At 53.3% G+C, this 70239-nt stretch overlaps 1 protein-coding gene across 1 annotated transcript; it reads left to right on the top strand.

Moving 5' to 3' along the window:
- The first annotated feature begins 19783 nt into the window (after positions 1 to 19783).
- Positions 19784 to 49295, top strand: RUNX3 (RUNX family transcription factor 3). The gene is made up of 5 exons (XM_007178699.2): positions 19784 to 20074; positions 21959 to 22115; positions 29669 to 29773; positions 41268 to 41426; positions 46196 to 49295. The coding sequence occupies exons 1-5, from the start codon at positions 19784 to 19786 to the stop codon at positions 46738 to 46740; spliced, it is 1257 nt and encodes a 418-aa protein (XP_007178761.2). The 3' UTR covers positions 46741 to 49295.
- The last annotated feature ends 20944 nt before the right edge of the window (positions 49296 to 70239 follow it).

Raw genomic sequence — 70239 nt, 5'->3', positions numbered from 1 at the left:
GGGTGTGAGAATTAAGATGATTTATATTAAGAGGCTCTAGAGACACCTTCCTCCTCAAAGATGTGTGGTATTCAGCCTGGCTCTAAGATTTCAGGCTTCAACATTTTTTAGGTGTTTTTCTGTATTTGACCAAGTTTTTTCATTGTGCTCATTCTACTTGTATCACAGGGGCAGGGGTGTGTTATGTGAGACCCTCAATGAATGTTATTTATTAACAGTATTGTTTTAAACAGACAATAAAAAGGAGGCAAGTCAGAGTCAGCTCCCCTCAGGCCTTCACTGGGGTCCCAGCTCCTGGAGGCCCCGACAGCACCGGGGCCCTGGGCCCAGTGTGCCCCCCTCCCCCACGTAGGCCCCTCCCCCACAGATGCCCCATCCCACATGATCCCTTCCCCCACACGCAAACCTCCCCCACATATACCTCCTTGTCGCATGTGCCCCTCCCCCCGTACACCTGCCCTGCATACACCCCTCCCCCACGTGCATTCCACCTTCAGGTTAGACCAGCCCCAGCCATGGGGTTCTGGGTGAGACCTGTGGTTGTGGTAGGGCCTGTCACAAGCTGCCCCTGTTCAGCAACCAAAGTCTGGTCCCCCCAGGCCCGTGTGCCCACTGGCCCCCATGCTCCTCCCACCCCCACCACGTACGTGTGAACACACACACACAGGCAAACACACATCAGAGGCCGCACCCACTGTGATAGACACCCGACTTTTCAGGAACCCCTGTCTGTGGGGACCAGGGACACCTGGTGGTGTGGTCTGAGGGAGGCCGCAAGGGAAGCGGCTTTGCCCCTACCCAGGCTGGTCCCAGCTTCTCCGGCCAGGAATTTCCTCCTCTTCTTGGGGGGCCCCCAGACACCTGCCACTGGCCCCTGTCCACAGGGCTAATGCTTCTCGAGCCTCACGGGAAACCCAGGACTGATGGGACAGAGTGGAGGCCCCAGCTCAGAAGGAGGTTCTCCAGCTGGGAGATGCTTCAGAGATGCCCAGAGGGGGCTCATGATCTGACAAGTGGGAAAACTGAGGCCGAGACAGGAGGGTCTTGCCCTGGGTCACCCCAGGAGGGTGGAGGCAGAGGAGGTGGAAGGAAGCACACAGCAGAGGGGGCGGTGAGGAAGGCAGGCCTGGTCCAACCTCTCTGGGCTTCGGTTTGCCTGCCTATCACACGGGGACCACTTGGGGACCTTCCAGCTCCAACAGTCTGATCTGCTGGGAGCTCTGGAAGGCTCCAGGGAGCTCCAGGTGAAGTCCACTCAGCTCCCTGGCTGGTGGGGGAAAGAGGATGCAAATAGGAGGGGTCCCCAGGGACCTGGGTTAACCCCCTGAACTCATTTCTGGCCTCTTCTTCCTGTGGGGTTGGTTAAAAAATAGCCTCCCATCTGCCGGGGCTGGGGGGGCGTGGTGGGTAGGCTCCATCTGGGGCTGTCAGGTCTAGGACTGAGACTTGCCCGCTCCAGCCCCGCAAGAGCCAGGCTTGGCTGCCTCTGATGACGTGGCCCGTCTGACAAGAGCTCTCTCTTCCTTTGACTCAGCGGTGAGTATCACCACGGCTGTGCTCAGAGAAGCCGCATGCCCAGGAGGCTGTCATCTGAGTCCCTGCTCTCCCATTTTACAGATGGAGAGGGTGAGGGCACACACAGCATCAGGACAGCGGACAGAATCTGGCCCACCCAGCTTGCAGGCCAAAGCTCTCTCCTTACTTCCCAGTGATGCTGGGACTCTGCCCCATCAAGTAGCAGGCAGCAGGGGTAGGGGGGCTAGGTCTTTGCACCCCCAGATTACAAGGCTCACAGCTCTTCAGGGTAGAATCAGTGGTCTACACAGGTGCAGCCCCTGGAGGGCAGAAGAGTCAGCTTTACACTGAGTCGGGCCAACCTAGGGTGAATCCCAGATGCCCTGTTTCCCTGCTCTGTGAGCTCAGCCAAGCCACTTCGTTCTCAGACCCTCAGTGTTCTCATCTGTAAGATGGGAGGTAGTCATCCCTACTTCCAAGGGTGATTGTGGGGATGCACAGAGATGCACAGGGCCTGGTATGAGGTAAGTTCAGTCATTGAATTATTAACACACATGACGTCTATGCAGGCCTGAGGTCATGAGCACCCTCAGAGATGTCTGAGGCTGTTTCAGTTGGAACCGAGTGTCTGAGATGGAAATCATGAGCCTTAGACCATAATGCGGACAAATGGCTAAATGAATGGGTATCTTCAGCCTGGATGGAACCAGTGAGGCCTTGGATGTAGAGGGTGTTTTTCTTCCGAGGAGGTCAAATAACTCCCACAATTTCCTGCCAAGCCCAGAAAGCCAAGGCGAATGGTAGGAGCGGGACTGGGGAGCAGCAGGTAGGTGGTGTCGAGAGCCCAAGAGTGTCCACAGGGGGCTCCCCATCCTGGAACACGTCCCAGGGGAGGGACAAGGGACGAGGCTAAGACATCCACACTGGGGTGTTCTAGCAATGTCTTCATAACTGAGATGCAGAAACACCCCAAAGGGCTGACCACGACGGAATACCACGGTGGTCCAGCTGGAACTGGGGGGGGGTCTCTCCACACACTTACCCCCACCATGCCCAATCAGTGTAGTTTTGTCGCCTGCCGTCAGGGAGAGGATCAATATCAAGGGGAAATGCACACTGTATGTTGGTGAGTTTCAAAAGCAGATTCAAAACATGGACTACAGGTTCCCACTGTTAGAAAAGAAAAGAAGGAAAGACAGAGGGAGGGGGGAGGGAGAGAAGAAAAAAAATCTATACATATAGTAAGAATACCAGAAGGCTGAAAACCAAAATATTAACAATTGTTCTGGGTGGCAGGATATGGGTGGTTTTAATTTTCTTCTGCATAATTTTATTACTTTCCAATTTTTCTTTAATGAATGTGTATTATTCTTATTATCAGCAAAAAATGTGTTTTGTTTCAAGAGATGAGGGGGTAGGGATTAGAGATTGTTCTTCCCCTTTCTTAGACTCTAAAACTGAGGCCCAGAGTGGGAAAGATGTTCGTTCATTCCCTCGTTCATTCATTCACTGCTCATTCATTCATTCATTCATTGGTCCTTAAATGCTTCTGGAAAGCCCCTTAGAGCCATGCTCAGTTCTAAGTTCCTCGGCCAAAGAGCTGAAAATGACTCAGTTCTGTCCTCAGGGAGGTCACAGTCTGGGGGAGTAAAGGACAAAACAGCAAGTCCTTACAGTGCGTTCAGACAAGGGGCCAAGTCCTCCTGGGAGCATCAGAGACAGTCTCACAATGAAGGGGAATTAGGACATGGCTTTGGTGTACGAGCAGGAGTTCTGCAGTCAGAGAAAAGAGGGAAGCCACCCCTCACAGAGGCACCATGGTCTATTAGAGAGAAAGAATCCACTATGTGTAGGGAAGTGAATTAGGAGATAAAGCTAGAATGTTCTGTGAGCCAGAGTCTTCGAGGGCCCTGCACTGCCTGACTCTGCCACTCGATGGCTGTGTGACTGAGAAAGTTACTAAACCTCCTGGGCCTCAGTTTCCTCATCTATAAAGTGGGCTAATGACCCCATTGGGTTACTGCAAGAACTGAGTAAGTTAGTAATTGTAATGCACTCAGAACGGTACCTGGTATATAGGAAGGGCCATGAAACTGTTTGCTTTCATTATTTGCTGTTATTTATCCTGTAGGAATTCTGGAAGCCAAAAGGATTTTTAAGCTAGAATTTAATGTTCATTCATTCATTTATTTATTTCACTCATTCAACGGATATTTATTGAGATCCTAGTATGATCCCAAGCACATTTTTAGGCACTGGGAGTAGAGTTGCCAGACAAAATACAGGATACCCAAATTAGTTGAATTTCAGATAAACAATGAATGACTGCAATCGTTGGGACAACTTTACACTAAAACAGTATTTGTTGTTTATCTGAAATTCAGTTTAACTTGGTGTTCTGTATTTTTTTTTTAATATTTATTTATTTATTTATTTATGGCTGTGTTGGGTCTTCGTTTCTGTGCGAGGGCTTTCTCTAGTTGCGGCAAGCGGGGGCCACTCTTCATCGCGGTATGCGGGCCTCTCACTGTCGCGGCCTCTCTTGTTGCGGAGCACAGGCTCCAGACGCGCAGGCTCAGTAGTTGTGGCTCACGGGCTTAGTTGCTCCGCGGCATGTGGGATCTTCCCAGACCAGGGCTTGAACCCGTGTCCCCTGCACTGGCAGGCAGATTCTCAACCACTGCGCCACCAGGGAAGCCCCAGTGTTCTGTATTTTTATTTGCTAAATATGGCAACTCTAACTGGGACTGCGAAACCAAATGAAAAAAAAAAAAATACCCTGCCCTCCTGGAGTTGACATTCTGGTGCTGGGGGAGGGAAAAGACAATTCGTAAGTGAAAGTGTAATTTATCAGGCAATGATAACTGTGCTAAATAAGTATAAATCAGGGAAGAAGGATGTATTAGTTTCCTATTGCTGCTGTAACAAATCACCACAAATGCAGTAGCTTAAAGCCCATACATTTATTATCTTACAGATCTGGGGGCTCAGAAGGCCTACGTGAGTCTCGCTAAGAGCAAGGTGCTGGCAGGGCTGTGTTTCTTTCTAGAGGCTACTGGAGAATCCATTTCCTTGTCTTGTCTGGCTTCTAAAGGCCATCTGCTTTCCTTGGTTAGGGGCCCCTTCCTCTGTCTTCACAACCAGCAACATTGGGCCAAGTCCTTCTCATGCTGACATCTCTCTGGTTCCCCAATCAGTTTTCCATCTCACGTCTCCCTCTGACTGTCCTCTTCTGCCTCCCTCTTCCACTTGTAAGGACCCTTGTGATGTATTAGGCCCACCCAGGTAATCCAGAGTAATCTCCCCATCTCAAAGTCCTTAACCTTCATCATATCTGTAAAGTCCCTTTTGCCATGTGAGGTGACATATTCAGTTTCAGTGGTTGGGATGTGGGCATTTTTGGAGCCATTACTCTGCCTACTGCTGGGGCTCCAAGAGGGCCTCTCACTGGGGTGTCAGGGACCTGACTGAGGTGGGGAGTTGAGCCATGCAGACTGAATGTAAAGGCTTTCCAGGCAGAGGGAACAGCATGTGCAAAAGCACTGTGGTGGGAGTATAATTGTGTGTTTGAGGACCAGCGAGGAGGCCAGTGTGGCTGGAGTGGGATGAGGGAAGGGAAGAGTGGAAAGAGATGAGGACAGACAGATGGAAGAGTGGGGGGCAGTCGTGCAGAACCCCACAGGGCTGATTGGAAGGGGAGAATCAGTGATGCCCCTTCCCACTCCTGGCCCTCAACTGCCCTCAACCCCTGCCCCCAGTACCATCCTGTTCTGCTAAGCTGACACCCACTCACATCAAAGGCCAAACTCCGCTCAGAAGTATCGCAAGATGAGAAGGAAAAGGGATTCAAGGGAGTTGGACTCAAGGATCTTCAAGGTCTTCCCAATATCAACCAGCTGTGATTTCCACGCTCTAAGACCCTCTGATTCTAGGGATCTTATATTCTAGGACAAAAGCCTCATAACTGTGTGACCTTAGGTAGGTTACTTAACTCTGATGAGACTCAGTCTCCCCACCTGTAAGTGGGGGGATCATAGAACCCAGGATGCACGGAGTTAAACCGTATAAAGTGCTCAGCACTGTGCCTGGCACACAGTGAACACTCAATAAATGTGAGTTCCGATGACAAAGATTCCGCCATTCTCGCAGTGTCTCAGAGCCTGGAGCCCGTGACCCTGTCTCCGGGAGCCTGACATTGGCCGGCTGTGGGGTTCCAAGTCTCCGGAAGGCCCTTACACTGCCAGCGTGCCCCCGATGCCCTGGCCTTCCCCACGTGCTGGGTGGCATGCCTACCCCACAGCCACATGAAAGGCCATTCCCCCAGGGTGTTCCCACACCTGGGAAAACCGGCAGCCTGCCCGGTGCTGGCCCCGCCCGGTGGCTAGAACACCGGGCAAGATCAGTGAAGCCCGGCTGGGCTCCCAGGGCCGCCACCTTGTTCCAATCAGGGCCGGGCGCCCTCTGCTCTGGACCCCTGCACAGCCCCCAGCGCCGTCCCTTCCAGGCCCTGCCCAGAGGCCCACGTTTCTAGCCCCGTGACCCCTGAGGAGCGGTGCCCAGGGCCTGACTCCACTCTGGCTGCCGCCTGCCTGGGCTTGGAGGTTGAAGAACATGCTGGACAGCGGGGCCGGCCTGAGGAGCCCCAGGCCGGGTATGGGGCCTGGTGGGGTCCTGGCATTGGGGCACAAATGAATGCAGTACAAGCCCCTCTCATCTCCAGCCTCAGTTTCCTCAGCTCTAGGTCAGGCTACTTCAATTCGCCCCATCTGGTTCTCAGGGCTATTGTGGGAGAAGCAAAAAGGGAGAAAGGGGGAAACAAGTTTTAGAATCACGGACATGACCGGTGCAGAGGTGGGAGAAGGCAGGTGGGAGAAGCTGCTTCCTGCCGTGCTGTGGGCCCTCCCACCAGCTCCCCTCTCTCTTCCTCCACCTGAGTCTCCTCAACCTTCAGGTCTCGGCGCAGATGTCACCTCCTCCGAGAGACCTTCACTGACCCGCCTGTCTAAGGAATTAGTGACCACCCACGGTCTATCTTCGTGTTTATGTATTTGCCTCCTTGTTTATCTTGTGCCTTCCCTGTTGGAGTCAAAGCTATCGTGTCCATTGCTGTATCCTCAGCACCTAAAATAACCCCTGGCACATAGTAGGTGCTCAAAAAATGTTTGTTGACTGAATGAATCTAGCTAGAGCCTCCTCCTTCCTTCGCTTATTTCTCCTTTTCCTTTCCATCCCAGCTCTTCCCCCATCAAGTGCAGGGCTCCCCGAGGATAGGACTGGGAACATTTCCCCCTGCGCTCCTAGGATGGGACCAGGTCTCTGTGAGCTAAGGACTTTCAGAGCATCAAGCCCACCCCTGATTTGACTGAGGTTCAGAGATAGGGCAGTAAGAGGGTGCAGCCCCCACCCAGGGTCTGAGCACATTTTATGATCCCATTCCAGAAGTCACTCAGGGGCACCCAGAGATGCACAGGTGATGAACGTCACATTCTTGCCAGGGACAAACTCATGCCAACAGCAAATGACAAAGAGTGCCCGGTGTCTGAGCCTGTGGCCCACACACGCCAGGCAGGGATTTATGAGCTTGCTCTAGCCTCTGTTTGGCTCTACCCACATCCTCAGCACCTCCCCAAGGGCCACAGGCCTGCTAGGCAAAGAGGGAGGGACACAGCTCATTGCATAGGGCTGGTGTCACTCTGGGAGCAGATCTCCCTGCTGCATCCCCCAACCCCAGCCATCCATTCCTGCTGGCCTTTGGTTCCTGGGGATCATCTGTGGACCCCTGGCCACAGCTCTGTCTTGTGTCCATTGCGTCTGTGCTCCCCATGGGCCTGGCAGGGCAACACAGGCTGCCTAGGTTCAAAGCTCACCTCTGACATTCACCCGAGGTGTGAACCAGGGAGACTTATTAACCTTTCTGTGCCTCAGTTTTCCTAGTGCTATAATGGAAGTAATAATAAGGGTACTTAACACATAAGGCGGCTGTGAGGATAAATGAAATAATACATGTGAAGTGTGGATATCATTAGTTATTATATTGAAGGGCTTGGCCCCTGGGGTAAGGCTGCTGCATACAGCAGGGCACAATTTCAGCATCAACAGATCGTGATTCAAATCCCAGCTCTGCCCCTTCCTAGCCGGGTCCGGGAGACTTACTCAATGAACTTCAGTCCCTCGCCTGTAAAGCAGGCCCGATGACATGTACCTAGAAAGCTGTTGGCAAGATTTAAGGAGCTCAGTAGGGAGCATGCTCAGCAGGGGCTGGGTACCCCAAAATGCTCCACATGGGGGGGCTGCCATGATGAGCATGGCTTCAAGGCCACCAGATGATTCAGCTGAGTGAGCTGGGGGACAGGACAATCTGGTTGAAACAGTGATTTGGCCAAGAATAAACACTCTCCAACTTTGATGCACCATGGGCAGTTTTGCAACTCTATGCAAATTTCAGCATTTTTGTCAATCATTTTTTCAGAGGTTTCGGGGAGGGATGGCTTTTTCGGGGAGGGAGGGCTTTTTCACCTTTTGCTTTTCTCTTAAAATATTTTCTTGTAAAATATAGTAACAGGGAGTGTATATAAATATTGTTTAAATGATAATAATAAAACAGACATCCATAAACCCACCACCTAGCTTTTAAAAAACCCTACTAAGTGAGGTGGATGGACCTAGAGTCTGTCATACAGAGTGAAGTAAGTCAGATAGAGAAAAACAAAAATATCGTATGCTAACACATATATATGGAATCTAAAAAAAAATGGTTCTGATGAACCTAGGGGCAGGACAGGAATAAAGACACAGACGCAGAGAATGAACCTGAGGACACAGGGAGGGGGAAGGGTAAGCTGGGATGAAGTGAGAGGACAACATTGACATATGTACACTGCCAAATGTAAAACAGATAGCTAGTGGGAAGCAGCTGCATGGCACAGGGAGATCAGCTCGGTGCTTTGCGACCACCTAGAGGGGTGGGATAAGGAGGGTGGGAGGGAGACACAAGAGGGAGGGGATATGGGGATATATGTATGCATATGGCTGATTCGCTTTGTTGTACTGCAGAAACTAACACAACACTGTGAAGCAATTATACTCCAATAAAGATGTTAAAAAAAAAAACCCACTAAGTGGACCTTAGGGCTCCCACCAGTGTCCCCTTCCCAATCACATCCCTCCTTCTCCCTCTCCCTGCCATGGCGGGGCAGGGGAACCACTCTCCTGGTCTTTGTGTTAACCATCATCCTGCTTGTCTGTATGCTTTCTGCTTTCAGTGTCATTTTCTATTTATAAGAGCAGTCATTTTGGAATGAACTGAAAGGCAGCAATAAAAGATGTGAGCTATTGAACTACTAAAGTTTACTTGGAGGGAAGAGCATGGAAGGTGGTCAATTCTCCCCATCTTACAGATGAGGAGACTGAGGCTTGAGGAGGCCCAAGGTCACACACTAGCAGGTAAAGATGCCAGGGTGAGAACTCAGAGCTGGTAGACCCTGCATCACAGACTGTCAGGTCACAAATGGAACTTTGGTTTCACTCTATCATTTGTCCAATAAATGTTTACTACGAGCCAAACCTAGGCTAGACACTGGTACCTGGTCCAGCCTCCAGCCCCATCCAACATTTAAATTCCCTCTACAATATCCTGGCCGCAACTTGAATACCTCCCATGACGGGGAGCTCTCTACCTCTAGAGGAATGTCTCATTCTGTCTCTGCTTCTTTTCCTCATATGGAGCCCAACAGCCACTGGTCATAGTTCCATCCCCAGCATTCGCGTGGTCCCCTGCCACGCACGGGCTCTTCAGAGATCTGAAAGCAGAGCTCTCAGCCCCAGGCCTGCTCTTCCCCAGGACAAAGTTCCCAGTTGCTTTAACAGTTCATCAAATGACATGGCGTCAATACTCTTCCCCATGCTGAGGTCTCTGGGGGTGTCACCTAGGCCCTAAAAGAGGGGGCTCAGGGTGACTCGCCCTCCAGGGGTGGTCGGGCTGTGGCAGCTGCTGTTTCTGAGCTCCCATGTGAGCCAGAAGCCCCTTCACGACCCGCTTTGAGCAGCAGTAATTGCCCCGTTTTACAGGTGAGGTGGCTGAAGCTCAGGAAGGTGATGTGTCATGTCCAGGGCCTCTCAGCCTGAACCTGACCCCAGGGCTTTGGGGCCCCAGGCTCATGCTCTGCCCTCCAGCCCAGGGCTGCCTCAGGGACCCTCCCTGCAGCCCTCATATAACAGCCACCTTTTTCTGGACCAAGAGGGCAGGCTCCCCTCACCTCCGTGGAACATTTGGGAGGGAAGGAGGTTAACAGTCAGATACGGGGGAAGTGTCTGAAAGCCCCGGGCTCACAAACCACCTAGAGAGTCAATGCCCCTGAACTAAGAAGAAGCAGAAACTTCCACAGCCAGGGTTCAACTCCTCCCAGAGCTGAGCTAGAGAACAAATTCAAGCTCTGAGCCCTTACTCCACACCTGCCTCAAAGTTTGCATGTAGTTCTGTCCACAGGACGGTCTGTGTCTACATACACTTGACGTGTGCCTATGGAGGCCTATCTGCGTCTACACTAATGTGTCTGTGAGTGTTGACACAGACAGATGTGTCTCCTTGTGAGCGTCTTTGCACACACATACACTTAACTGTTTACATGTGTGGCTGTGACCTAGCAGTGTTGGCTTCCATGAGGACTTGTCCACATAGATGTGTGAGTGTGAGCTGCCAGTGAGTGTGTGTGAGCGTGCCCATGAGAAGAGGGGTGTGTGTGTGTGTGTGTGTGTGTGTGTGTGTGTGTGTGCGCGCGTGCACACACATACCCTGTGTGCCTTGGGTCCAGTAAGATCGTTCCTCTCCCGGCTTTCCAGCGCTCTATCCCTCACCTGCCCCTTGGGTCCTGGAGTTTGACCCTTCCTCCCCATTTTCTAGCCAAATTATAACACCTGGAATAGAGGTCTTTATTATGGAAACAATGACACAACCTAAATGTGAGTGGGAAAAAAAGGACATTACCATCACCAGGTACATTTTTTCCTAAAGAGGACCCTTAGCTGAGGCTTCCAGACCTGGGCACTTAAGGTGCCTGACAGGCCATGGTGGCCTGTGGAGCTGGGGAAGGAGGACAAGACCAGAGTTGGTCCCTCCACAGGTTTGCACAGAGAAAAGCTAGGTTATCAGGCAGGAGCCTCAGAGGTGGGTCCAGCTGCCAGTGAGCATCCTGTGTGACCTTGAGCAAGTCTATGACCTTGCCTGGGCCTCAGTTTCCCCAGTCATAGATTAACATGGAATTCTAGAACACTGAAGATGGACAGTCCTCCTGGGGATCAAGTGTGGGCTAATACACTTCTCTTCCTGATGGGGTGTCTGAGGCCCAGAGAGGGAAGGGGCTTGCCTGAGGTTACCCAGCAAGGAATAAGGGGACGGCTCCCCTGGGGCCAGCAGCCAGGTCATAAGTCATGACCACCTTTAGGCTCCATTCAACCCCAACTTTCTATGATTCATAGAGGATTGGAAGCCCTTGGAGTTTATCAAGGTATAAGGCACAACTGCTTCCCCAACCAATGAGGGTAGCAGAGGAAAACTGGAGCATGAAACAGTGGAGGAAGTCACAAAGAAGGACTTCTAGATGTTTAGGACAGAGAGCTGGGGAGGGGGGCCAGGACTCCCACTACATCCAAGGCCAGACTCAAGGCAATGACCCACACAGAAGAGCTAATAAATTTACAAGTGCAACAAACAACTATAAAACTGGGGCACCCCTCCCCCTCAGCCCTAGGGGTCCGGGCCCAGGTCCACTGTTGTCCAGTCCAGGACCAAGGGACCCATTCCCCACTGACTGGGTATGACCATGAGTACCTTCACTTGTCAGGCCTCAATTATCCCTTCTGTTATTTGGGAATAAAAAAGCCTGACCGTGTACCTCACCATCCCCACTGGGCATGGTGAACATGAAAGACTGCAGAATGGGGAGTGGTTCAGACACTTGCTTTGGAGTCAGAGGGACCTGAGTCCAAATCTAGGCTTCCTTGCCACATGGAAACCTCTTTGAGCCTCAGTTTCCACATCTGCCCAATTCACGAGGTTGTTTTAAAGTTCACCTCAGACAATATAGGTGCTCAAAAAACACTCTCCCCAGGCCTGAGCACATGGAAGGGGCCAGGAGACATGAGGCAATGGGCTGATGGGGTGACCTGTGGACAGGACCAGTCATATCATTTGAGGGGCCTAGTGTAAAATGAAATTGCAGGCCTCTTGTTCAAAAAGTATTAATGTCAAGGCAGTGACGGCAGAGCATGAATCCAAGTGCAAGGCCCTTTTGTGGGACTGCATGGGTCATGGGCCCAGGAAGCTGGCCCTGCCTGTGGGACATCTGGGGCGGCTCAAACTCAGTTCAGGTTGAGGGGCTGAGGCCCTGCCACTGTGGCTTCTACCACCGCGCGGAGGGCTACTCCTCTCCCCGGGGTTGCAGCTGGGATCACGACCGCTGGGCCCTGCCACTCTCGGTGGCCATCGGAGGCCACATAAAAGACCAACTGTTCTCCATCTCATTCTGCCCCGTTTTTATCTCATGCCATGCATACAGCACATAGTTGATTTCTTTCCGCAAAGGGCTGCGCTTTTTTTCTTTTCCAAGGGCGATGCTTGAAAGCCATGTGGCTTTTATTGCTGGCAGGAATGTCTGAGGCGTTCCTCTACCACCACATGAAATGGAGCCGTAATCTTCATCTGCGTAAGGCCAAAGCCCCCAGTCTCCTCAGAGCCATCGGCCTCTGAGATTAATTAAGGCTTCACAAGGACTGATAGTCATTAGGACCTTTTTGGGGCGATGGAAAATCCCTAATGGGACTGGCTGGGCCCGGGAGGCCCTGGGTGGGCAGGCATGGGGGGAGGTGGCGTGGAGAGAAAGGCACCCTGGGGCACAGTCAGTGGGAGGCGGTGAGAGGGGGTTCCAGACTCTGCCCCTGGCCAAAGCTGCGACCTTGAGTCGCAGCTTCCCCTCCCTAGGCCTTGGTTCCACCATCTGATAAATAGGAGATCTGGCTATGATACCTCAGAGCCCTGTGGAGTCTGACATTATAAAATTCTGAATCCTGCCCACAATTCTCATGCCAGGATTCTAATTCTATTCCATGACTGTAACTTCAAGCAACTGATTCTGGTCCATGAGAACAAGAGAGTGGTGGTCAGGAACATGGGCTCTGGGGCCACGCTGCCTGGTAGGAATCCTAGCTCCACAGTTTCCCAGCTGTGTGTCCTCGGGCAAATTACTTAACCTCTCTGTCTTCGGTTTTCTCACCTGTAAAATGGGGGTGATAACTGTACCTCCCCCATAAAAGTATTGTGAGGCTAGATGAACTTTAACTGTTGTCAGTAATGATTAATAAAGCTCAGCATTCTAACCCTGTTCCAATCCTATTGGAAAAATTGGTTTTGGGACTACCAATTTCTTGGACTCCTATTCTTGCTACCTGATTAAGGTTTGGAGGCATTTTGAACCTGAAAGCCCTCCTGTCTTTCCTCTACTATAGGGGATGCAAGAGGCAACAGCCACTCAGAAGAGCCCTTTCCTTAACTGCCAGAGCGGAAGCTCCATGCTGGGCCTGGGGAAAGGCCACGCCCTTCCCTGAAGCCCTCTTGGGCTCCAAGATACCCAGGCCCCTCTCACCATTCTCCTGCTCTTCCCTGCCCCCCAACAGAAGAGTCCTCTGATTTGATGGCTCTGCCAGCAAGGAGCTTGGCACCCACCCAGTGCTGTGGATGGAGGCACTGTGACCAGCCAGCAGAGCAGAGACAGAGCCCTGCTCTGTGTCAAGGAGTCATGTTAAAAGAAGGGCCCTCGAGGGACTTCCCTGGTGGTCCAGTGGTTAGGACTCAGCTGTGGCCCCAGGTTCAATCCCTGGTGGGGGAACTACGATCCTGCAAAAAAAAAGAAGAGCCCTCGAGACTTTCTTGTTTGAACCTCTCAGGTTCTGAGGCCCAAAGGGAAGAAGCTCTTTACTCTCTGAGTCTCAATTTTCCCACCTGTAAAGTGGAGAAAACAAAATCTCTACCCTGCGGAAGCCTCATAAGGGTTAGTGATAATTGGGGTAGCACTCCCAGCACACAGCAGGAGTCCAATCAGTTAGGGCAATTGTTAGTCATAGACCACAGCGCTCTGCCAGAATTATTTCCGTTTTATAGAGGACCAAAGTGAGGAACAGGGAGGGTGGTAGGAAGACCAGACCCAGTGGCGGGAGCCAAAGCCAGAATCCACTTCCCTGGCTACTGATGGGGCCACCTCCTCTCCCCTGGCCAGGCTTGTGCTGAGACCACCCCTCTGCCCTCCGTCCTCCCTCTCGCATTCCCAAAGCTGGGCACCCTCTCCCAGGGGAGCTACAGCAGGGTGGGAGTGGGAGTGGGGGGCTCCGCGGCTGCAGGGGCAAGAGGGAGCCGGCACCGCCTGAGACTCCAACCCGGGGTCACAGTGAAAATCATCTGGGGTACTGCGGGGAGCCGGCCCAAAGCCCAGAAGGCTGGTGAAAGTGAGGCCTGCAGGGAGACGGGGCACTTCCCCTGGAGCGATGGGCCGCACCTGGCCGGGAGGGGGTGCTGGAGGGACGCCCTGCAGCCCTGGCTCGGGGCTCCGTCTGCGGGCTCCAGCAGGGTGGGTGGAAGTCAGGCCGCCCGGCTGTGGTGCTGCCCCCTGGCCTTGCAGGAGCTCCGTCCAAGTCTCCCTTCTTCCCTGGTGACTCAGGTCAAGTCCCTCCCCATTCTGGACCTCAGTGTTCCTATCTGTAAACTGGGGACTACAGCTGAGTCAGCCTCCTCACAGGAGAGTTGGTTCCGAGGTGAAAAGAGAGCAGGCTGTGGGAGCGGACAAGCCCTGCACCCGCTTCCGGGACTCTGAAGGGTCTGCTGATTTCCAAGTCCACTGTTGTTTAACAAATTTTATTGCCTCTAGCTCCCCTACCATCATCACAGCTAACGGTACTGAGCTCTTTCAATATCTGTACACTGGGCTCTTCCCATTTCTTCATTTAACCACTGGTGGGGGGAGGGGGAAGGAACGTATATAACCGTTTGAGGTGCCTCCTCCCTGAATTTTGAGTCAGATTGAGCTTTTAATCTGGCTCTTGTCCTCCTTAGCCCGGAAAACCTTGAGCAATGTTTCTTTTCATTTAAATGGGCGTAACACCTACCTCGTACACATGAGGATTGAAAGACGCACTTAATGCCCAAACACAGAGCCTGGACCCGATAACACCTCAGCCAACATGGCTGTTACTGCTCTTCCTACTTTATTGTCCAGGGGACCAAGGCTCAGAGAGGTGCAGACCCTGGGCAAAAGTTACAGCCAGTTAACCGCAGAGACTGTAGCTGTGTCCTACTCACCATGCCCTCTCCAGCTCCCTCTCCCTCCCCTCAGAGTCTGGCCCTTTCCAAAAGAGAAAAAAAAAAAAAACCTCTGCAATTTGAGAAGCCACTTGTCCTCCTCCTCCAGCCCCGTCAGCAGGAGCCTTCCTGAGAGGCTGCCCAGGAGGGACGCCTCAGAGATGGATTCTCTGGGGTGAAAGCTCCCAACTCTGAAGGCAGCAACCCCTCAACCATATTACTGTTTTTCATGACCTTTTCTCACTAATTCTATATGTATATTTTAATATGATATATAGGTAGCATATATAATAAAACTTACCTATGTATAAATATATATCTGAAATATATATATATATAAATATATATATAAAAATATATATATAAATATATATATATATATATATCTGAAATATATATCTGAAATAAGGATACAGACAAGTCCTAGTTTAATTAGCAGCATTCTCTTTCTTTTTCTTTCACATGGAACAATTGATGGTATTTTTGATACGGTGAAACACAATGCCCCTCCCCTCCAGATTGTGAAATGCAGCAATTAGAATGACCTCCATTCACAGAAGAGGAAACTGAGGCTCAGTGAGGGACAGGAATGTTCCACCTTGGGTTCCAGGGCACTAGGAAAGAAACAGGTTTCACCATGGGTCTCTCTGGAGCGGGTGTGGAGGCCGGACTGGGAGAAACCATTAGCTTCTGGATGACTGTCCTCTGTCCATTCACTGGACTAGGGCTCCCATGAGACTCAGGATAAAGGGAACAGCCGCCTCCTGGGGAGGGCGTGGGGGCTGACAGTGCTGGCTGAGGCCAGTTTCTACTTGGGAAAGTGTCTGTGGGGAGGTAGGGGGTGAGGCGAGTGGGTTTCCAGAGTGAGGGTCTGAGAGCCCAGGGGAAGGTGAGTCCTCAAGACTCAGGCACCGGCAGCCCTATGATGGTTGCTGGAAAACCCTCCTGCAAGCTGTCTCTGCCTGGACATTCCTTAGCTCCCCCAGGCCGCCCCCAGGAGAACCAAGGGGGCCAGGATTGCCAAGGACTAGGTTCCGAGTCTGGGGAAGCTTTGAATTTGGGAACTGGGTATTTCACAAATGGGAAATGTGAGGCCCAGAGAGGGGAAGGGACTTGCCAAAGGTCCCGGACAAGGGGTGATCAGGACTTATTTTTTTTTTTTTAGTATAAACAACAGTGCCAGCTTGAATGGATGGAGCACCACCTATGTGCCAGGACTGTGCTAAGCACTTTACACACAATTCTATGAGGAGGCCAGTGTTATTACCCCCACTTTACAGACGAAACAGATGAGGCTCAGAGAGGTTTTAAGCAGTTTTCCCTCGATCACGGTAGGTGGTGGAAGAACTCAGGCAGTGGAACCGCAGACCAAAGATCCTTCCACAGCCAACGGGCCTCTTCGAAGGTTTTCCAGAGCATAAACGTCCACTATCTGGCACAGCTGGGGGGTCCTCACCCCTCCCCAAGCACTGGGACTCCCTAGGAATCAGACCTGCCCTCAGAAGCACTCTCTCTGGTGGGAGGGGAGACACGTGCAGGCACCTCACTACCGGGAGTGCACTAGGCGCGCACTCCTAGACATTCTCCTGCAGCAGGAGGAGGGTGCCCGACACAGGGTCATTCTGACTCCATGGATCCCCTTCCAGGGGTGGAGGACACTGGCGGGAGGAGTGGCTCCCAGAACCCAGACTCTGCAGGCTCCAGGTTGTGTCCCTGTTTACCCAGCTCTGGGCCAAGGTAGGTCCAGACCTCCTGGCTTCCTCCCCCTGCTGCGGACAACTTGGCATTCCCTTAGGTGGGCTGTTTGTCCATCGGTCCCAGAGAAGAAGGAGAGGAGATGACGGTCCACATAAGATGGGGAAGGGAGAGGGTAACTGGGTGTCCCAGCTTGGGGACTGGGAGCTTTCCAACTGTAACTGTCCTTTGAAAAACGGGGAGAGAGGGGGTGGGAAGAGAAGGAGAGAGAGAGGTGTGACTCTAGGTCCGTCAGTCTGGGGTGGGGACAAAGTAGGTTTGCCTCAGGTTGAAATTGGGAAAGAGCTGGTCTATTCCTCTGTGAGTGCTCCTCAACCCCGGTGCCCCGGAACAGGACAGGAAAGTACTGTGCATTTCTGCCAGAGGGAACGTTCTGCAGCGGGTCGGAGGGCGCAGGAGCCCTCCGGTGTCCGAGATGCGAAGGCAGAGAGCGTCCTTGTCCATAGGGGGCGGAGAGGGCAGCCTCTGGTCTACCACAAAGCCATTGGTTTGTCCGATACGTAACCGCACAGATGGTGAGGAATCGGGCGGGAGGTCTGTCCAGAAGGGGCAGCTTGCAGGAGGCGGCCGGCGGCGCCTGAACGCGGGACCGCAGCTGGCGCACATCTGTGCACAGAGCCTGTCGGGGCATCTCCGCGGCTGGCAGAGTGCAGGCGTCAACTAGCGGTGGATCTCGGAACTGCTCCTCCCCCGGCGGCCCCGGCGACCTCCTGCGTCTACAACTCAGGTTCCCTAGTTCTGGCGCCCACTGGCAGCGAGCGCCTTCCTTAGGGCTGGAGCCATGACGGGTCCTGTGCCAGGTGCCAAGATCCACAGGAGTCCTATTCTCAGGAAACCCATTTGTAAACCCGCCGTAGGATGAGAGGGAGAAATCAGGCGGAGAGACAAGTAAGGGCATGGCTGCAAACCAAAACCACTCGACAAATCGAATTTACGAACCCCAGACGCAGCGGGTCCTGGCCCCAAAGCCGCCCCAGGGCAGTGCGGCGTCGCCCGTCCTCCCTGGCCCCGGGCCCTACCTGGCGGGAAGTTCCCAGAGGTTGGATGCGCCAAGGTCCCGGTTCCTCACTTTCTTCTAGTTCTGCGGCTAGTGCCAGCGCTCACGTGAGCGAGCGGGCCTGAGCCCCGGCGATCTGCAACTCCGACGTGTAGGCTCTATAAAAAGGTCCAGTGAGGGACCTTCGTCGTCCCTGCTCTCTAAATGGCCCGAGGGACTGACGTGAGGCTCCGAAAGGGGTGGGGATCAGCTCTCCAGGTGGTCGAGGTTGGGCCAGAGCCGGTCCTCCCTGGAGCGGACTCAGGGCTTTATTTCGTTTGGCAAAGACGAAATGACGCGCGATGGGCCGGGGTCAGATCCAGGGCGAGATCTTGCAGCCACCGTCGTATCCTGTGCTTCTTTGCTCCCGAGGCTTGGAATCGGTCGTTTTGCACCTGTCGAGTGCCGGAAACAACGAATATCCAACCCGATCTGCAAAACAGCGGGGAGGCTCTGCACGCGTTCGTTCCCCAGACTCCAGGGAGCGCATCTGGGGCGATAATCCAGTATGAATGGCGGCTTCATCTTTCCAGTTCCCCTCCTCGATGTAGCCTGTCCCTACGCCCGCTCGCCCGGCCTAGGAGGCGGGAGAGGGGTTGTTTGCCTGCTTGCCGCCGGGGAATGGTTGGGCCACGCGGCCGGGAGTGGGAGCGAGGACCCAGGGCCGGCGAGCAGTGCCTCGGCAGAGCTGTCTTTGGTCCCTGACCGCGCGGCCCAAGCGCACCGTCCGGGAAGAGGTGGGCGTGGACCCGCGGGGGCCAGTTTGCATCCACATGGTGGATGAAAATTCCCTCCTTTGGAAGAAGGGGCCCTTAGCTTTGCAGCCATTCCTGCGTTCTCTGCACAGTTTTCCTCTCACCAGGGACTCGCGTCCTTTTCCACGATGCAGGACAGTGTTTACATGCGCGCGGGGTCGGCGGGGGGCGGGGGTAAACACTCGCGTTTTTCAGGCGTTTTTCGAAGACCCTCAGGCCGCCACAACGAAGAACGACGCAGCGAGGCCTGCGCGATCCTGAAAGTTATTTTGAGGGGAGAGCGGAGAGGAATGGGGTTACTCGCCCCCAAGCCGATGAGGGCGCGTAAGGGACACCCTTCCCTCTGTCCCCAGGTTGGCACCGGAGCCACCGAGGCCGGGAGGAAAGTCGCGCAGAGCTGGGAGCTGCAGAGGCCTCTGGCTCGCGCGTAATCTCCTATACGGTGGAGGCTCTTGGGTCAAAATAATTTGCGGGACAGGTAGGGGCAGTGAGAAGCCACTTTGGGGCAGCTCCCCGCTGGATGTCACCGGCCTTGAGGCCCCCGCGGCCCCCAGCTGAGAGTGCAAGCTTCACGGGCCGAAAGCAGCTGGAGCTGGGGAGGCCTGGCTGCGGGCGGCCGGGAAGGGAGACAGAAGAGGAGCTGCAGCCCCCGAGTCAGGAGGCGGCGGCAAATGAGCCTCTGTAGGGACTAGACGTTTTAAACAAATTCTTAGCCTCGGTTCCGGCTCCCCAGAACTCTCAAGGAGCCCAGGGCGGTCGCGCTGGGGGGCCCCAACCCCGGGCTTCCTCGGCGGGGCGGAGCCTTCCGCCCCTCCCCGTTGGGCGGCCTTCGGCGGTCCCCGTTCCTCCCCCGCGGGCGCTGCCGAGGTGCCCGCGATGGGGGCTCCGATTGGCTGCACAACGCGTCGCTCGGGCCAGCCCCGCCCCCGCGGGCCCCGGGGTACTAACCCCTCGCAGGCGGTTTCGGCACCGCCACTTGATTCTCGAGGATTTGCTCTGGGGCTGCGGCCGCGGAGTCCGTGGGGAGGCCGCTAGCGGGCTGCGGGGGCGGGAGGCGGCGGCGGTGGCGGCACAGCCCGCGCGGGCCCCGCCGCGGTCAAGGCAACCGGAATCGCCGCGAGGGGCGGCCGCACGCGGGCCGCTCGACCAGGATGCGGGACTAGCGGACCGGCTGCGCGGCCGTCGGGGCAGCGAGGCCTCGCGGCTGGCGGGCCCAGGCGAGGCGTCCCCGGGCGCCGCCCCCTGCGCCCTGAGGCCTCGGCCCGGCTGCTTCTGCTTTCCCGATTCTCGCGGCAGCGGCGGCAGAGGAGGCGCCCGCGCCAGCCGCCCCCGGGGGAGCCGCGCCGCCGCCGCCCGCCCGGTGCCCTGACGGCCGCTGTTATGCGTATTCCTGTAGACCCGAGCACCAGCCGCCGCTTCACACCTCCCTCCACGGCCTTCCCCTGCGGCGGCGGCGGCGGCGGCGGCGGCAAGATGGGCGAGAACAGCGGCGCGCTGGGCGCGCAGGCGGCCGTGGGGCCCGGCGGGCGCGCCCGACCCGAGGTGCGCTCGATGGTGGACGTGCTGGCGGACCACGCGGGCGAACTCGTGCGCACCGACAGCCCCAACTTCCTCTGCTCCGTGCTGCCCTCGCACTGGCGCTGTAACAAGACGCTGCCCGTCGCCTTCAAGGTGAGTGCGGGGCCCCGGGCGGGAGGACACCGGCCCTGCGCCTTCGGGCGTCTCAGCTGCTGGAGCCAGGGCCCCAGAAAGGGAGGGGAGGGGACGTGCCCGCGACCCCGCGGCGAGAGCCCAGCAGCCGAGCCACGGGCGCTTTCGGTCTCTTTGCGCGCTCCGGCCGGGGACTTAGGCGTTCCTTCTTGGATGCACCCGACACGGACGACTTTTAGAGGATTTGGCCCCTCCACCCTTGGGGAGCCCTGCGGAGAGACGTTGATGCGGAAACGGGCGGATGGGGCTTCGCTCTTCCCCAGCCCGGATTCCTCGGACACAGCCCTGCGGGCAGCGGGGCAGAGGAGTCCCGGGACCAGGGCGAAGACACCGGAGGCGGGGTGCGGAGGGTGGAGAGGGCCTACCCGCCTCTCAGAGGAGCAGCACCCCTCCTTCTGCACTGCTTCAGAAACACTTCCTGCTCACACCGTCAACTCCCGGCTTCTGAAATTTTACACCGGGAGGCTCTAGGCCGGGATCGGGGGCCTAAACGAACCCTAAACGATTGCGGCCGGGATCCCGAATGTCAGGCAGAGACTGGGGGCGCTCCCACCCCTGGCAACCCCCAGTCATTCAAAGGAGCTTTTTCTCTTTGCTGGGGAGTAGGCGACTGTTTCATTTTCATTTTTTTAAGGGGGCAGCGAGATGAAACGAAAACGCCTTGGTTTTCCCCTAAACCTCTCACAGCTGCCGTGAGAAAGGGCAAGGCAGGAAGGGCCAGCGGCTGGGGGTGGCGGGTGCCTGAGGTGGCTGGAAACAGCGGCTCCTGGCAGCTGAGGCCGTCCTTGGTCCCATTAAGACGACTCCAAATTGGAAAAAGGGATGAGTGGCTCTTTGAGGTCTCCCGGGTGACATCTTAAAATACCAGTGGGGAAAATCTCCCGGGGAGAAGGGGGAGGGGGAAGCCCGTGTGACTTTAATCCTCAGATCGGAGGTTTTACTGTCACTTGGAGCTTAAAAGGAATCTTTGAAATTAAAAGAAGACAGGATGTTGACAGGAAATCTGGCCTTTTTAATCAGACCCCAAACATTTTCTCCTTGAAATTTTTACCATCTGGATCCCTAGTCCCTGCACGCGGTGGCCACGTTTAAATGGCTGTGACTGCCTTTGCAGTCTGATTCCTTTTCAAAAGGCAGCTGCCTCCCCATGCTCCTTGGGGTGGGGGCGTGGGGGAGACTGTATTAGGGGGGGCATCTCCACCCCCATCCTGCAATTCCCAGCAGGTGCGTCCTCCTGCTGTCAAAAGCCCCTCTCTCACTTTAAAGGGGTTTTCTGGACAACCCCTCTGAAAACACCAGTTTGTTTTGCATTTTGCATTTTCCCTCCATAACGAATTCAGGCTCTGCAGAGGCAGATAAACTGGGCCTGGGCTGCATTTCAGGACCAAATTTTGTACCCCAAAGGGCTCTGGCATTAATTGAATGTGGGGAGCAGTCCCGTTATTATTGATGATATGATTTTCATTTAGAGACTTGGTTGCTAGGAGCGTGTTGATTCCTCTTTTGCTCAAGCCGAAGGGAAGAGAGGAACTGCACCCCACAGCATACTGCCTGCGCTCATTCACTGCTTTCACTTAGATTAAATTTCATTGAAAGGATAAATTGTTCAGGACGTGACTTAACCAGTTGATCTAGGATTTGGGTGTGGAAGGTAGAGGTTTTGTCTTTTGATTTTTGTTGTACTGGGGGGGCAGGTCGCTATTGTTTTTAAACCTCTTCTCCAACCCGCATTTGAAAAACCTGCAGTGCGCCTGGGACCTAGGGGAGCTGCCCGCCCAGCTCCTCCCCTTCTTTCCTTGGCCTCCCCTACCTTCCTAAGCTGTCCCCCTGCCCCCATGCCCTCAGGTGGTGGCTCTGGGGGACGTGCCAGATGGAACGGTGGTGACAGTGATGGCGGGCAACGATGAGAATTACTCCGCTGAGCTGCGCAACGCCTCGGCTGTCATGAAGAACCAGGTGGCCAGGTTCAACGACCTTCGCTTCGTGGGCCGCAGCGGGCGAGGTGAGCGGGAGGGAGACCGCGCCAGCCCGACTTTGGCAATGGCAAAGGCGGGGAGAAGGAAGCTGAGAGCGAGGCCTTGGGGTCCCTGTGGCAGCCCCAGAAACAGGTCTTTAGGGCCAGCTCTGTCGAAAACAGCGGTTTGGAACCCCTTAGGGTGTTACAGACCCTTTTGAGGATGTGAAGAAAGTTAGGGTCTTTTGCCGGAAAAAGACACAATTTTCTTCCCATTTCTGGGGTTTACTAACTTGTGAAGTCTTCCACACCTCCCCTTTTTCCCTATTAAGCACCCTTGTCTCACAAAAGATGCTGGGAGAAGATAGTGGACTATCCCTGTCTTCAAAATGGGGCCTCATCAGTCTTTTTTGGCAGGATGCTTCGAGGCTGATTTAGACAAATCCTTGGTCTTTAGGTCCCCAGCACCCCAGCCACTCTCCCCACTGGGGTGGAATCTCCCCCACACTTTGAGGCTGCCTCTCCCCAGCTGCGGTCTCCTGAAGCCACAGTTTCACCAGTTCTTCGAGCCTTAAGGTGGTTTAGAAAAGAAACGAATGCAGCGCAGGATGCTGAATGTTGGAAAGCATAGCTTGAAGGCTGCCGTCTCCCACCCTAGAATCATGGCTGGTGTGCCACCCTGCCTGTCTGATCTTCCTCGGGCGAGAGGAAGGAAGGCAGGACCAGACGCCGCTGTGGCTGCTGCCAGGGGCTGTTGAGTGGGAGGCTGCTGGGACCTGAAACCCATCATCACTTCTGGGTGGAGAAGTTCTAGAACCCCTGCTGGGGCGAAATGGAGACTTGAGGGCTCGCTGGCCCTTTAAGACCAGCCTGCCGAAAAGTGGGGAGTGTCCTTCCCAAGCATCAGCCGGCCCCTCCCGCTTCAGAAAGTAAGCTAGGTTCCCTCTGCTTCCAGTCGCGACAGAGGCTGAGGCAGAATGGTACTTTTCATCACCAATAAACAAGACCTGCTTAAGGTTTTAGTTCCCTCTGAGCCGCCGGTCCTGCTCGGAAAAGGGCATCTGGGCACCATTTTTTCCTCTCCAGCCGCTCAGTGTATACATACAAATGTCAAACATATTTTGACTTTTCAGCATTAATTAAAACCAGGGCATTATTTGCATGTAATAACTGTTTACTTGTTACTTTTTATGAAACTGAAATAGTTTACATTCTTTCAAACATTTCCTGTTCCTGTTGGCTCCCTTCCCCACGCCCAGATTTCTTTCAGACGTTGCCCTTAACTGGTTGCAGGTTGATGGATGGAAAATGTTTGCTTTTATGAATTAAGCTTTCATTGCTGCTCCTAATTAGTCTCCAAGCCCCTTTTGTCATCCCCAATCTCTCGAGCCTTTTGCAACTTAATCCCAGCCCCAGCCCTGAGTGGAGAGTCGCTCGCCACTGGTTGGTGGTAGCTTGCTTGGATGCAGTTGGACCATGGGGTGGTGGCCAGGTCCGCCGGCCCAGATGGTGGTGGCGAGGGAGGCCCCCTACAGCTGCAGCAGAAGGGGAGGTCAGTCTTGGGAGCTCAGTAAAGCACCTACACCCTCTTCTGGGAGGTGAACTCCAGAAAGAGAAGAGACGGTGATTCTCTGTGTTACTGAGATCTTGCCTGGCCCTTCTGCTGCTGAAAACGATTTCTTTTTGGTATTTATACCCACAGACCTGCACCCACCCTGCAAGGCCCGCCGGGAGGGAGATAGGTTTCCAAAGCATTGTGTAGCAGCGTGTTCTTGGAGCAGGCAAGGCTGAGGCTGGGGTCATGGCTCTGGGAGATGCAGGAGGCTGGGTTTATGAGACATCCTCACAGCCATTCTCTTGCCAGTCTCAGTGGTCCTGGGAGGCAGAAGAGGCCTGAGTGGGCGCTCCGATGCCCGTGGAACCCGACGGCACTTTCAGACCTTGGAGGCTCATGGTCTTCAACAGCCTGGGCTCTACAACCAGCCGACCTGGATTTCAGTCCCAGCTCTGCCAGTGACTTGCTGGATGATATTGGGCAAATGGCTTAACCTCTCTGTGTCTCCGTTTCATCGTCTGTAACATGGGGATAATAATGTTACCTACCTCGTGGGATTTTTGTGAGCATTAAGGAAACGGGTACTAGCATATCAGTTGGCACATGCTGAGAGCTGGATACAGGTCAGAGATTTTGTTACTTCAAATGCCTGGGGCTGGAGGAGATCTTTGCAGTCCCTTTGAATGGTGACAGTCACTGATTTTCTGATTACGGTGTGGTTTGGGCGGGGGTGGGGGAAACCCAGAAAGTGTGAAGTGTCGAGTGGGAGAAGTGGAGGCGGCTGGCAGTGAGGAAGGAGGACACAGGGGTCCTGTGGCATGCAGCTCTGCATCTGCTGTGCCCCTCCTGCCCACTGGGAAATTCCCTCTGAGGAACAGATCGGTGGTTGACACAGACAGTTTGGGCCACTTTAGGAGTCAGGACAGGCTGGGGTTTGGGACTCAGAGCCTTTCCCTGGCTCTCTGACTTCTGCCAGAACTAAGAAACCAGAAGGAAACTTCTGCTTGTTTCCTTGCATTTTATTCCTTGAATCTGTCTTAATTCCAAGAAGATAGCTTTCCGTACAAGGCGTACACACAATACCACCTCAGAGCTCTCACGATAAGCCTGAAGGTGTAAACCAAGAGAAGGAAGGGAAGGAAACCAAGTCATTCTCCTGCAGTGATTAGGGCCAAGGTCCCCGCCCTGCCGGACACAGTGCCCCTTCTTACAACAAATTTTTGCAGCGCGCCCTCTACCATCCTACAATTGAAACGCGCAAGATAACTTAATCTATCCACCTATGTGCATTTTCAAAATCTATATAATTCCATAGCTATAATGGAGAGAAAAAGGAAAAGTAACTTATAATAATGTATCTATTTGAATATGTAAATGTTGGGGCGAGATGACAGACACTGTGAGGTGGATGGGTGTTTGCACCTCTAGCCGAAGCCCCGTGACCCCTGCGGCCGGCCCGACAGGCCAGGTGTACATGACTCAAAGTCTGAACGTGGCACTGCCGTCAATGACATGATTTGCTGAAGCTGTGAGCAATTCTTGGCAAGATTCTGAGCAAAATTTTTAAAAAAAGGAATTGTCTTCCCTCCCAGAAAATTCAGTAGATATTAAAAGAGTGTAAAAACTTTTTCCTTGTTTTATGTAAAACTGAGTTAGGCTCATGGCTCAGAGAATCTACATAAGCAAGTTTTTCCCACACGGGAAGAGTGAATAGTTGATTGCCCTGTGCAGTGCTAGACATTTGCGTACACCCCGCCTTCCACATCCCACCTCTTGAGGACCATGCAGCACACATCCCCAAAATGCTGTCTAGGAGGGGGCCACTGGCCTAGGTGAAGATGAAAACAGCATGACTTCCTGAACTGTCATGAACTGGTGAAAAAGAAACCGTAGTGTGTGGAGACAGATTTGGGAGCCAAAGTGTAGGTGCAGGCTTAGGGGGACCACTGGTGGGGGAGGAGTGGATGGCTTCCTGGTCGACACTGAACAAATCCAGAGGCCCCCAGAGATGTCCCCTCCCGCTGTCCATGAGGCCCCAGTGAGTGGGGCTTGTCCCACAGGAACCCAGGCAAAGAGAGACAGGGACTTGCCCGAGGGCGCACTGCCAGACCCCGCTCCATCCAGGGACCCAGGTCCTGCGGGAACGCCTAGGGCCACTCTCAGCCCCAAGGAGCAGCTATTTCCAGACTAGGACTTCTCCCCCTCCTACCAGGGCGGTGGGAGCACCTTGATTTGCAATTCCTGGGCTCCCAGCTGATTGCGAGTTTGCCCCGGGTTTCTGCACCGTTGTCCACCTCCTTTGTCCTCTCAGCTTCCTGCTCTAAGAGAGTGGAGAGGTGGGCGGATGGGTTTGCCGCCAGGCGGAGAGAGAGGTGATGGGCGCTCAGGGAGACAGCTTTCCCCACCTGTGGTTCGTGGGGCCCCTGCCTCTTGTGGCACCTGACACCTGCCCCTCCCTCCCACTCCTGCTCCCAAGTGCCAGCCCCTCCCTTCCTCCCTCCCTGGTCTCTGTGGGTACCTGGGAGGGGTGGTGTCAGGCCTGGAAACCGGGAGGAAGCTGTTAAGGTGGGCTGGTGACCTCAGGGCTGGCCTGTGGTTTGCTGCCTGGTGGGGTGGAGGCTCCTCACTCCCCAGGAGTAGGTGCTCAGGGTCGGTGCGGAGGGGCAGGCTCCAGTACAGTCTAACCTTCCTGGGCTCTGCCTGGATACTGTGTGACCTGGTCAACTCATTGCCCCTCTGTGAGTCTCAGTTTTCTCATCTGTAAAATGGGAGCAGTAACCTCTGCCCTTAATTCATTTAACAAACATTTATTGAGCACTTACTGTATGCCAGATGCTGTCCTAGGGGACACAGCAGTGAACAAGACAAAAGTTCTGGCCCCCAGGGAGCTTATAATCTAGTAAAGGGAGACTAAATAGATAAGTAGGTAGATTATTAGAAGTAATAAGCATCAGGAGGAAACTGAAGCAGATCGAGTGGGAGTGGGAAGGTCTGTGATGCTTCAGAGTGAGCTTCTTAACCTTTCATCACCCCATGGACCCCTTTGACAGTCTCAGAATAGTGCTTTTTAAAGAATGAAATAAAATACAAAGGATGGCAATGAAAACCAATTATGTTAAAACATAGCAAAACGTTTTTAAAAATTGTGATAAATGCGCTGCCTTGTTAGCTTGTTAAATAACAAGATCTAGCAACGGGTTTGATGACGACCGTGACTTTGAAGTTGTGACGAGCATGAAAGATATTTAAAGAAATCTGCAACGTCTGTAATGTGATATGTAAATATCTGTGACGTCTGTTGGTGACAAGGTCACAGGGACTGCTGTAATGCCTCTGTGGTTTGTTGTCTACGTTCATACTTAAGAGAGATGCTAAATTTCAGCTAGAGGCTAGGGACAATACAGTTGCCATTTTTTTCTTTTCCTATCCCAGTTTTCGAGCCCACTCAATTCTAAGAGGGATGCCAAGTTAAAAATGCCTCCTTTAGATAAAGTGACCGGGGAGGGCCTCACTGGAAAGGTGACTTTTCAGTGATGACCTGAAGGAAGTAAGGTGAGAAATAGACCACTTCAGGGAGCTGGCAAGTGTGGGGCACAGGGGCCCATCCGGCTCTGGGCTGTCAACCTAAACTACCCATCAGCTTGGCACCCTGCGGTACCAAGGAGGTGACGGAAGGGTCAGAGGCCCAGGGACCCCTGGAGAGGGCCTGACTGGTAGGGGGAAAGATTCAGGAGGGAAAAGACCTCAGAGTGAGGGGAAGCAGTAGGGGGGAAGGAGGGTCCCGGGAAGGGTGGGGCCTGGAGCGGGAGGCCTCTGCACTTCCTGTTTCCAGAAAGCATGGAAAGCACCCCTGTTGTCTGAGTGAGGGCCAGGTGGGTGTCTCTGGCCCAGAGCTCCAGGTCGGGAGTGGGTTGCATTTCCACCCCTGCCTCCAGCTGGCAGCTCTGGCAAATCCCTCCAGAGAGGCCCCACTCTTCCCTAGTTCGAGTCACACCTCAATTTAAACCCCTTCTGTCCCCCTACCCCCCTAACCCCCCCAGTCTCAGAAGCCCTTGGGTTCCTGGGTGTGGCCCCGGTAGCCTGGCTGGTTTTCTTTTGTGCTGGGTTGTCCTCTTTCTGAGGCTGGAGTTTTCCCTCCATCACCGGATCAACAAGTAGCAGCCATGCTAAGCTATCGTTTCTCACACCCCGCCCCCGCCCCCAAGCTTTCGTCTCCTACTTGTGAAGTGGGAATATGGAATCAGGCCTGCCTGCCCTGGAGAGGTGTTGGGAGGACGAGGACAGCCCTGGGGGGACACAGGTGCACAGGACCATCAGCCCCTGCCCTCGGGGTGTCCCCAGGCCTGTAACTGGGGACCAGAGATAGGGGTGCTCAGAGGCAGAGCAGGAGGAGGCCAATGTGACTTGAGGATCAGTGAAGCTCCCCCCACACCCCTCCCCAGCCTGACACGCATGCAGGCTTTGATGCTGGTAGAGAACAGGGCGGGAGAGGGGGGCTCTCACTTCAGTAAAGGTGCTGGGAAAATTGGGGTGCCCTTTGAAGAAAAACCCAACCAGTAAACCCCCAGAAGAATCAAAGAATTCAACGTGGAAGGTAGAGAGGATGGTGTTTATTGAAGGTAACCTTTCTAAACATAAAATGACAGGAGAAATCACGAGCAAGAGGTAGAACTGAAAATGCAAATCAGCTTGGTGTCAGAAAGCGAAATGTAAAGGCCAGTGAAGTGGGAAACCGACTGCCACAAATAGGACAAGGAAAGTGTTAACAAGCTTGATAGAGTGATTTTTCCTTAAGGCATTGAAACCTTAATAGAAAAGTATGAAAGACCATGAAACAATGATTTGTGTTGGATTAGGACAGATGATAAACATATAAAAAATTTCAGTCTCACTAGTAATAGAGCAAAGGCGACGAAGTCAAGAGTGTTTAAGAGATCTTCCACCTTGATAGATGAGGTCACGAAGACGCTGACAGCATCACGGTAGACTCGGGCCCACACCAATCACGATGGTCCTCTCCAGAGAGTCATCTCACCGCAGAGATTAATGCCCCTGAATCCATCCTAACCCTCTGATGCGATGAAATCACTCACCGCTTCTTGGAATCTATTCTAAGGAAATAAGCAGAGATATAGACAAAGATTTTTATAAACAGAAAGCCATTTTCGTTTTATTTTAAATGGTAAAACAAAAATGATGATTTTAAAAGTTTTCTCCCCTCTCAGGAATTTTGAATGGAGACTTTGGAGCCAAATGTCTATCTAAAAATAGAACAGAGTTCTGGAAATAACAGTTGTGTCTACAAATGAAATGTCTGCAGTTCCCAAATCAGTCCTTTTTCAGCCCCAGCTGCACACGCCAATAAGAAATTAGCAGCAAGGTAACACCCAAGAGTAAGGAGATGGATAAGTAAAAGACGAGGCTTCCATGAGTTGAAATGTTTTGCAGCCATTAAAAATGAAGTTTATGAAGAATTTTTAATGACATAAGTGCTTATGATGTGTTAAGTGAACAAAAAAGAGGGTACGGAAATACTTATTTTAGTGTCATTGCAACTATGTAAAAACACACACTCGCCCAAAAAGGGTTGCAGGAAAGAACACCCAAATCAATGTTAATAGTGTTTATCTCTGGCTAGTGGAACTGTGGGTGATTTTTTTTTCTTCTTTTTTATATGTTCTGTGTTCTCAAAGTCTTCTATAAAGATCACTAATTATTTTCATGAAAAAAAAATATGTACTCATCTGAGCTCCCCACCCCAAAATCGCAAGGGTCTCTAGATAGAAGGAACAGCACAAACAAAGGCCAAGAAGCAGGGGGAAGCAAGCTAGGGTGGCCAGAGCGTGGGGCGGGGGAATGTGATAAAGTTGGTGCCAGACCTCCCGGGGCCTTGAATGCCAACCCCAGCAGCTTGAATTTTACCCAGAACCCTATCTTCTGCCCAGGTTCAAAGTAGAGAGACCTGCTCCTTCTGGAAGATGAAGGCTTCAGGGTGTTGTGAATAGTTCCAGGTGCCAACCTCTTCTTTATTCCCCACTCTCCCCAGGGAAGAGTTTCACACTGACCATCACCGTGTTCACCAACCCCACGCAAGTGGCCACCTACCACAGAGCCATCAAGGTGACCGTGGATGGACCCCGGGAGCCCAGACGTAAGTGCCAGAGCCACTGAGCCCCTGGGTCGGGGAAGAGGGCCCAGCGGGGGAAGGGCAGTCATCGAGGTCAGACAGATGGCGCTGGATCCTGGGAGCTGTGGCGGATTGCAGTTCTCCGCTCCACACCCCGCCGACTGTGTGCCTGTGCTTAACCCCGGGCTGTAGGAAGCCAAGCTGGGAAGAGGAGTTGACTGAATCAACTTGACCTACCCTTGGCTCCCCTTACCCCAAGGGATGACTGCCCACTGGGGGCTCGCTGGGGGAGTATGGATTTGCAACCTTTAAGGAAAGGAAAAGGATGGGTGTGTGTTTGTGTGTGTGTGTGTTTGTGTGTCTGTGTGTGTCTGTGTGGTGTGTGTGGTGTGTGTGTGTGTGTGTATGTGTGGTATGTGTGTGTGTGCTGTGTGTGCTGTGTGTGTGTGCTGTGTGTGTGGTTGTGTGTGTGCGGTGTGTGTGTGTGGTGTGTGTGTGTGTGGTGTGTGGTGTGTGTATGTATGTGTGTGTGTGGTGTGTGTGTGTGTGTGTGGTGTGTGGTGTGTGTGTGGTGTGTGGTGTGTGTGGCGTGTGTGTGCGGTGTGTGCGGTGTGTGTGGTGTGTGTGTGTGGTGTGTATGTGTGGTGTGTGTGGCGTGTGTGTGTGTGTGGTGTGTGTGTGGTTGTGTGTGTGCGGTGTGTGTGTGGTGTGTGTGTGGTGTGTGGTGTGTGTGTGTGGTGTGTGTGTGTGTGGTGTGTGTGTATGTATGTGTGTGTGTGTGGTGTGTGGTGTGTATGTGTGGTATGTGTGTGTGTCTGTGTGGTGTGTCTGTGTGGTGTGTGTGGTGTGTCTGTGTGTGTATGTGTGTGGTGTGTGATGTGTGTGTGGTGTGTGTGTATGTATGTGTGTGTGTGTGGTGTGTGTATGTATGTGTGTGTGTGGTGTGTGTGTGTGTGGTTTGTGTATGTGTGTGTGTGTGGTGTGTGTATGTATGTGTGTGTGGTGTGTATGTGTGGTATGTCTGTGTGTGGTATGTCTGTGTGTGGTGTGTGTGTGTGGTGTGTGTGTGTGTTTGGGGGTGGAGGTTGGGCCAGGTTTGCTCTACTCCACCCCAGGTTCCTCTGTCAGTGGCGGAGGGAGGGAGCCATCAGAAGCAGGGGCTGCTCGGGCTGCAAGGCCAGATCCCCTCCTTGGAAACGTTCTTTGAGTCTTAGCATGTGACTTAAGTCACATAGAGCCCAGACACTCTGACCCCAGGACCCACATCTTGAGATCAGGAATGCAAATTTGATTCTGCAAATATTTATTGAGCACATATTCTGTGCAGGGAGCCCTGATCCGTGCACTTTAGCATCAAAGAAAGTTTGTGTTTCATTGCTTCTGCCTGCTGAATGACCTGGAGTTTGCAGATTCAGACTGGGGAAACTGGAGGGGCAGCTGCCACAGTGGGCCTGAGGCCTGTGTTCCCTGAATGAATGAGTGAAACAAAGAAGCAGCTGGTCATCGCTGGACTGGCTGCTTCCTGAGCTCTGAGCAGAGCTCTTGTGTGGACTGGCCCCCACTCACAGCATGCTCATGCCTGGTGTATTGAGAGCTGCCCTGTCCTTCTCTTTGTAACTGTGGCCCTTTACAGTTTAGAAAACCCTCTCACATTTATTGTCTCATGGGATCCTGAACCAAAGGGTCACTAGGTTCCAGGGAGGAGAGAATCCAGCCCTGGGGATGTTGAGAACCTGACCAGGGCCTCACACTGTCTCAGGTGCAGGGAGGCGCCAGTCTTCCCAGAGGCAGCCTTCAATTCCAGTTCTAGGGCTAAGTGGGCCTGAGGCAGGAGGCTGAGAATGGGGTATGGCTGTACCAGGGCAGCGCCAGGGAGGGCCGCCCAGGCCTGGCTCCCCATCAGTCCAGTTCCTGGGCCCACTCCAGTACCTGGCCACTTGGGAAAGGCTCAGAGCTGGGCCTGGTGGCCCTGGAAGAGCTTCCCTGTAGGCCTCTCAGGGCCACCTCCTCCAACCCACCTCGGGCTCCTGAACCTGGTGATCAGGCCCAAGTTATTCACCTCCCAGCTGGCACCTGCCCTGGCCAGATTCCTGCTGAGTCCTTCCTGCTGGGATTGGATGTGGATGGGTCCATGCCCCTGGCCTTGGGCTTTGTGGCTCTGGACAATCATGGCTCCCTTTTGGCTTCAGTTTTGTCATCTGTGAACCGGGTCGGTGACCCCAAGAGTCTCAAGATGGTGATGGCTGGGAAGCCCTTGTGGGCCATAGGCCCTTGGTACAGAGAGCAGACTCTGAGCCAGCTTGCCTGGCTGGGAGACCTTGGGCAAGTCTCTGATCTCTCTGGGCCTCAGCTGCCTCCTCCAGGAAGTGGGATGATACCACCCGGCCTGCACGCCTGGAGATCAGTGATGGCTTGTGGATAGCATCTGGCTGTAGCAGAGGGAGGGTCCTTGTGAGTCTCTGTATCTGTGGTATTCTCTTATCCCTGGTACCTGGCATCCCGTCTGTACTCCCACCACTAGCACCATTAGCCGATGGTGAACGTTTCTTGGTCAGCAGCAGGGTGGCTGCTGAGAAACCCAGGCCGTAGTAATGGAGGTATCAAGTCTCCGCTGAGGGAGGTGGTGTCGTAGTCTAAGTCTCCAGGGGCAGAATCGGGATGAATGGGAGCCACTGTTGGGCTCAACGTGATGATGAGCCGTTAGGAGCCACTGCACAAAACAGTGAGCACCCAGTGTGTAGAGGCATGTGAGCGGAGGGCGCTGGGAGCTTGGTGGGAAGGCTCCCAGGGACCGGCCAATGCCTGGAATCCCTCGGAACCCTCCACGTTCAGCCCTGCCCAGCCCAGAGCAACTGCCCCCCCTCCCCAGCCGAGGCCACTGGATGAGGGTGGAGGCTCAGCCCTGCCCTTGGAAGCCCCCAGTCAAGTCCTTGCCTGCTCGTCTCTCCTGAGGTCCCCCAGACACGAGACAGCCCCTTCTCGGGGTGAGCTAGTAGGGGAAGGGGTGGCATAGGTCGAGGCAGCAAGAGGAAGGGAAAGAAATCAGGAGCGGAGAGAAGCCGGAGTCAGAAGCAAGGCGGTACGGGCCAGATCAGTGGTGGTAGAGTGACTTGAAACAAAATCTTAGCAGAGGCTCGTTTATAGAAAAGAGCAGATGTGGGAGGCAGCACATCTCCCGGTCTCCCATCTGAGCACCTGCTTGCTCTTCCCCCTGCCCGGCCTTCAGGGCAGGTCTCACCTGCACCCTGGGTTCCAGCCCCAACCTGCCCTTCACTCTGCGACCTTGGACAAATCCTCCTCCTTTCCCCGCTTCCGTTTCCCCACCTATAAGTGGTCAGAGGGCAGCTCAGCTGCTGCTGGTCAACGAGCACTCCCTGTGTGCCAGGCCCTGTGCAGAGTCTCTTTTTTTTTTTGGCCGTGCCGCACGGCATGTGGGATCTTAGTTCCCCAACCAGGGATAGAACCTGCATCCCCTGCCTTGGAAGCGCAGAGTCTTGACCACTGGACCACCAGGGAAGTCCCTCAGAGTCTCTTCATTGATCCTCGACAACCCCAGGAGGAGACAGGCCAGGAGGCCAAGCCACTTGCCCAAGGGTGAGCTTCGGTGCACCCCAAGGGCTCCACCCTGGGGCTCAGGGAAACAAGGGCCACTCAGAAGGGCCTTCCTAGCTCAGTGTGCTCATCTGTAAGATGGGGATGATATTAGCTTCTGCTCCGGGGAGTTGTGAGCTTTACATGAATTACAGCTGCCTGGCCTGCAGGAGGTACCCAACAACCCTGATGGATTATCACAGGGTTTCCCTTCTGGGCTTTTCTCCTGCTTTGTGACCCCCGACCCCGTGTGAGGGCTGAGCCTTCTGTGGCGAGGGGTGGGAGTGGAGACTGGTCCCGGGAGCCAGGGAGGGGCGCCTGCAGATCCCCGAGGCCTGGCTGTGGGTTCTGTGGCCAGGTCGTTCCCCTCCGCTGCCCTGCAGAGCGTGCCCAGTCTGCAGCCAGGTGGCCGGCTGGGTTTGAAGGCTGGCTTGGTGGCTTCCTGCCTGTGTGGCCTTGGTTTCTGAGGTTCTCGGTGCTGGTGTCCCTCAGAGTCACTGGGGGCTGGTAGAGAAGCAGTGGAGCAGGATCCAATATGTGGGGCAGCAGGCGGCGTAGCGCCTGGCGAGCCTGGGGTAGACCGCAGTTTGGGAACCGCTCACCCTGTCTCCCAGGCTTGGCAGGTGCTGTAGCTGAGAGGGCAGGACGCAGGTTCTTCATGCTGCCTGAGGCCAGGGGGCGGGGGCGGTTCTGACATCTTGCCTGGGGGCCCTTTCTTCCCCAAAGTGTACATGGGATGATTTCAACAAATATTTTTCGTGTCAGGCACTATTCTAGAAGCTAGGGACACTGCAGTGAACCCAACAGACGGGCTCTGGCCCTCTTGGGTCTCACACATTAGGGGTGGGGAGAACTGGTAAACCGTGCTGTTGTCACCATGGCCCACGAAGCCCAACCTGATCTGTGCCCATTATCCCTTGCCTTCCTCTCTGACACCCTTCTCCTCACTTACCCAACTCTGGCCACCTTGGCATCCTGACCAGTCTTCAAACTGGGCAGCTTCACACTTCTGCCTCAGGGCCTTTGCACTGCCGTTCCCTCTACCTGGGGCACGCCTCCCCCAGCAACCCCAGACGTGTGGCTCGTGTGTGCTTCCCACCTTGAAATCTTTACTCACACTTCTCAGTGAGTCCTCCCCTGACCACGCTGTTTTAATCAAACACACAGGCATCCCTCTCTTGCCCTTACACTTCCTGGCTTTCATTTTACTTATCACCTCCTAAGATGCTATATAGTTCACTCATTTATTTCACGTATTTTTCATCTCCCCTGACTACTATATATGCTCCATGGGGTGGAGGTTCTTTGCTTTGCCAGACACTGATGTAGACCCTGGAACACAGACGTGAGCACTTAGTAGGTGCTCAGTAAATATTTGTTGAATGAATAAACGAGGTAAACAGATGATTAGCTAGTTTAATTTCAGGTAGTGAGAAGTCCTGCAAAGAAAATCTAAGCTGGGGGTGGGGGGGAGCGGTGGAGAGTGCAGGGCTGGTACCCACAGCGGGAGGGGGACAGGGGAGGCCTCCTGAAGAGGTGACATTTGAGCAGAGACCTGAAGGAAGTGAGCAGACAGCCACTGGGGCTGCTGGGGGCGGGAGACGACGTGGGCAGGAAAAGTGACCCTGAGCCTGCAACTTTAGGACTGTGGCTGTCGTAAAGTTGCCACAGGTCTGTCGTCAGCTCCAGGTGGGATTGGAGGGATGCCCGGCTTGAGGAGAGGCAACTGCTCCCGGCCCCTGGCTCCCAGGACCCCACGCCCCCAGGGGGGGGTGCACCCAGCAGGAGGGAAGGGGTTAACCTCGGGCCTCCCCGGTTCCCCTAATCAACCCCAGGCCACTGGAAGCCCCAGTTGTGCCCCTGGGAGAGCCGCTGGCCCCCCACCCGCCTGGTTCCTTGCCTAGCCACCGACCGGCTTTCATCCGCTCACAGGGGGCCGATTCACCACAGACCACCTGGGGCTCAGCCCCCGCCTGCGACTCTGCTCGGCTGTTAGCTGTTAGGAGCCGGGTGTAAATCTCCTGACAGGCCGCAGAGCCGGCCTTGGGCCCGGGTGCCCCACCCCACGGCTGGACAGACAGTGGCCGCTGTGTGTGGGATGTGACCGCACCAGGGCCAGGCCGGGCAGCCGAGGAGGTGGCCGAGTGGCTTCAGATGGGAGAAGGGCCCCATGGCTGGGGCCCACATTGTTGCCTGCAGACCATGCTGCTCCTGGGGCCCCGCTCAGCTCTGCTTCTCCCCGCTCCCTGCTCCCGTTGGCCTCCTGCCCCCCTCACCGCCCCGCGGCAGGACACTGAGCTGGCCTCCTGCCAGTCGGGCCTCACTGCCAAGGAACCCAGCTCCGCTCTCTTGGAGGTCTTGGGAAGTCAAGACCTTAGCAGCTGAGCTCCATGCAACATGCTGACCAGTCCAGGTTTGACCTTGACCACGTGCCTCCACTTTCCCATCTGTAAAATGGTTGTGATGATAGCGGCCTCTCAGAGGGTCGTGGCCCTTGTAGACGACACGCGTGGCCTGCCTGGCACAGTGCTTGGCATGTCGTAGATGTCTGCTCAAGCGGTTGCCACTCTCATCACGGGGGCTTGTGTCGGGCCAGTGTGAAGGCAAGGGCATGGCCCTGATGGCCCCTGGGTTTCCCCCTGAAGCACCAGGTACCTGGCAGGTGTGGGGACCCGGTGCTGGCCCAGTGCTGAGAGATGCCCCGGGAATGGAAGGAAGGGAGCCCCACCTGGAATCCAGCCCTCATCCTCGGGCTCCTGCCGCTGGACCCCGGGTGAGTCACCCGCCTGGCTGGGCCCCAGTATTCTTCCCCCAACTTTGATCCTTCTCACACACCTGCGAGGCTGGGCCCTCCCACTGTCCAGATCCACTGAGGAGGGGTTGTGAACCCAGAGTGCCTTCCTTGAGTGCCAAGGCCAGGTGGGCTGTTTAATTCTCCCGGCCTGTCCACACCCTCAGGAGTTAGAGTGTGAGCTCCACTTCACAGGTGACACAACTGTGGCCCAGTGGGTAAGAGCTGCCTGGGATAGGCCTGGGCCACTGGGCCCTGGAGGGTCATAAATGAGGATCGGAGCACTCATCAAGGTGACGTCGGAGGGGTTGTCAGTGAGTTGAGCCCAGGTGCTGCAGGCAGACGGGCAGCCCCAGCGAGGTCCAGAGGGCCAAGGTGGGGCCATCCCCAGGCAGTCCCCCTCCTCTGCACAAAGTGCTCTACTTTGAAACACTTGGGGCCTGTCCTCCAGCTCATCCTCAACTCAGGGGTTAGACACTATGATAACCACTTGACAGGTGTGGAAACTGAGGCCCAGAGGAGCAGGGGGACTTGGTGGGTTAGAGCAGGGTGTGATTAGAGGGTTGGACTCTTAGCGCTGAGCTTCAGAGCAGGGCAGGGCCCCTGGTGGAGTCCACTGAGACCCTCTCATCTTCCTCTTTCCAGGCCTGTCCTCCTGCATCTGCTCTGGGCCCTGGGCCCGGGCCGGGCCCTAACACCCATTGTTTGGAGCCCCTGACTTTCCAAACCCAGGCTCCTTTCCTACAAGATGGGCTCCGGGAAGACAAGGTGGCCAGGTGCCTCTATGTGACCTCGAGCATGTCCCTGACCTTCACTGAGCCTCAGTTTTCTCACCTGTGAACTAGGGATAGTGGTAGACCCCCTCCTGGGGATAAGGCAGGTGAAACAAGGCAGAGCATGTCAACTGCTTAGACAGCGGAGTGGAGGAAGCACTGAGTAAGTGTCAGCCGCTGTTTTGCTTTCCGTTCCTGCTAGCTACTGCTCTTAACCTGCAGAGGCGCTGGGAGAAGGGGGCTTCCTGGAAGAGGCAGGGCATAAATACTAGAGAAACCCTGGGAGCAGGAGAAGCAACAGGAGGCGGTGATGGGAGGGCCCGGGAGCAAGCAGCCCTGCCTCCCTTCCTTCCGGGGGCCTCATCCTGGCCAGTCGCTGAGTCTTGCAGTCTCATGTCAGGGACTTTCAAAGCTAGAGGGGCCTCAGTGAGCAGTGTGTGCAGATGGGAAACTGAGTCCCAGCGTGAAAGGGCTGGGCCCCTGGTGACCTAGAGAGCTCCCCAGGGCTCCCCACCCAGCTCTCACTGTGGGCAGCCGAATGAAGGAGGTCTATTCTGAAGGCACATCTTCTTTCCTCGGGCACAGGGAGTTCCGTTCCGCTCCCAGTGTGAAGGCCCAGGCCCCGTGGCTCTGAGACTCTCTGGCGCCCTGGCCACGTGCAGCCACCTCAGCTCCCCTTTGCCCCTCCTGGGCCGTGGCTCCGGCCTTCCACAGCCAACAAGGAAGCAGTTCCCTAAGTGCTGTTAAAACTCCTCCTCCAGGAAGTCTGCCCTACGTGAAGGCAGAACAGCATGTGATGGAGCATGCGCTCTGGGACCACATTACCTGATTTATATCCCAGACCAACCGCTTAGTGTAGGGCTCATCTTGAAGCCTCAGTGGCCCCATCTGTACAATGGGACCAAAAGGGAAGTGTCAGGAGAAAGAGCACTGGACTTGGAGTCTGGGTCTGGGTGCCGATGCCAGCTCCGCTGTCCTGGCTTTGTGTCCCGGACAGGACTTACCATCCTGCCCTCCGTGTCCTGGTCTCCATGTGGGGATGATGATCCTGCGTCCCTTGGCACGGGCTGGGGTAGAAGTGACCGTGCAGATGGTGGGGCCCCAGGTGGGTGGAGAGCGTCTGGTCACCTTGTTTGGCCGGCACCACGACCTGCGAGGGCACCACGATGCAGACACCGTGGCTTGGGGTGGGTGGGGAAAAGGGGTGAGGCTACCAGGCGGCAGAGCCCATCCTCAGACCCAGGCTGGCTGCGAACCCCTCCCTCCTTCCACTGGCCCACAGGAGTATCTCTAGACGCTTAGTGTATGTACAGTGTGACTCAGAAACGGGACTTCATTAGCCAGTGGCGATAACAACAAGGCCTGAGGTTTTGCACCAGCTTTCATGTAACCCCACTGGCTCACTTCAAGCTTGTGGTTGACTAAGACACCCAGATCCTTTGCACCTGAGCTGCTGTCAGGTCAGTCTGCCGTCTCCAGATCTATCCAGCCGGCTTCCTGCCTGTTGAGACTGTTCTGACTTCATTCATGCCCCAGCTCATCCACATTGCCTTGCCATTTTCAGTGGCCTCAGCAGCAAGGGCAACAGCATTTCCTCCAAGGCCGATCAGGACTGAGGCCAAGCCCTCCGGCACTTCCCTAGAGACCACGTCCTGAGGGGTATCCATTAGCCAGTCCTCGATGGCTAAGGTTAGACAACCAACCAGCAAATGAAATCCCAAACTTGGAGGATGCAAACTGGCAGCCCCTGAACAGGACATGTTCTACAAAGTGGTTGAGTTATTTTCTTGTTGTTTTCAGTATTTGAATTAATTGCCAACATATAAAATATGGGAGGTTTCACATAAAAGCAGGTTTATGGCTTCTGGTAAACTGGAAGCTCTGGCGACACTGGGTCCACCCCCATCAGGGCACCGGTCAGCTGGACGGGATGGCAACTGCCCCTTCTACAAGGCCCACCCTCTCCAGTCTGCCCCAGGCCCTACCCATCCCATATGCCTCATTTATGTGACTTGCCCAGCCCCCATAGTCATCTAACTTAGTGGCCCCAGCTCCAGCCAAACTAACCCCAGCCCACGTTTTTCCTGTTGCCAAGGGTCCTGGGAGGCAGCAATGGGGGGCCCGGCTGGGAGCCAGGTGGTCTCATTTTGGCTGCTGAGTGTCCCTGGGCTCGGGCCTGGGGCCTCCTCGGAGGAGAAAGTGGGTCCCTGGTTCTTGGTGACTTGCTGAGCCCATTGAGGCTCCCAGGACAACCTGTTCCATTTCTAAGGGCTCTCAGATGCCTATTTGAGCTTGTGACAGGGGTGTGTAGCGAGACTAGGGGCCTGTGGGTACCAGAATCCATTGCATCCCCCTTTTGAAAATCAGAAATCAGGCCCATTCTGAAGCCTCCACCTCTTTCCCCTCACTCCCAATGGCAGTGAAGAGTCATCTCACACTTTCCAGGCCCCTAGGATGCCATTTTCCAAGGCTTGGCAAGCATGGTGAGTTTTGTTTTACCTCCCACTACCTCTCTCTCCTTCTTCTTTCTCTGTCAATCTTGAAAATTCCTCGTGTCACTGAAGACCCCAGGACTCAGGCAAGCCCTCCCCTCTCCCTCAGCCCCTCCCCACACTTCTTTTCCAAGGATCCCAAGTCTAAGACATCCTCCCTCTTTCCTCACTGTGTGACCTCGGGCAAGCCTCTTCACCTCTCTGAACTGCAGTTCTCTTGTCTGTAAAAAGAGGACCAGGCCCACCTGTCTGCCTGGCCTCCTCCCTCAGGGTCGGGTGGAACCAAACGGGCCAACCTCGGCTGACAGGCTGATCAGGAGAGCCCAGGACGTCCGGCCCTCTCAGTGAGGAGTCGTCTGCCCTGGAGAAATCCCCCCACACAAGGAGGGGTGTGAACAGAGAGATTCCTGGGAGTCCTGCATGCAGGGGGATAACTTGCAAGCGAGCTAAGTGTCCATCTGAGAGGAACGGCTGAGGGGACTGCGGCCTCCAGGGGACGTGCCGAGCAGGAACGAGGGACACCCACAGGCTTAGTGAGCCCGCCCCGCCCCCACTTGTTGCTCCTCACTGTGCCCCAGGGTGGGCTCCCGAGGTTGTTTCTCTGGGGCTGGGTGACTCTCTCCATCTATCAGATGAGGAAACTGAGGTGGCCCCCCAGGTGTGCTACTGAAAGAGCAAGTTAGAGAATGATACAACCAGGCTGAGACCATTCAAGAAAGTTCTGTGAGAAACTTGCTCTGTGTTTTGCATGCACGTGAAACCAAAAAAAGGCTGGAAAGAAAGACCTCCAAATTGATCATGTGGGGATTTCTGGGCAGGGATTTAGGGTGGGTCAGAGGAGCCATTAGCCTTACCTGTAATGCTTTTATTTTTGTAGCTATTCGTATGTTGCTTGTGAAATGTAAAATGAGTAATTGAAAAAGTGGTGTGTGTGTGTGTGTGTGTGTGTGTGAGAGAGAGAGAGAGAGAGAGAGAGAGAGAGAGAGAGAGAGAGAGAGAGAGAGGTGGTGGTCCCTGCAAGCCTGATGTCATTCAAGAAGCCTTGAGGGTGGCCTCGGCTGGCTGCTAAAAGGCAGGGGCATGGCCATCTTGACCCTGCCAGCTCCTCCAGGGTCTCAGAGACGAGGCTGGGGTCCTTCCTGTGTGGGCCGTGGCAGAGGGATACTGGGAAATGCTGGCAGTTTCTCCAAGTGTGATGCCCAAGCCAGGTGCACTGGTCCCCTGTCCCCAGCTTCGGGACGGAGATGGGAGTCCAGCCCCTCACACAGCGCCCCACTCCATTTCCCAGCATCGTGGTGAATTTCCCCTCCTGTCTGAGACCCAGAGGGGAGAAGGCATGTGCTGGGGGTCCCAGGGTAGCTCTGGGCTGGAGGAGCCAGCATTCCCATTCCGGGGCCATCTCCCATTCCTCTTGCAGATGTGAATGGCGGGCAGGATGGATGCTGGGGGGCAGACAGCGGCAGCATCCCTGGGTTCCCGCCCTGCCTCCCATGGGAGCCTGCTTAAGCCCCTTTCCCGTGCCTGTTGCCTCAGATTCCCCTTCTGCCAAAAAGCGTAACGTAGAGGTGTAGGTCGCAGGCTTTGATTTGAACCCTGAGTTCAGATCTTGACTCCACAACTTACTGGCTCTGTGGCCTGGAACCTCTTTGAGCCTCACCTATGGCATAAGAAGGTAGGAGTGAGATGATGGCAGCCCCAGGACAGCACGTACTGACCATTCTCTGTTCAGAAGAGACATCGGTAGTGGCCTATGGGTTCTCCCTGCAGAGGCCTAAGGTTAGACCTCAGGGAGAACTTCCTGGCAGAGCAAGGCATTTCTGCCCCCCGAGACTCTCGGGGACCAGCTTCTCATGGGCTCCCATGCTCCGCAGGGCATCGACAGAAGCTGGAGGACCAGACCAAGGCGTTCCCTGACCGCTTCGGGGATCTGGAGCGCCTGCGCATGCGGGTGACGCCGAGCACGCCCAGCCCCCGAGGCTCGCTCAGCACCACCAGCCACTTCAGCAGCCAGGCCCAGACCCCCATCCAAGGTACGGCACAGGGAGGTGGGGGCTGCGGTGGGAGAAGGGGGCGGGGGCCTGGAAGTGGTCTCTCTGCTCCAGACCAAAAGCTCATGCCAGGGTCGTTGGCTGCACCACCCTGGTGTTTGTTATAAAGGAGCACCAGTGCTGCTACACGGTCCTGGGCTCAGCCCTTCCTTCATTCATTCAGCAAACATTTATTGCCACTCGCCCTGTGCCGTCGTGGTGCCTGGCCCCAGGGATGAGTAGACAGGCACAGTCCCTGCCCTCCAGGAGCTCCCTGTCGCCTGCGGGAAATGGGTATTAGTCCCCCAGTGCACCCGTTAAAGTTGGGCAGGACTCGCCCAAGGAGCCTGAGACAGACACATGTCTGCCAAGGACACCACGGCCCCCCAGGCCTCAGCTTTCTCATCTGAAAGCAGGGTGGTGGTAGATGCCTCTGCCTGGGCCTCGGGTGACATTCAAATGACGTTACTGCACTCAAACTTCGTAAACTGTGAATTTGTCCCTGGAAAGAGACAGAGCACCTCCTGAGAAAGGTCCCCACCTGGCCCAGAGACTCTTCCCAAACAGGAAGGAGGAGGGAGGCCTCTGGGCGGAGGCCCAGGATGGAGTCTTTACCCCTTGGCCAGATGGACACGGCAGGCACGTGTGAGCCTAAGTCTCGGGCAGGGCGTCCAGGTGTACAGGGCCTGGCACATAGCAGGTGCTCAGTAGGTGGTCAAATGGTGAATATCTACTCTGCTCTCTAGGTTCTCTTGGCCAGTGGGTTGGGGTGCAGGAGGCTGAGTGCACAGCTGACCCTCAGGCCAGGCAGGGACGGACAGTGCTCGTCACCAGTGCTGGACGCGGCCGGGAGGGCTGGCTGCTGCTGTCATGCACCGTGGGTGTCTGTTCTTTCTTGGTCCTCCAGGCCCTGGTTAGAACCCATTTGGCAGATGAGTGAATTGAGGCTTAAGAGGTTAAGGGCCACTCTTGGGTCACACAGCGCATCAATGACCAGGTTCAAAGTGTCCACAGCACCTGCCCCCAGGAACTTCCTGTACTTCTGAGGGCAGAAGCAAGGGAGTCCCTACTGGGTCTCTCTATTAAGGGAGGCCCTACCCCCAGCCCTGGCCATGTGTGCCAGGCACAATGCCATGGCAGGGGGACTTGATGCAGCCCCCTGGTGTGAAGAGACGGTACCTCCCTTCTGGCCTGGGAAGCTGGGCCTTGGCCCTGCTGAGCCCCCAAGGTGGGGAGAGGCACCAGGTCCAGGCTTTTAGCCACGGGCTGTCGAGTTTGAGACACTCAACAACTCTTGAGCCAGGGGGGCTGCAGGGTGGAGGGGTCTGAGCTCAAGAGGCAGCAAGAGGTCCTCTGGGCTCATGCCCACCCCTGCCCAGAAGCTGTCCGTGCTCCCGTTCACGGCAGGCCAGCCTTTGTGCAGGTACAGTGGTCTAACACTCCAGGCCTTTCCCTGACAGGGGCAGAGCTGGGGCCCAGCCAGGGGGCCCTGGAACCCAGCAGGTGGGGGCTAACAGTGGCGTCCTGTCCAGCAGCTCCCGTGGAAGGAGAACCCACCTCTCTTTCCACTGGTGTGGACATGGCTTGGGAATCAGCACCTGCCGGAGCCTGAGGCAGGCCTACCCACCCTCTGTCCAGCCCCAGAGGGCCAGGCCTAGCCCAGCAGCAGGCAGAGCCCCTGCCTCCCCCGAGGCTGGAAGGAGAGGAGGTCGGGCCTGTGTGGGATAGTGGCTGACCCAGTCCTTCCCCTTCTGCTGTATCCTGAGGCAGGGTGCTCGCTAGCCACGCACAGCATTGGACTTCAGGCAGCCGCTGTGGCCCTTCACACCAGCCAGGCCTCCCTGTCCTCAGGCCTGTCCCCTTTGGAGTGAGAGGAAGGGCTTTTGACAACCAAGACCAAGGAAGGAACATGAACTTTGCAGTCAGGTGGACCTGGCTAGGAATTCGGGCTCTGCCAGGCACTGGCTGTGTGATCTTAGGCAAGTCGCTTCACCTCTCTGAGCCTCAGTTTTCTCATCTGTAAAGTGGGAAGAAGGAGGTATCTGTCACAGGGGTGTTGGCAGGGCCAGGCTTGGGGAGTCCCTCTCACTGGCCCTCCCCTTCTGGTGGGACAAGCCTCTACTTTCAGACTCCATCCTGGAGGTCTCCCTCAGGATACCCCACCACCACTTCTCTTGGTTCCTGTTAATAGCTTTGACCCCCCAGCTTTGGTGACTGGCAAGCAGTGCCGAGGCCCCAACCCCTCCGTACCCCAGCCCCCAGCCCCCCGGCTGTGGCCGCCCACAATGGGGGCTTCTCACAGCTCAAAGGCCTCATTCAGCCACCACACAGCAGCTGGGGCAATTTGGAGAAGAAAATAAACATTTCCTTCCAGTGTTGGGATTGGCTGCTCGACAGCGGCCTGGCTAGCTCGGGTTTCTTGGGGCTACTGGGCTGGAGGGGGCGGGGCTGGGGGCAGGAGCTGAGGGGGTGCTGAGGGCAGACGCTCCCCCCACCCTGGGAGGGAGGCAGGAGAGGACAGTGTCAGGGCTGGGCAGGCCTGCCCACAGCCCACATGACCCCCGAGGGCCACACGCACCCAGGCCCACCTGGCACGGCCTTGTTTCCCGGGCTGCAGCCCTGCCATCGCATCCTGGGCTCCCTGTTTGGGCTCCCTTTGTTTTGAAAAAGGGGTTCCTGTCAGGCGGCAGCGCTCGCTTCCCCGGGCTCAGAGCAAGGTGTTAGCCTCATGCTTGGCTGTGCTTGGGGTGCCAGGCACTGCCAACAAGGCTCCTCCCCTGGGGTTCAGAGATGAGGGCAGAAGCCAGGCTCCTCTGACCCCCTAGGCTTCAGGGCAACACTGACCAGCCAAGGGATCTGTTAGGGAGGGTCCAGATGCGCCAGAAGGCCCCCAGCCCCCACATCTCCCCACCTGGAGCCCAGAGCCTCATCCCGTATCATCCACATCCGGGACCAGAGCCTGCTGCTGAGGAAACACCCCCCCAGCTGAGCTGGGAAGACCCCAAGGTCCAGAGAAGTTACAAGTCTTATCTGAGGTCGCACAGCACCTCAAGCAGATCTGGGGAAGTGAGGCCTGAGGGCACCTGCAGCTCTAGCCTCAGCCACGCCTCAGGCACGGCAGGCAGTGCACACCTGGAGCTGGCCAGGGGCAGAGGCTGGGCTCCTCCTGAGCCGTCTCTGGCCCCTAGTCTTTGGTGGACAGAGGACTTGGGGACAGACAGACTTTAGACTGCTGCTGGGGGCTCATCCACCTCCCCACTGCTGCTCAGAGTCACCCCTTTGGCCAGGGTACAAGGAAGGCCCAGGGTCAGGGGCTTATCTTTGCAGGGCCCTGAATGAGCCGGTTGTCCTGAGTGCCCAGAACAGGAGGTGTCACAGCTGCAGTGGCAGCACAAACCCTCATCAAGCCCCTGCTCTGTGCTCAGTAGGCACTTTACATGTATTAACTAATTTAATCCCTAGAAACTGTTATTGTCTCCATTTTTCATGTGGGACAACTTGATGCACAGAGAGGTTTAGTGACTTGCCCAAGGACACACAGCTAGTAAGTGTTAGAACTAAGATAAGTATCCAACCTCAGAGACCACACAGTTAACCTTCAGTCTGTGCTGCCTCAAAGATGGGACAGTTACCCTTCAGGCATGTGTCAGAACTCAGGACTGAGAGCCCTAGGATTCTGTGTAGGTCCAATGTGCTGTGTGACACTTAGGCAAGTGCCTCACCCTCTCTGAGTCTCAGTCTTCCTACCAAGGGGTTTAGACTCAATCCTGAAGCCCCTTTGAGTGTTGAGGTTTGGGGGGTCTGTGATTACAAAAGTACGGGGTAGAGGCTGGGATACTTTTGTCTTGGAGCCAACTCCTGGGGGAGCCAGGGTGGGGCCTGGGCTGGACACTGGGTCTCTCTGTGACAAGGGCAGGGTCCAGGCCACCAAGCCCCTCTCGCTGCCGTCTGTCTCACTTTGCTGTGGAGGCGGGTGAGGGTGGCATCTGATCCCTGTCTGGCCACCAGTCAGCTCCAGCTTGCAGGGCAGCCCTGGAGACACAGGCCCAGGCTGAGGCCGGGGCGGGGGGGGCGGGGATGGACAGAGCTGCCGTGGACCCAGCTCCCACAGCACAGGCGGAAGCTCCCGTAACCTAACTGAGCCCCACCTGGGCAGGAGAGGTGCAGGCGCACGCACACGTACACCCCAGCGGGAGCAGAAAGCAGAGGCTTCGTGATGAGTTCCAGTCCTTTCTGTGCAGCAACAGGAGAATCCATCTTTCTCTCTCTGCCTGGTTCCTCGTCCGCGAGAGCAGGGCCTGACTCCCAATCTCACAGGACCGTTGGAGACCCTCTTTACCGAGAGTGAGAGAGGGAGGGCGAACCGCCGGGCCAGGCTGTTGGGCGGCCTGTGCTGGCCCCGCCCTTGGCTCCCCACGCACCCACAGCCCAGCGGGGAGCCCACCTGCCTCCTCGACAGGCCTCTGCACGGCTAGGCTGGGAAGAGGATGCCGGGAGGAGAGAAAAGCCCTCCCACTGCTCTGCCTGCCCCGGCAGCGCCCGGGGCCACCCACAACCCAGACCCCTGCTCGCACCTGCTTCCCAGGTGGGGCCGGGTTGGGAATCAGCAGGCTCCAGCCCCCGAGCAGCTCAGGGCGGTCGGAGCAGAGCCACGTGTAGCATCAGGGATCCCCCTAGATGGGCCTGTAAACCAGAGCCCGAGGTCGTTCGTGAAGAAAGGCCGCCGGGGTGGTGTCGGGGAGTGACTGACCATCCTCCTTGCTGTCCCCCAGGCGCCTCCGACCTGAACCCTTTCTCCGACCCCCGCCAGTTTGACCGCTCCTTCGCAGCGCTGCCGACCCTCCCGGAGAGCCGCTTCCCCGACCCCCGGATGCATTACCCAGGGGCCATGTCGGCCGCCTTCCCCTACAGCGCCACCCCCTCGGGCACGAGCATCAGCAGCCTCGGCGTGGCCAGCATGCCGGCCACCGGCCGCTTCCACCACACCTACCTCCCACCGCCCTACCCGGGGGCCCCGCAGAACCAGAGCGGGCCCTTCCAGGCCAACCCTTCCCCCTACCACCTCTACTACGGCGCTTCCTCCGGCTCTTACCAGTTCTCCATGGTGGCCGGCAGCAGCAGCGCTGGCGACCGCTCGCCCACCCGCATGCTGGCCTCCTGCCCCAGCAGCGCCGCCTCTGTCGCCACTGGCAACCTCATGAACCCCAGCCTGGGTGGCCAGAGCGACGGCGTGGAGGCCGATGGCAGTCACAGCAACTCGCCTACCGCCCTGAGCACGCCCGGCCGCATGGACGAGGCCGTGTGGCGGCCCTACTGACCGCCCGGGTCCAAGTGGACTGTCCCGCTGGTGGCGGGGAGCCCAGGAACCTTCCAGACAAGTGGCGGGCCCAGCTCCAAGGCTCAGGGCACTCATGGGACTTAACGCTTCATGGCAGCTGTGGGCCCAGGGGCCATGGTCCTGGGGCCCAGAGCTGGTGGCTGGCTCTGAGAGCATCTGGTCCAGCCACGTCTTTGTAAAGAGGGGTCGGGACCTCCCCCAGGACCCCGCCCCCAGCCCAGATCCTACTCATCTCATCCCACGTCCCTGTGGGAGAAGTAGCCTCCTCCTGCCACCTCCCCTGGAATGACCTGGCTGTCCCCAGCTATGCCCACTGCTGTCACGGGGCCCAGGCCTCCTGGGACAGAGACCATCTCTGTTCTAGAGCGAGGCGGCATTTGCCCACATGGTTTGGCCTCTTATCCTCGGGACCCTAGAAAGACCTCCCCACCCTTACCTTCCTCAGAGACCCCCGCATCCTGTGGGCCCAGCCCTCCCTCTGCATTTACACAAGCTGAGTCACAACTGGAAGGTCCCCCAGCCCTGAGAGGGGCTCGCTTATGGTTTGGATGGGGAAGGAACCCCTCCAGAGGCCCCAGGGAATTGCTAGCAGAGATGGAATGAGGATACCCCCAGGCCCGCCCCCCAGCTCTGCTTCCCTACAACTCCTGGCAGCTAAGGGCCCGACCCCATCCCAGCCGTCTGTGGGTCCCAGGCCCCAGAGCAGACTGGCCTGCAGTAGCAGGCCCCTAAAACCAGGGAAGACACCTGCAGACAAGTCCTCCGTGCACTTTACCAGTCCAAGGCATTCACCCTCTGTTCTCTCAGTGGGGGCTGGGAAGGGTCCCTTTCCCCCTAGGCTGGTCTCAAAATTGCCATTTTTGGAGAGAGCACCAGGACCAGACAGGTCCTACCAGAACACCTTGGGGTAAGGGGTCATGGGGTCAGGTGTCAGCATCCCTGGCCCACCTAGGTTTAGCCAAGCTGTGCACAGCCAAGCTGTGCCCCAGACCCGCAGCCTCGTGGGAAGGCCCAGCCAAACCTTCCAATCTCTGACACACAACTCTCCGTCTTTAACCAGTCTGCTCCCAAAGCAGTCTTGAACAAAAAACCAGTTTTTAAAGCTGATTTTAGAGAAGGAAGTTTGTCAAACATTTTCAGACACGCGATCTCTTACAGGAAAAGGCCCCATGATAGTGAACGATATCCCTCCCCCTCCGAGAGTGTGGAATTGTTAGGATCGCTAAACCTCCTCAAGAGGTCGCAGTCCTTCAGCAGCATCCCACCAGCTTGCGCCAAAGGCCAACCTGGTGCAGAACAAAGGGAGCGCTGGTGAGATGCTGGAAGCTCAAGTCTGTGGCTCTCGGGCATTTGTCCGAGAGGACGTGTGGGTGTCCCGGTAGAGGTGGGAGGGATGTGGGGGAGCACAGTGGCTGCGTGATGGCAGAACACAAGAGCTGTGAAGGGCTTGGCAGCCTCAGCTCAGCCCCTGCTGTGCTCACAGGGGAAGTATTACAGTTTACAAATGGGAAAGCAGGCCTTGCCCAAGGGTTTAAGCATGTCCGAGTTTTTTTCGTTCTAGAAAGGCATAAAAAACCCATGTCTGAATTTTTTAGTTCTCGAAAGGCGTAAGTGGAAAAGGACAAAACTCTTATAAGCATTGGGCAGCATGTGGCTTTTAGCCATTGTTTCAGCCCCATCCTCCGTGGATGTGGAAATCTCCCCTACAAAATGCTCCTTAGCGGTTGTCTCTGTAATAGCATGTGGCCTGCCTGCCACCGCACCCTGTAACAACCGCCAGATAAGCACATGAGATACAGGCTCAGACAGGGTAGGAGGTCCTTCGGGTGATCTTATTCAAACCCCTCTTGCTACAGCTTCTCTTGTCCTGCCCTTACTGGAAAAAGCAGTCCCCTGCTTTTATCTCTTCAAAATAGCTGCTGGGGGGATCCTGCTGACTCCCTTCAGCTGGGGGAGGTGGGGGGATCTCTCCACCCCTTCTCAGGAAGCAGCTACAAATCCATTGCCCTCGTGTCTCCTCCTCTCCTCTTTGGTTGTAGACTGGCCCCAGGCCCCAGTGGGAGGCACCCTTGGGTTCCCAGTGCCCAGCACTTTGTAGCCCCTCCCCAGATTACTACCCCTTCCTGACATCCAAGCCCCCGTGGGGGCAGGGACAGGAAATAAATCGACCCCCTCCCCGCAACTCCCTGACTCAAAGTGATGGCAGCCGTGCTGAGTCTTTTTTAAGGCCCATAGTGGGTACAGACAGCTTGGGCTGGTAAAAATGGGTCCTTATTTACAAGGCTGCTTTGAAGTTGTACTAGGCAAACACACTGTTTAGAAAGCACAAGGAAACGAAGGGGTTTGGGCACCATATTACTGTAAGCCTCTTGGTGGTGGGTACGGATACGTTGTGACATATTGTCATGCTGAGGAGTTAATACCTGCTATACTCATATCTTCCGTAAAACCGACCCAGGGCTGGGAAGAAGGTGGAGAGGGATGGAAACTGCTTTGCACTATAATTTGCTTGGTGTGTTTGTTTTTAATGCACAACTTCCGTGTACAGTAAACTGTCTTCTATACTATTTAACAGTAAAATGAAATTTTGACTGATTTGTTACAGTAATATAACTCTGAGATGTGTTGAAGGATCTCAATGCCAGACTTCTAGAGCTGTATGCGTGGGGGGTGGGAGAGGATGGGAGTCCTCCCACCATGGCCAGGGAGGAATGGGGCAGGGCCTGGGGACAGGAGCAGGACTGACCCCACTGCTTTGGAGATCCCCAGCGCCTTGGCCTCCCTGCGTCCGGCTCCATCTGGAAGGGCCCCAGAGACCACCCTGGGTGAGTGCAGCTGGTGAGGCCTCTCCCATGTGTGGCTGGAACCCCAGAGGAATATCAGGTCTTCAAGGTGCCACCATCCCTTCTCCCTTCGCAGGTGGCCCATGACTTTTCACAAGTCAACAGAACAGGCAGAGCATCTGTTCCAGCTCGCCCCCAGGCTCTGAGTTGGGAAGGGGGCATAGGCAGGTGGACCGTGAAGCAGCCTTGGTGAGAGCCCATCTCTGGGAACTGTTCGCTGCAATACTGGTAAGTTAGCAGCAATCAGAACTGCAAAGCGATCAGCTACGTCAGCTCCCCTGTTTTGCAGATGAGGCGACTAAGGTGCAAAGAGGGGGGTGTAATCTGGCCCCACAGCTCCGCGGAGGAGTTTGTGGCTGATGGTGAGGGCGGCGGGTGTGAGGGTGTGGGGACTTGGCTTGACAGCCTCCCCAAGCCTGCCAGCAAGGAGGCCTGGCCCACCGTGCCTGTCCAGCTGGGGGTTGGGGAGGGGAAATTTCATAAAACACCTTATTTTTGAGTGAAAATACTTCAAAAGCTAATCCCAAGACTTTGCCCTGTTCAGTTAGGTTGGTCTGCCTGAAACCCAACACCCGACAGGAAGTTCCCCTTTCCCCAGCCTAAACCCTGATCCCCGCCCCTCTGTGCTGAAGCACCCCTTCTGCCCCAGGGCCAGCAGAGTCTTCTCTGAGCAGGGTCCCAGCCAGAGCTGCAGAACTACTCTGTGGGTGTGCTCTGAGTGCCGTCTGCCCGGATGAGCAGGAATGGTCCTGAAGCAGCATCTATAAGTCGACACTCTGCTTCTGTAATGTGTGTGTATTTGGGGGCCCTTTGTAGGGAATGATGGAGGTTATGAGGGAGCTACAGTTCAAGCTCCTCCCCGCTGGCCACACTTTGGTGCCACAGCTGATACAAGAGGAGGTGTGGCCTACAGAGACCCTGACTCAAAGCTCCATCACCTTACCCCTAGCAAGCACAGACCAGCCCACCCAGGTTCCCAAAGGGAAACTGAGACCCAGAGAAGTCCAGGACTTGCCTGAGGTCACACAGGCTGCTGGGGGAAGAGCTGCAGTAACCATATCAGCCTGCAGGTGGCAGCAGGTGGGGAGCGTGAACATGCCCCTCCAGAGAAGGGGAAAAAGGGACTTGCCTCAGTTATGGCTGGAATTCAGATTAGGTGTTGGAAGGAACTTCCTAACCTCAGGGGGTTCATCCCAGAAGGGCCTGGAAAAAATCTTGATATGGAGGAAGGGTTTCCTTTCCTTCTTTAGCTATGTGCCTGTGGGAGGTCCCTGTCCCTCTCTGAGCCTGCCTTTTTATTCAGATATTACACCAGCACTTACTGTATGCCAGGTATGTAGTAGAAGTATCATATGCCAGGTATGTAGTGTCAAGTCCCATGATCCCCAGAGGCCCTGCTTTGGGACAGGGGTTTACTCGGCTTGAAGGAAAGGTTGACATCCCTGGCCCAGCATCCCCAGCCTGCTGGAGCCCAGGCCCGAGCCCCCCACCTCCTGCACCTCCCGTCAAGGGTAAGGGGGCCATTTTGTTCCAGAGTCTGGGAGCCCCTGGACTCTAGAATTCCATTTTGAGGCTCGAGGAGCTGGTCCAGTTTGGGCAGTGCCTACGGGTTCCCCAGCCATGTCAGGCCACAGCCTGTGTCTGGCCTGGCCAGAGGCTGAGAGAGGTGGTCCAGGCCTTAGGACTCCCAGGGGTGGTCTCCCTGGGCACTGGACTGATCTTGGCACCTCCTGAGGGGTGAAGTGGTCCCAGACAGACTTGAAAGTGCTGGGCTTCTGGCCGTGGGGACGGCTTTGGCTTATATAGTGAGAGGTGGATGTCCCGGCAGGGGTCGAAGGCCCCAGGTAATGATGTGTGCCCAAGGGAAGAACCGTGAGGGCCGGAGGAGACCGCAGTGAGGGGCTGCCGGTGCGGGGCCAGCGCCGGTGTTCTGGGGAAGGGCCTCAGCCTGCCTTACTCCCCCCTTTCCCCAGACTGCACCCCACAAACACAGCCAGTCAGGCCCCCCCCCAGCATGGCCCAGGGGGCAGCTCTCAGCTGCACCAGACACCCAGCTTGGCCACCGGGGAATGCACCTCAGTGGATCGGTTCATTCTGGGGTCGTAAATGAAATGAGCTGTCAAAAGGACGGGGGCGTGGGGGCACCGGAGTGAAAGAATGAACTGTTCCTTGCGGAAAGTCAGGGTGCCCCCCATTCCTCCCCACGAGGGCTGGGGGGCTGGGAGGGGGTGAGGGGCCGCATCCCCCCAACACCCGCATCCACACCTATGTGGTCCAGCAGCTAGAGGAGCCCGGGGAGCCGGATTCCAGGCTTCCTATTTTTAGTTTTGCAGTTAACGGCACGCTGTTTGTTTTATATATTTATATTCACCCACAGAGGGAGCCTGCCCTGAGCCAGCCCGGAGGAAGCCCTTGAGTGAAGGGGAGAGGAGCAGTCCCAGAGCTGGCTTTCTGAAGCCACCCTTCCTTTGTGCCCATGCCAGCTGCTAGAAACAGTTGTGACCTCGTTGTTGTCCTAATGGGTGGCAGCTGTTTGGGCCACGTACCCCACTCTGCTCTTTGGGCCTGGTGTCTGCGAGGCCTTGGCCAGAGTTCATTCACTCATTCACCAAACAGACCCAGGCCTCGATCCACCCTCATGCGCCAGACAGCAAGAAAAAAGACCAATAAGACATGGCTGTGCTCCCGGGGAGCTCACAGGACAGACAGGAAGACAGAAGGGCTAACCCGTGGGATACATGGTGCGGATGAGACAAGATGGAAAGATGAGTAGAAGTTCACCAGCAGAACTTCTACTCAGAGAAGCAGCAGGAGGGCCTCTAGGTGGAGGGAACCACACATGCAGAGGCCTGGAGGACAGGAGTGTGTCTAAGCTGGAAGGACAGTGGGGAAGGTGGAGGAATGGCGAGGGGATATGGGAGACAAGCAGGCCAGGGGGGTCACAGGGGCTGAAGGTCAAGCTTGGATTTGGTCCTGCAGGCACTGGGGAGTGGGGGCAGGTTCAGATGGTTGTGCGTCTGTTGGGGGGAGTCGCCATGGCAGCCTGGAATATGGACTGCATGGGGGTGCAGAGAAGAGACCTGCTCACAGGCTACTGCAATAGTCCAGGCAAAGGAGGGTGAAGCCTGTGCAAAATGGTCAGAGGAGGAGCTAAGTGTTCCCTAAGGCATCTTTAGCACAAAAGTCAGAGGAAGGATCCAGTGCCCCAAACCTCAGGTTCAAGTGTCTCTCAGTTTCTTGGGTTCATGGCATTTGATGGAGGCACTGTGGACAAGGTCTTGATAATAGTTTTTGTTATGCCAAGTGTGTAATAACAGCAACCCTGCCCTCTCCCTGATCCCTACCCCCCACACATGTTTTAGTGAAGCCTTATGTCCTGGCTCGTGACAACCCCCTCACCACCCCCGAGGCCACATGCAGCCTCTCAGACTAAAGGGTCCAGGGTTCAGAGTCTGGTCCTGCCACCCCACTCTCCTCCGTGGCCCAAAGATGGAATGGCTGTAAGATCCTGAGTCTGAAGTTCCCAAATTCTATGTATTAAATTCTAAAATCAAGGGCTTCCCTGGTGGCACAGTGGTTGAGAATCTGCCTGCCAATGCAGGGGACACGGGTTCGAGCCCTGGTCTGGGAAGATCCCACATGCCACGGAGCAACTAGGCCCGTGAGCCACAATTACTGAGCCTGCGCGTCTGGAGCCTGTGCTCCGCAACAAGAGAGGCCGCGATAGTGAGAGGCCCGCGCACCGCGATGAAGAGTGGCCCCCGCTCGCCGCAACTAGAGAAAGCCCTCGCACAGAAACGAAGACCCAACACAGTCAAAAATAAATTAAAAAAAAAAAAAAAAAAAAAATTTAAAAAAAAAAAAAAAAAATTCTAAAATCAAATTTTTTTAATTGAAGTGTAGTTGATTTACAATATTAGTTTCAGGTGTACAGCATAGTAATTCAGTATTTTTGCAGATGATACTCCATTAAAAGTTATTACAAGATAAAGGCTATGTTTCCCTGTGCTATATAATATATCCTTGTTGCTTACCTATTTTTTACATAGTAGTTTATATCTGTCAATTCCATACCCCTAATTTGTCCATCCCCCTTCCCTCTCCCCTTTGGTAACCACTAGTTTGTTAGAGAATATTATGCTTAGTGAAATAATCAGACAGAGAACGACAAATACTGTATGATATCACTTATATGTGGAATCTTAAAAAATAATACAAATGAATGTATGTGCAAAACAGAAACAGACTCACAGATATAAAATCACATTTTAAAATTACACCAAATAATATTAGTGTAATTAGTAGTAATTACAGAGAAAAAATACATTATACAGATTACCAAAAAGAGGACAAGAAAAATTACCCATAATCCCACCTCTCCAAAGATAACCATTGTTAATACTTTCAGGGATTTTCCCCCATCCAGATCTTTATTTCTATAAATATATAAATATTTTTCCAGGAATAAATATTTTCTAGCCAGGTACACACTGTATATACAGTATATCAATTAATGTCATTAAAAAAATAGAAATAAAAGGAATCTAGAGTGAACTCACTGGAAGGTTGTGGTTATAGCTGTTTTCTGGTTTCTTCTTTATATTTTTCAGTGTTTTTTCAAGTTTTCTAAAGTGAGCACATTTGTTAGGGGTATAGTGTATTAAACTTCTAGACCTTGATGAATATCCAAGCAGAGGAGTTCAAAATCATGCTTGGACCAGCTCCTTTGACATCAGCTGAGGTGTCACCTCTTCCAGGTAGTCTCCCCTGATAACCTCATGCTGGGTTTGGTGCCTTCTCTGTGAGTTTATCTTTGGAATAATAATAATAGCTAACACTGCATGCCAGGCACTATTATAAATATTTTGCCGTGTTAAATCAGCTCTTTGAGGTCTATACTATCATTATCCCCATTTTACAGATAAGAAAACTGAAGAACAAGGAAAGAGTTCCCTCCCATTTCTAACAAGGACAGAGCAATACCTGAAAAAGTTGAGCTTAAGTTTCCCATTAGCTAAACGTATTGGGGGCTCAAAGTAAGAATTCAGTTGACTTTAGGAAAAAGGTGTAATTTCTTGCACAACTGAGTTTGTGCCCCATGACTCATCCTGGCCATAAAGATTGCCCATCAAAGGGAAAAAGAAAGGAAAAAGCCATGAAAAAATGTCTTTTCAAAAAAAAGCAGAAGCAGGGAGGACACAGGCGTTACAGCCCTTTCTTCTCATCTGAGAGCGATGCGTCCGCCTTTCTGGGTTGTGAACCTAAGATTTCACAGACGTGTGAAATCGAAAGACAGAAATCACGGTCTCTGGACCCTCCGGCGACCCCCAGCCTGTCCTGCATACTCAAGGGGACAGACGCCCTGCGAATGAGGCCTCCCTGGGGGGACCCGGGCCCTTGGTGGCAGGGCTCCCTCGCCCCGGACAGGCACACACAGTGGGACCACCAGCCGAGGGGGCAGTCTTCCCTGCCTCAAACAAGTGCTATTTCTTTTTCCATGAAAACAACCCAGTTCTAAACCACCGACGCCCGAAATTAGAAAAATACGCGGCCGGTATTATCATAAAACTGTTTTAACACGGTGGGGCCCTCTGGGTGGCAGGAAGGGTGGCCAAGAGCCCACAGCAGCCCCTTCCAGTTGCAGCCCCTGGAAACGCTCAGGGGGACGAGAAATTTGGTTTTCATTAGCGGCGAATGTGAGCGGTTCTGTCACTCTGAATGGACCTTTGATTCTGGCTGGCGGTGGAATCTTTCCAGGACAAGTGAGTTTTGTTTTGTTTTGTTTTTTTCATAGAAAATGGGCCAGGCCCTTCTAGCTTACGTCTCCCCGAACTACACGGGGAATTGGGCGACTCCCCAACCTCTTGACTTCTAACATCAACAGCTGGGGCCGGCAGGAGGGGCACCCGAGACCATTTGGCTTTATTGACCCTGAGGTCTTATTTAAAATGTTATGTTTCCTTGAGGTCCGCACCAGACCCAACAAGAAGCCCAGCCAGGGAGGGGCTCACCGGGCCAAGGGGATTTTCACCACCTGGAAGACAGCCCACCTTGACCTGCTTTCTCCCACCCCAGTGACCCCCAGAAGTGGCCTCCACTTTAAAACCTCCGTAGAAAACCCTATCGCTTGACTTCTGTCGACTTCAAGTGAAAGAACACAGGCCCGCTCTTTTATTCATTCGACACATATTGGTTCAGCACCTACTACCATGATGGGGGCTTGGGATGCAGGTGTGAATAAGCCAAAATCCTCAGCCCCATGGAGCTTACGCCCTTAGTAGGAGAGAAAGACTGTAAACAAACAAATAAATATATGCTATGATTTCAGAAAGGAATAACAGCTACAAAAAATAAAATGGGAGAATATGATGGAGGAAGACGGAGTGCTAGAAGACAACGTTAGAAAAGGTAGTCAGGGAAGGGCCCTCTGAGGAGGGGACGCAGTCTGCCAGGAGCTTGGCCAGGTGTGGCTGGATCTCTGCTACAGGTGGCATCTTCACTGGGGCAGGTCAGCGTGTCTGGAGTCCGGCAGACAGCTATTGGTCTGGCAAACTCTCTTCATGATGTCCCACGGCAGAGAGGAGCCAAAGCAGTTTGCCTTTACACGGCAGGGACCGCAGAACCCCCTTCCCGGCCCTGCCCGAGCCCCATCATAATAACACTGCCAGGGGCTGTCTTAGCTCAGGTTCCCTAGAAGCAGATCCAGAGGTAGGGATTTTTGTGGGGTGGGCTTTCAGAAGTGGAATGAAGCAAGTAGGACAGAGCAGGGGAAGAAAGCTAATCCATGATGTCTCTGGGCTGGAGACTGGCCTCCTTCTGATCTCACGGGGCCCTCTGAAGTGTGAATTGCACCACTGAGTTGCCTCCCAGGCAGCCGGTGTGGCTGATCTGCCCCCGCCAGAGGGGAGTAACCTCCCTGGTAAGATCCCTACTATTGGGAGGAGAGCAATTCTCCAGGGAAGGAGGCATCTATAAGCTGCTAGAGCCAACCTGGTGGCCCAGGGTGGTGTCTGGAATGTTTAGAAGATCGGGCACACCATAGTGGATGCTGCCAGAACATTACCCATACACCCCTCCCTGGACCAGCGCCCCATTCCCCTGCTGCTGTGAACCTGAGGAGCAGGAAGTGGCAAGAACATGGGTGCCAGAGGGTGGAAGATAAACCCCATGAAGATTCAGGGGTCCAACATGTTAATGAAGACAGTAAGGCGCAGGGAGCTGAGGCATGCCACGCCTTCACCTCTAAGAGAAGTTGCTGCACTCTGCACCTTCTACCACGCAGTAGGCAAAAAAGTCCCCCCACCAAAAGATAACGCCCATGTCTTTATCCCTGAAACCTGCGATTATTACCTTATTTGGAAAACGGGTCTTTACAGATGTAATTAAGTTAAGGATCTCAAGTTGAGAATATAATCTTGGGTTATCCGAGCAGATCCTAAATCCAATGACAAATGTCCTTATAAGTGACACACAGAGGAGGAAGCAATGTGACCACAGAGGAAGAGATTGGAGTAAAGAAGCCACAGGCCAAGGCATGTCTGGAACCACCAGAGGCTGGAGGACGCAAAGAATGGTTCGTCCCCTGGAGCCTTCAGAGGGAGCAAAGCCCTGACAACACTTTGATTTCAGGCTTCTGACCTCGAGAACTTTGAGAGAGTAAATTCTTATTGTTATAAGCCACCATCTTTGGCCTCTCTAAATTTTGAAGCAGCATATTCCACACTTGGCAATACTACTTTGACCTATTTATTAGGTGATCAGAAAGCTACCAGCTTTGTGTGTATGTGTGTGTGTGTGTTAAAATACATATAACATAAATTTACCATCTTTACCATTTTAAGTGTACGATTCAATTGTATTAAATGTATTCACATTGTTGTGTAATCATCACCATCATCCATCCCCATAACTCTTTTCATCTTGCACAATAGAAACTCTATATCTATTAAATGATAACCCCCAAGCCCCTGACAACCACCGCTCTACTTTCTGTCCCTATGATTTTTGACTACTCTAAGTATCTCATATACGTGGAATCATACAGTATTTGTCTTTTTGTGACGGCTGATTTCACTTAGAATTATGTCCTCAAGGTTCACCCATGTTGCAGCATATGACAGGATTTCCTTCTTTTTTAAGGTTGAATATTGTTCCATTGTGTGGATATACTACGTTTTGCTTATCCATTCACCAATCAATGGATACTTGGATTGCTCCCATGTTTTAGCTATTGTGAATAATGCTGCTATAAACATGGGTGTAGAATACATCTTCAAAAGCCCGCTTTTTATTCTTTTGAGTATACTCCCAGAAGTGGAGTTGCTGGATCATATAGTAATTCTATTATTAATTCTTTGAGAAGCCTCCATACTGGGGGTGGGGGAGGTAGATATTTTTTAAGTTGATTTACAATATTATATTAGTTTTAGATGTACAAAATAGTGTTTTAAATTTTTTATAGACTATACTTCATTTAAAGTTATTATAAAATATTGGCTATATTCCCTATGTTGTACAACATATCCTTGTAGCTAACTTATTTCACTAAGCATAATACTCTCCAGGTCCATCCATGTGGTTGTAAATGGCAAAATTTCATTCTTTTTTATGCCTGAGTAGTATTCCATTGTATATATACACCAAGCCTTCTTTATCCAGTCATCTGTTGATGTGCACTTAAGTTGCTTCCATATCTTGGCTGTTGTAAATAATGCTGCTATGAACATTGGGGTGCATGTATCTTTTCGAATTAGTGTTTTCATTTTCTTCAGATGTATGTCCAGGAGTGGAATTGCTGCATCATGTGGTAACTCTATTTTTAGTTTTTTGAGGAGCCTCCATACTGTTTTACATAGTGGCTGCACCAATTTACATTCCCACCAACAGTGTCCAAGGGTTCCCTTTTCTTCACATCCTTGACAATATTTGTTATCTGTGGTCTTTTTGATTATAGCCATTCTAACATCTGTCAGGTGATATTTCATTGTGGTTTTGATTTGCATTTCCCTGATGATTACCATGTTGAACATTTTTTCATATTTCTGTTGCCCATCTGTATGTCTTCTTTGGGAAAATGTCTCTTCAGGTCTTCTGCCCATTTTCCAATCGGGTTTTTTTTTTTATTATTATTGAATTGTGTGAGTTGTTTATATATTTTAGGTATTAACCCCTTATCAGTCATATCATTTGCAAATATGTTCCTCCATTCAGTAGGATGTCTTTTCGTTTTGTCAGCGGTTTCCTTTGCTGTTCAAAAGCTTTTAAGTTTGGGCTTCCCTGGTGGTGCAGTGGTTGAGAATCTGCCTGCCAATGCAAGGGACACGGGTTCGAGCCCTGGTCTGGGAGGATCCCACATGCCGCAGAGCAACTGGGCCCGTGAGCCACAACTACTGAGCCTGCGCGTCTGGAGCTTGTGCTCCGCAACAAGAGAGGCCGTGACAGTGAGAGGCCCATGCACCGCGATGAAGAGTGACCCCTGCTCGCCACAACTAGAGAAAGCCCTTGCGCAGAAACGAAGACCCAACACAGCAAAAATAAATAAATTAATTAATTAATTTTAAAAGAAAAAGCTTTTAAGTTTAATTAGGTCCCATTTGTTTATTTTTGCTTTTGGTTTCTTTGCCTTAGGAGACAGATCCAAAAAAATATTGCTACAATTTATGTCAAAGAGTGTTATGCCTATGTTTTCTTCCAGGAGTTTTATGTCTTACATTTAGGCCTTTAATCCATTTTTAGTTTATTTTTGTATATTGTGTGAGAAAATGTTCTAATTTCATTCTTTTACATGTAGCTGTCCAGTTTGCCCAGCACCACTTATAGAAGAGACTATCTTTCTCCATTGTATATTCTTGCCTCCTTTGTTGTAGATTAGTTGACCATAACTGTGTGGGTTTATTTCTGGACTGTCTAGTCTGTTCCATTGATCTATATGTCCATTTTGGTGCCAGTACCATTTATTTTGATTACTGTAGCTTTGTAGTATAGTCTGAAATCAGGGAATGTGATACCTCTAGTTCTGTTCTCCTTTCTCAAGATTATTTTGGCCCGCCATACTGTTTTTCACAGTGGTTGTACCATTTTGCATTCTCACCAACAGTGAACAAAGGTTCCAATTTCTTCACATCCTCACCAACATTTGTTATTAAAAAAAATAAAACTATCATTTTTGAGACAAAAAAAGAGGTAACTCTGCAGAGGTTCAGGCTGCAATGCAAGCTGCCCTGTTATTTAAGCCACGTGACTAAGAAGATTCCATGGTGCTAGATAAGGATATTGGGCAGAGTTTGGCAAACCCCAGTAGAAGAGTGCTGGTGCACACTCCTTGGGTTTTTTGCAACAGAGAACTACTCTTTTTTTGTGATAATTTCTGGCATTCTCCTGGATCCTAATAGAGATTGCATGCCTGACCATGAGACACCCAGCAACTATACCATCTGAGCTTCCCTTGTGAGCTGGGTATTATCAAATCCACCAAGTCATAATATTAGGAGGGCCCAGCATCAATCCATTATAGAATGGAAATGATATATTTGGAATTGGGACTGAGCAGGTCCCGAGGATCCAAGCAGTTTCCATGAAGAGGTGTGCCAGGCCCCACGCTGCCCACTTGTGTTGCATCTATACCTGTCCCTCCACACATTCCTGTGGCCTCATGGTCATAGATCCCTATGGTCAACTGTCAGAGGAGTCAAGGACTCAGGTCTGGGTCATGGGCTGGCACACAGCGATGAGCGATCCATGTGGTCGTCCCCTTCATGCGGAGGAAGAAGGACTACCCGTTGGCACTAACTCCCAAGCTGGTTGGTCAGCAGCCTGAAACTGCAAAATTAGAAGATCTCAGATGGCACGGCTGGGAAGACTGACCTGAGCAGGACGTGTGGAAGATCCTCAGGTCCCCCGGCGGGTGAATCCATTTACAAAGCGCCACCAGCCACAGATCACTGAATCTTGGGGCCCTGGGAGGTGGGTCCCTTCGTGGGTCCCCTGGGCTGGGTTCCTGCATCAGTCCTGGCCACAGCAGGCTCAAGGTATGGGTACCTGTCTCAGGTTGGGCTGCCCAGAGTAGACTTTTAGAAGAGGGTCTATGTGAAAGTGAATTTCTTAAGGAAGTGCTCCCAGGACAAGCCATGAACAGAGTGGGGGTATCTGGACATGGGAAGTGAACTAGTCAGCTCAACCCCGACCTATGGAGGCCTGTGAAGTGTCAGCTGCACCTCAGAGTTTGTTCCCAACTGGAGGCCAGTGAACTGGGCTTTCAGACTCCTGCATGAGGACCAGCCAGTCATTATCAAGCTAAGGCCGCCCTGGGGACAAAAATGCCCAGGCACTTTTGGGTCTGTGTGTGTGAGTGTGTATGTGTGTGTCAGCAAAACAGCTCTAGTAGCTCAAGGGGAGGCCCCTGAAGAGAGCCACAGGTGCAAGCTGTTAGAAGCAAAGGCACCCAGTGGGGGGGGGGGGGGGTCACAGAAACAGAATGTCAGCTCCAGCCTCCTTCCCTGTGTCAGCTCCAGCCAGCTTCCCAAGAGTGACAACTCCTCACCTCGAGCATTGGGTTTCACAGTGTCCCTTCCAAAATTCACATCCTTCCTGGAACCTCAGACCTTATTTGGAAACAGGATCACTGCAGATGTAACTAGTTAAGATGAGATGGTAAGATCATCATCAGATGAGTAGGGTGAGCTTTTCATCTACTATGACCGGTGTCCTTATTAGAGGAGAAAAGACACAGAGACAGCGACACAGGGAGAAGGTCAGGTGAAGAAGAAGGCGGAAATTGGAATGATGCATCTACAGGTCAAGGGACACCGAGGATCGCCAGCAGCCACCAGCAGCTGGAAGAGAAGCATGGAACAGATTCTCCCTCAGAGCCTCCAGAAGGAACCAACTCTGCCAACATCTTGATTTCGAATTTTTAGTCTTCGAAACTGTGAGAGAACACAGTTCTGCTGTTTTAAGCTAGCCAGTTTGTGGCCCTTTGCTACGGCGGCCCTAGGAAATGAATGCACCTGGAAGCGTCTGGGTGACGGGCAGCAGGAGCAGCACATGCAAGCCCTGGGCTTCGATGAGGAGGCCAACGGGCCTGCACTGTCATCATCTGGCCATAGAGACTTGGAAAGAGACTTATGTTCCAAAAGCAAAACGAGAAAAGGAAAAACCACACGCTTCCATCACCTTCCAGGAGGTGGGGAGCTGCCACCCACCCCGCCAGGAGCCTGGGTCTGGGCTGTGGACAGGAGCGCCATTAGTCTGGGCTGGAAACACATCCAAATGCTCCTGAGGTTGTTTTTGGAAACACATTGGGCAGATGGGAGAGGTGCTGGGCCTGGCAGCTGGACCAAGGCCCAGGTGGGGGAAGAGGAGGGAGCAGACGGACACCAGGTGAGCAAGCGAGAGGGATGGCTCTTCTTTGCTCCTGGAGACCCCTTGTCCATGAAGGCAGGTCTGGGAAGAGCAGGGGAGGTGAAACCTGGCTGGGACCTTGCCAAGTTGTCCCTCTGGGTGGGAGACCAACAGCCATATCACCTCAGTCATGGGATCTTTTAGTAAACAGAGCATCTCCCCAGGCCAGAGGAAATCTTCAAGGAGCAAAAATCCACTAGAAACAGCATCTCCCAAACTTCACTCACTCAAGTATCGCCTCCCCACTTTTTCCCATATCTGGCCCATATCAGCTACACAAGTGTTTTACTTAACATTTTTCTTTAAAATATTGCCTCTTTCTAGTCTCTTCAACACATGGTGCTGGGACAACTGGATATCCGTATGCAAAAGAATGAAGTTGGACCCCTACCTCACATCATATACAAAAACCAACTCAAAACGGATCAAAGACCTAAATGTAAGCACTTGGTCAAGCTTTAGCTTATAGAGGTTAAATCTTCATGACCTTGAATTTAGCAATGACTTCTTAGACATATGACACCAAAGCACAAGCAACAAAAGAAAAAAGTAGATAAATTGGACTTCTTCAAAATAAAAAATGTTGTGTATCAAAAGACACTACCAGGAGAGTAAAAAAGCAACCCACAGAATGAGAGAAAATATTTGCAAATCACATATCTCATAAGGGATTAATATCCAGAATATATAGAGAAATCCTAAAACTCAACAACAAAAAGACAAACAAACCAAATCAAAAATGGACAAAGGACTTAAAAGACATTCTTCAAAGAAGATATACCGATGGCCAACCAGCACATGAAAAGATGCTCAACATCAAAAATCATTAGGGAAATGCAAATCAAAACCGCAATGAGATACTACTTTACATCAACTAGAATGGCCAGAGTTTAAAAAAGAAAGAAAATGGCAAGTGTTGACAAGGATGTAAAGAAATTGGAACCCTCGTACATTACTGGTGAGGATGTAGAATGGTGCAGCCACTTTGAAAAAACAGACTGGCATTTCCTCTAAAAGTTGTACATAGAGTTACCACATGACCCAGCATTTCTGCTCCTAGATGTATACCTCAAAGAATTGAAAATAGGTATTCAAACAAGTACATGAATGTTCATAGTAGCACTATTCACATTAGCTAAAAGGTGGAAACAGCCCTAATGTCCATCAGCGGGTGAATGGGTAAACAAAATGTGGTCTATCCATACAATAAACTATTATTCAGCCATAAAAAAGAGTGAAGGACTGGTACATGCTACAACATGGATGAACCTTGAAAACATTATGCTAAGTCAAATAAGTCCAACACAGAAGATCGCATATTATATGATTCCTTTTATATGAAATATCCAGAATAGTTAAATCCATAGAGACAGAAAGCAGATGAGTGGTTGCCAGTGCTTAGGGGAGGGAGGACTGAGGAATGACTGCTTAGTGGGTACAGGGTCTCCTTTGGGGGTGATGAAATGTTTGGAACTAGATAGAGGTGACGGTTGCACAACCTTGTAAATGAACTAAATGTCACTGAATTGTACATTCAGTGTACAATGAAATTAATAAAAAATGGAAACAATCCAACCGTCCATCAGTGGTTGAAAGGATAAACAAAATATGGTGTATCCATACAATGGAGTATTATTTGACCATGAAAATGAATCAAGTACAACATGGAAGAAGCTTGAAAACATTATGCTAAGTAAAACAAAAGAGCACATACTATATGATTCCATTTATCTGAAATGTCCAGAATAGACATGGACATTAACATTGTCTATTGTTCACAATGTTCAGAAATGTCTATCCATAGAAACAGAATAGATTAGTGGTTGCTAAGGGCTAAGAAGAAAGGGGGATGGGGAGTGACTGCTAAAAGGTACATCATTTCTATGAGGGGCGATGAAAATATTCCGGAATGAGTGGTAATGGCTGCATGACTGTGTGACTATACTAAAAACCACTGAATTGTACACTTTGTAAAAGGGTTAATTGTATGATATATGAATCATATCTTTTTTCAAAAAAATGCTTTTGAGTCTGGAAAAATTGGGGACAATCTGGCATGACTGAGGCTTCTACTCTTCATGATAACAGCACCTACCTCACAGGAGGCATGAGCAGGCTAATAAGCTAATGCCGTGATTCTCAAATTTTAGATTTCAGCAGAATCTCCTGGAGAGGTTGTTAAAATACCAACTGCTGGCCACCTTCCCAGGGTTTCAGATTCCGAAGGAGCCCAAGAATTTGCATTTCTAACAAGTTGCTAAGTGATGCTGATGCTGCTGGCCCCTGGACCGCACTTTGAGAAGCACCGAATTAATTATTCCTGTAAAGTGCTCTGGGTCTGGCCTCTGAGCAAGGACTCACTATCACGTAAGCACATGTTAATTATTCCCATAACCATAACTGGGAGGTTTGCAGGACCAGGGTTATTATCTTGGTGGTGAAATTGAGGCTTAGAGAAAGCAGGAACCACCTGGAGTCGTGAGGTGGCAGGACTGGGACTTGAGCCCAGATATTCTGGTCCACGTACTTCCCCCTGAATTCCCCATAGTTCCTGAAGGACATGCTAGGTCCGTTCCAGACCCCCAGTGCTCCAATCCACTCACTCCATCTTCAGCAAACTCACTGCAATCTCCCTGCTATTCTGGGGGTTTTATCTAAACCCTCTGCTCTGAATCCGCTTCACTCTGGATGCTGCTTCCGGCCACCCCCTCCGCCAGCTCCAGAGCAGGTCTCAGCCTTATCCTCCCTGCCACTCCCTGCCCCACTCACCAGAGACCCAGTCCTTGGTCCCAACAGGCAGGGTTGGGGTAGGGCAGCCTGAACCAAGTCACAGAAGGAAGGGGTGGTCCCGAGGTCTCCGAAGGGGTCACACAACGATGCTCTCAGTGAACCCCTCAGAGTTCCTGCGAAGCCATCTTGCATGCCATCCTAGTTGCTCCTGTCAATTTCACAAAAAGGGACTTTCTCAAGGGCAGGGAGTCAGGCAGGCTGCAGAATGCAGGATGACGTCTCTCCACCAGGGTCTGTCATTGGCTCCTTCATTTAAATATTTCCTGGGCACCTGCTCCGTGTCAGGGGTGTGCTGGGTTTTGAGGGAACACAAAGTTGCAGAAGGTCACAGCCAGGTTGGGAAGACGACACTACCCTGAAACAGCCATTAGAGGGGTCTGTCTGAGGTGAGACCCCATAAAGAACACCTTGAACCATCCCCAGAGAGCACAAGCCCCACCTTTGTCTGCACCCAGAAAAGATGGTCCAGAAGCAGCCTGGTGTCAGAGCCACGGTTTCCCTCTCTTTCCAGGTCGGGGCCAGAGGTAGTAACACCCTGGAGACATGGGCAGATGCCACCTGTTTAGGGATGGGATGACCAGTGAGACTGCTGGCCGTGAGGAAACGGAGGCACATGGGCTTTACGGAGCTTAATCATCAAGACGAGCTGCTTCTCAAAGGAAACTGCTTCAGCAAGGGAAGACGTTCAAAAGTGTAACAGTACACTGTAACTCAGCCACTCTAAGAGGCATGGTTTTTCACATTTTAATAGCTCTGAAATCAGGGTGCGTCTCCCAGTATCTGCTGGCCAGGGGCCCTCTGGATGGAGTCGTCATTGCCTGCCCAGCACTCTGGTATGGGTTTCTGCGGCTTGGAAGAAAACCCTGGAGACAATAGAAGAGTATTCTTTTAACCTCTAGGAACCACCCGGTTGTGGGTAGAGGGTGGGGCAGTCAGTAAAGCAGACGTGTTCAGCCGCATTCCTCACGCGGGGATCCAATGCGGGAAGAGCCACAAAAGGCAAGGCCAGTGTAAGGACCCTTGGCTTTCAATTTATCTGTGAATTCTTGTAAGAAATGCTGCTTCAGAGAGGTTCCTTGGCGGAGGTGGGCTAGGGAGAGCACAAAGGCGCCTTCTAGGCTGCTGGAAAACTCTCTCCTGATTCCTACAGTGGTCACACTCAATGAGGTGCTCGTAAACCAATCTCTGACGGGGGTGGGGGGGACCCTGAATTGTAGCACTTGCCAATTTCCACGGTGTAAATATTCTCACCATGGCTCATTTTAAGTGACTAAGAGTTTAAAAACCAGTGTGCAAAATTCCTAGATATTTAACCATGAGCCCACCACTGATGTATACACACGTGGACAAAAACTCATCAGATATACTTCTGATTTGTGCATGTTATTATATGGAAGCTTTAGTGCAGTAAAATGTTTTTAAAAATAGAAAGAGAGAGTGAGGTCTGCGTCACCAGCGCTGGCCGACACAGAGGACGATGTTGTGTGAAAAAGCACCAGCCTTGGCCACTCTGAGTCAGAGTCAGATTTTGAATGTGAAGAAGTTTATTTTCACATAAATTTAGTTTCATTTCACATAACTTTATTTTCATATAAACTTCCTTTTATTATGCACAAGAGTGATGTGTATATATATGTATATATATACATATATATGGTATGCATCTAAGTCTAAAAGAGCTCTTTTACTAAGTAGGAAACAAAAAAAATCCTAAGTGATAACGTATTGTGTCTTAGTTTAACTGACAGCATTTTTATTTCCTAGGGTATATAAAATACTGGTGTATCTATGTTCAATGATGTTGTGGATTTATTGAACTATAGTAATGTATTTTTTTCAGTTTTACGGCTGTTCTCAAGAACTGTTTAGAGCACTGGGCCAGGAATCAAGAGATGAGTTCTAAGTCTGGATTTGCTGCTCTGTGACCTTGGGCAAGTCAGTTATCCTCTCCGAGCTTCAGTTTCCCTACTTCTAAAATAGGGATGATAATATTGTCTACCTCATACAGCTGCTGGGAAGATTGAAGGACATGCTGTGTGCAGCATGGTTGAGCACCATGCTTTTAGCGAGGCATAAAAGAGCTCAATAAAGGGCAGCAAACTGATGTCATTGTCATTTCTTAGCTTCTCTGAGCCTCCGTCTATCAAATGGGCCCAAGTCCCAGGTTTGCTGGGAAGATCCACTGAGCTGTTGCATGTATAAGTGCTATGCAAACTAGAAAGTGCTCTGCTAATGAGAAAGATTGTTAAGAACAGTCTAAGGAGTATGTGCAATAGACATGAAACACATCAGAGCATCAAGACCACGACTGAACATATCACCCAAGGGAGAGAGTGAAAAGGGAACCGTGAAAACACACGTCAAGGCTCAAACTCACTTCCACATGTGGAAACATCTGTCAATCTGTGGTTAGACCTGCCGTCCCAGCCTGGTCTCTTGGTCATTTCAGAATGGAGAAGTGGCCATGGGAATGGCCTCCTCGTCTGTAAGGGACTGACGTAGGGGCTTCGACAGAGGGCGGGGGATGAGGCACCAGAGATGAACTGAAAACGTTCCCAGGGAGGCATCCCATGCATTTCTGCCCCGCTGCCCAGCTGTACTGTGGCAAGACCATGTGGGCCGGCCCCAGGCCTTCACAGCCAGAGAAGAGGGTTCAAATCCCAGTCTGCCCCCCCAGAGCCGAGGGGGCTTGGACACTCTCCTCTCTGAACCTCAGATTCTCCAGCTGAGAAATGGGGATAATAGTGCCTAAGTTCAGGTTATTGGGAGAATTAAATAATGTATGCAAAGCATTTAGTAAGTTAGCACTGGGGAGGCAAAGTCGAGTCCATCAAGCTCTGTGCTCTGATGAATCAGGTGGACAAACATGGAAATTCATGTGTGATGTGATGCAGTTAGTGCTAAGTAGAGAAGGAGGCACGAGGTGCTTTGAACGGGCACAAGGGTGGCGTCACCCAAGATGGGAGTGCTGGGAGGTTTCCTGGAAGAGCTGAATCTCATCAAGTGGGTGAAAGTCAGCTGAGCAGTGGAGGGTGGGAAGGGCATTCCTGGCAGATATGACAGCATGAGCAAAGCCAGGAGGCATGAGGCAACTGTCTTATACAAAGGGCTCCTGCTCCGAAGACAAACCCTCATCTTCAGGGTGGGAGTCACAGACATTTTTTCCTTATTCTGAGCCAACGTTCATACTCAGTAGGCAGTGAAATGGGCCGTTGCTGCTCCCTCTAGGATTAGAGAGTGAGCTCCCCAGCACCTGAAGCATTTAAGCACAGTCACAGGCCAGTCCTGGGCTTCCAGTCTCAAATACCTCCCTGTCTGCGTTGCAGGGGGCTGATGCCTGCGGGCTGCATTGCCCAGGCTCTCCTGCCAGCCGGTTTCCAGTTGGGTGCTGCCCTGTCAAGGCACTGGGGGACCTGGAGGAGGGGGGCGTGAAGAGAGAAGCTGGACTATTCCTCCCCCGTCAAGTCTGCCCCAGGTGGGGTCGCTGGCAGCGGCTGCTTTTCCTCTGTGCTCCACCCAGCAAGGCTCCAGCTGTCACCAGGTAGCCCAGGGTCCTGGGTTCTGCCCACCCCACCGCCTCCCCTGGTCCCTCCACCCCTGGGTGGTGGCAGTTTCCCACGGTGGATGATCTCTGGTTTGACTCATCACCCCTCTGACCTCTCGGCTCTCCTATACACCTGGGTAACCAACTCCCTGTTTTGAGTCCCTCTATCTGAAATACCCAGAGCGTGTCTGTTACTTGATTGGGTCTGAAAGGACCCAAGTCCTTCCTGAAGCCACATGAAGAGCCTCGTCCTGACAAGTCATGGATAGAGGCGATCCGGGAGGTCCTCTGTAAGCCTGCGACTCTCACCCAGGAGTCCACAGCCCCCTGCCCATCCCAGTGCCCACTTCCCTCTGACGGGGCATTGAACAGGCTGGCTCCACCCAGAGAGGTCCTAGAGCAGAAACTGAACCACCCCCAAACCATCAGAAAAGTCCAGTAGCCTTTCATTGTCGCCAGAGCAGAGAGAGTCCTTTCGGACAGCAGGGAAGAACTGCAGGGCGCTGGAGAAGAGTCCTTGCCACGTTTCGTGGACTGACATCCGGTGCAAGCCAAGAAAGGCTGCCAGTGTCCTCTGGCCAGCATCCTCTTTTGAGGTAGAGGAAACAGGCTCAGAGAGGGGAAGTGACTCTCTAAGAGCCCAGGCCTCCTGACTCCTGGCCCAGGACTCTTTCCCCTCCTGCGTCGTCCTGTTCCCAGCCACCTCCCAGGAATCAGGGTCTCAGGACCGCTGGCACCCTGATTGTGACCGGCGATGCTGTGGTCTGGCCAGTCCACCCTTGGGAAGGTTTCCTACGCCAGCCTAAGCGTATCAGTGCAGTGGGGTCACTGAAGCCTTGTTTAAAAGTGAAAAGCTAAAGATAAGCTAAGTGACATCAGTAGGTCGGTCACAGAGCATGGCATGCCCACACCCTTAGCCCCCCGGGGTAGCCGTTAGACCAAATGCAGTATGACCTGCCCTCCCCTGTATGTTTGGGGGTTCAGAGCACTCATAGCAGGGGTCAGTGTGGGGGATGGGACTGAAGATTACTCATTTTTCACAGTAAACCTTTTATGCTGTTTACGTGGCTGCCTCAGGCGCAGCATTGTTCTAAGAACAGTTAATAAAGTTGTTTTTCATATTTCGTTTAAAAAATAAAAAAGTGAGGTTGCGCTCTATGTGCCGACATGGAAACCTGTCCCTGATAAATGAACGATCACTATGTGTAGTGCTACCTTTGGGAGGAAAAAAGATTTTCCATGTGGAAAGAAAAATGCCTTGAAGGAGACTCACCAATCTGCTGACAGAGGTTAAGATCTGGGGAGAGAGAGAGCAATGAAAAAGGGCTTTGCTTTTTACTCTGCACACTTTGGAACTGCTTCACATTTTTACAGTGAGCTTGTTTCATTTTTGTCATTTAAAGATGAGAGAAAGGACTTTCCTGGTGGCACAGTGGTTAAGAATCCGCCTGCCAATGCAGGGGACACAGGTTCGAGCCCTGGTCCAGGAAGATCCCACATGCCACGGAGCAACTAAGCCTGTGCACCACAACTACTGAGGCTGTGCTCTAGAGCCCGTGAGCCACAACTACTGAGCCCACGTGCCACAATTACCGAAGCCCGCGCACCTAGAGCCCGTGCTCCACAACAAGAGAAGCCACTGCAATGAGAAGCCCGCGCACCACAATGAAGAGTAGCCCCCGCTCGCCGCAACTAGAGAAAGCCCGCGTGCAGCAACGAAGACCCAACGCAGCCAAAAATAAATAAATTAATAAAAAGTAAAAAAATAAAGATGAGAGGAAGAAAACGTGTTTTCAGTTGAAAATGACTATGGTTTGCCAGGGTCTCCTCCGGTCTCTGGGCACAAGGCTGGCTCAGCCTGACCCTCCTCGGGCTAAGACCTCCACGCCTCAGACAGCTGTG

Source organism: Balaenoptera acutorostrata, chromosome 1 (genome assembly GCF_949987535.1).
Source record: "Balaenoptera acutorostrata chromosome 1, mBalAcu1.1, whole genome shotgun sequence".
NCBI lineage: Eukaryota > Metazoa > Chordata > Mammalia > Artiodactyla > Balaenopteridae > Balaenoptera > Balaenoptera acutorostrata.
The sequence above is the reverse complement of the archived record's forward strand: the minus strand, read 5'-3'. Positions and strand labels throughout refer to the sequence as shown.

Bases quoted from the DNA above. Each gene is read 5' to 3' on its own strand.
- RUNX3 (XM_007178699.2), top strand. From the start codon at position 19,784: ATGCGTATTCCTGTAGACCCGAGCACCAGCCGCCGCTTCACACCTCCC. The intron at 22,116-29,668 runs GTGAGCGGGAGG...CACTCTCCCCAG, and splicing joins CGTGGGCCGCAGCGGGCGAG to GGAAGAGTTTCACACTGACC. The intron at 41,427-46,195 runs GTACGGCACAGG...GCTGTCCCCCAG, and splicing joins GGCCCAGACCCCCATCCAAG to GCGCCTCCGACCTGAACCCT.